At 45.5% G+C, this 72089-nt stretch overlaps 2 protein-coding genes across 3 annotated transcripts; one reads left to right on the top strand and one right to left on the bottom strand.

Annotated features, from left to right (window-relative positions):
* The first annotated feature begins 43599 nt into the window (after positions 1-43599).
* On the top strand, positions 43600-50881 carry LOC123127534 (protein ACTIVITY OF BC1 COMPLEX KINASE 8, chloroplastic). Of its 2 annotated transcripts, XM_044547266.1 has the most exons (20): positions 43600-44211; positions 44708-44843; positions 45431-45597; positions 46340-46460; positions 46569-46669; positions 46775-46873; positions 47326-47436; positions 47524-47603; positions 47699-47768; positions 48460-48533; positions 48609-48678; positions 48761-48849; positions 48967-49091; positions 49206-49286; positions 49397-49457; positions 49559-49613; positions 49712-49810; positions 49903-49992; positions 50375-50434; positions 50523-50881. In XM_044547266.1, exons 1-20 carry the CDS (start codon positions 43615-43617, stop codon positions 50637-50639), a joined length of 2403 nt encoding a protein of 800 aa, XP_044403201.1. In that variant the 5' UTR covers positions 43600-43614; the 3' UTR covers positions 50640-50881. The 2 variants fall into 2 exon arrangements, with proteins under 2 accessions (XP_044403201.1, XP_044403200.1); XM_044547265.1 differs by having other exon boundaries at positions 48460-48678.
* A 1494-nt stretch (positions 50882-52375) lies between these two features.
* Positions 52376-61783, bottom strand: LOC123127533 (LRR receptor kinase SERK2). The gene is made up of 12 exons (XM_044547264.1): positions 61616-61783; positions 61290-61534; positions 60543-60675; positions 60389-60460; positions 57499-57642; positions 56990-57061; positions 56834-56905; positions 56638-56753; positions 56414-56542; positions 55940-56281; positions 55406-55800; positions 52376-52948 (listed from the first exon to the last, which is right to left on the bottom strand). Exons 1-12 carry the CDS (start codon positions 61648-61650, stop codon positions 52637-52639), a joined length of 2067 nt encoding a protein of 688 aa, XP_044403199.1. The 5' UTR covers positions 61651-61783; the 3' UTR covers positions 52376-52636.
* Between the last annotated feature and the right edge of the window lie 10306 nt (positions 61784-72089).

Here is a 72089-nt window from a genome sequence, read left to right as displayed (position 1 = left end):
GTTGAAGCAATCTTGATCAAGTTTTGTAGAGATGTGAACAAACAAATCTTGTCTTGAATTGGGAGAAGTGACACGTTATGGTTAATGAAGGCATTGTCTTGGGTCATAAATGTGACGCCCCCGATTCAATCGTACACTAATCATACACGCAAACATGTACGATCAAGATCAGGGACTCACTGGAAGATATCACAACACAACTCTACAAATAAAATAAGTCATACAAGCATCATATTACAAGCCAGGGGCCTTGAAGGCTCGAATACAAGAGCTCGATCATAGACGAGTCAGCGGAAGCAACAATATTTGAGTACAAACATAAGTTAAACAAGTTTGCCTTAAGAAGGCTAGCACAAACTGGGATACAGATCAAAAGAGGCGCGGGCCTCCTACCTGGGATCCTCCTAAACTACTCCTGGTCGTCGTCAGCGGGTTGCACGTAGTAGTAGGCACCTCCCGAGTAGTAGTAGTCGTCATCGACGGTGGCGTCTGGCTGCTGGGCTCCAACGTCTGGTCGCGGCAATCGAGTATAGAAAGGGGAAAAAGAGGGAGCAAAACAACCGTGAGTACTCATCTAAAGTACTCGCAAGCAAGGAGCTACACTACATATGTATGCATTGGTATCAAATGGATTAATGGTATCATATGTGGACTGAACTGCAGAATGCCGGAATAAGGGGGGATAGCTAGTCCTTATCAAAGACTATGCTTCTGGTAACCTTCATCTTGCAGCAGGAGAAGAGAGTAGATGGTAAGTTCACAAAGTATCATCGCATAGCATAATCCTAACCGATGATCCTCCCCTCGTCGCCCTGTGAGAGAGTGATCACCGGTTGTATCTGGCACTTGAAAGGGTGTGTTTTATTAAGTATCTGGTTCTAGTTGTCATAAGGTCAAGGTACAACTCCGGGTCATCCTTTTACCGAGGGGCACGGCTATTCGAACAGATCAACTTCCCTGTAGGGGTGCACCACATTTCCCAACACGCTCGATCCCATTTGGCCGGACACACTTTCCTGGGTCATGCCCGGCCTCGGAAGATCAACACGTCACAGCCCTACCTAGGCACAACAGAGAGGTCAGCACGCAGGTCTAAATCCTATGGCGCAGGGGTCTGGGCCCATCGCCCATTGCACACCTGCACGTTGCGTACGCGGCCGGTGAGCAGACCTAGCAACCTCCATTACAAAGTAAGTTGCTTTACGCGGTCCAACCCGGCGCGCGTCGCTCGGTCGCTGATGTCACGAAGGCTTCGGCTGATACCACGACGTTGAGTGCCCATAACTGTCCCCGCGTAGATGGTTAGTGCGTATAGGCCAGTAGCCATACTCAGATCAAATACTAAGATCTCGTTAAGCGTGTTATGTATCCGCGAACGCCGACCAGGGCCAGGCCCACCTCTCTCCTAGGTGGTCTCAACCTGCCCTGTCGCTCCGCCTCAAAGTAACAGTCGGGGGCTTTCGGGAACCAAGGCCCACCTCTACCGGAATGGAGCCACCTACCCCTTCAGCCCCCATCTCCGAACAGTATCATAAGTAATGTAATAGTGTAAGTATATATTATATGCCTGTGATCACCTCCCGAAGTGATCACGGCCTAGTAGTATAGCATGGCAGACGGACAAGAGTGTAGGGCCACTGATGATAATCTAGCATCATATACTAAGCATTTAGGATTGCAGGTAAGGTATGAACAGTTGTAGCAACAATGACAGGCTATGCATCAGAATAGGATTAACGGAAAGCAGTAACATGCTACACTACTCTAATGCCAGCAGTATAGAGGAGAGTAGGCAATATCTGGTGATCAGGGGGGGGGCTTGCCTGGTTGCTCTGGCAAGTAGGGGTCGTCAACACCGTAGTCGATCGGGGGTACCGGCAGCGGTCTCGGGGTCTACCGGAAAGAAGTAATGGAGGGGTAACACAATAAATAACAAAGCAAACAAAGCAACACAAAGCATAACATGGCAATGCGCAGTGCTAGGGGTGACCTAACGCCGTATGAGGTGATACCGGTGAAGGGGGAAACATCCGGGAAAATATCCCCAGTGTTTTGCGTTTTCGGATAGATGAATCGGAGGGGGAAAGTTGCGTGTTCGCTATGCTAGGGACGTGTGACGGACGAACAGGCTGCGTATCCGGATTCGTCTCATCGTTCTGAGCAACTTTCATGTACAAAATTTTTCCATCCGAGCTACAATTTATTTTATTTTTAATTTTAAAAGATTTAAATCATTTTAGGATTTATTTAATTATTTAAATCAACATTATCCAGAATAGTGTTTGCTGACATCATCATGATGTCAGCATGATGTCAGCAGTCAACAGAAGTGTTGACTGGGTCAAACTGACGGTGGGTCCCACATGTCATACACTGATAACTAATTAACTAAATTAATTAGTTTAATTAACAGATTAGTTAGGTTAATTAGTTAATTAGGCTAATCTAATCAGGATTAATTAATTATTATTATTATTTAGCTATTTTTATATCTTTTTTAATGTTTTGGGCGTGGGCCCCGTTCGTCATAGGCCCAGGGGGCCTTAGTGGGTGCTGGACGAGTGGGCGCGGTTGCGGGCGAACCGCAACCCGCCAGTAGCGAGGCGCGGCCGGCAGAGCCAGCCGGCACGGGCGCGGCCGGCGCGGTGCATGCTGCGGCAAGGCAGGCAACGGCCGCAGTAGGTGGGGGCAGCAGCGCCGGCGGCCACCGCAGCGAGCAGCAGCAGCGGAGAGGAGGCCAGGTGCGGAGCGCGGGCGAGCGGGCACCGGCGAGCATGGCCGCGACCAGCGGGGACAGAAGCGGGGTGTGGCCCCTCCGGCAGGTGCGGGCGCTAGGTGGTAGGGGAGCGGCAGAGGCAGCGAGCAGGGAGCGGCGAGCGCGTCCGGATGAAGTGGCAGGCGGCCGGGGCACAGCCCAACCGCGGTGAGTACGCAAGAGGAGGCCGGGGCACTGGCACGGGGAGGGCGCAGCGACAGGGGGAAGAGGGAGGCAGGGTCAGGCTAGCAGCGGCAGCGGTGCTGCAGGTGGCGAGCTACAGGCGATGGCGGCGAAGCGGAGCAGGGCCCGGGCGGCATGGGTGCGCGACCGTGGGCATGCCCAGTGTGCGGCAGAAGTGAGGCGGAGGAGAAGGAAGGGGGCCTCATGGGGTAGATGTAGGGTACGTGGCAGCGTGGGGTTCGGGGAGGAAGATGAGGACGACGACGACGATGGAGTGGCGGAGGCGCATCGAGCTCCGGGCGATGAGGATCCGCGATGGGGGCGAGGCCATGGCTTCCGGCGAAGTCGAGGCGGAGGGGCTCTGGGCGACGACGAGGTCGTCCTCGGGCACTGGGGACGGCAGTAGGCGGCGTTTCCTTAGGCGCGGTCGCGCCGGCGAGGTGGGGCTCTGGCGCAGGGTGCTCGGCGATGATGGAGAACGAGAGAGAGTGGTGGGGGTCGTTACAGCGACGAGAAAGGTGGCGGATCGAGCGTGGGCTCTCCCCTGGCGGCGCTGGAGGGAGAGGGTGGGGATCGAGCGACGTGGGGGAAGTGGAGCGTTGGTGGGTAGGGTTATGGGTGTGAGGGGGGTTAAGTGGTGGGGCGGGCCGGTTGGCTATAGCTGGGTCGGTTGGCCCAGTGGGGGTGTTTCTCTTTTTTTGTTAGTTCATTTTTCTTTTAATTATTCCTTTTACTATTTTATTTTATTTTAGACATTATTTTTAGTTTATTAAAATATGACATTAGCTCCTAAAACAATGTTTCAAAATAACCCACTGCCATAAAAGTTTTACCCCGAAAAAAATGGTTTGGTATTTTTCAAAGTTTAATAAACATTTATTTAATTGCTTTAACTACTGTTTTAATCATTTTGGAACACTTAAACCTTTTATAAAAACTTGGTTTCTTCACCAACAAAACTTATGATTTATTTGCCACAATTTGCACATTTTAGTTTGACATTTGAAAACTTTTATTTTTGACTTTATTTTAAATTTGAATTTGAATCATTTTTGAACCATCATGAGATTAACAACAGTAACCGAGGTGACGTGGCATCATTAGCGTGGAATAATTGTAGCTTAATTATCCGGGCGTCACAATTCTCCTCCACTACAAGAAATCTCGTCCCGAGATTTAAGAGGTGGATTAAGGGGTAAAGGTCCGGTTACAAAATCCTAACGAATCTTCTCGGTCTTGGTTGCTCTTCTCGAAGAGGTAGATCCACTACGTTTGATGTCTTCATTTCTCTGCTTCAGGTCATCATGATGAAGTCAACATCCTTTCTTCGGGAACTCCATCGTACTTACGAAAGAATAAATGGTGGGTACGTTCCAGGAGAACGGACCTCTGCAAGGTTGACTATCTGGTAGCTAACATCGGGGACGGTGGCGGAAAGTAACTCTTGAACTGAAACTCAAGAAAATATCAAGAGTAAAGTAAGGAGGTACCCTGAGAAGTTTCAAGCAGGTAGGAAATCGTTCGATGCCTGAAACAATATGTGTAAAGGGGTTCAAAGCAACGAGAATAAGTATTGGGTCTAGTACCAGAATAGATCATCTCTAAGAAGGTGACCCGTTCAAACATGAGGAATAACTATGGCAACCAAGTGTGACATGAGAGTCAGGTTTCGATCCTGGGACCTGTGGGTTATGGGCCCATCATGTGGGTTAAAGGTGGAAAGGGCGCTGACATCTTGCACAATCATGTAAGTAAGGCATGTCAGAGGATAGCCTGTCAGTTATGTCGGCAATAATGTCGATACCAAGGGCGAGGGACAAAGAGAACCATCTTCCTGCTCGTCAAACGAGGCAGACCAATAGGCAAAGTACTCGTCCATCGGTGGTTACCGGAATGTCATCAACAATAGTAACAGGGTCTAGCTGACAGAATTGTACAACGAGGTGTTTACATAAGCAGGATAATATTACTGCTTAGATCATATAGATCACTAGAAAAGTTAAACCAAACAATGGAAAGGAAAATATGATTATCGGATTAAATAGAACAATGGAAAGGAAAATGTGTTAAAACACATATTCCAGGGGTATATCCTTCCCAAGGACAAGCAGATCATGATATCCAAGACCGGATAGAAGGTAGAAAACCAATTAGGTAAGGGGGGAGGAATTTCATGAAGTTACCTATACAACGGTGTTTGGATAATTTAGCAGGAAACATCTAGCATTGAGCTTCAAATGTTCATGTTGAAAATCAGAATACCATAGACATGCTTCAAGATAGCATTGACATGGCCTTCAAGCAAGGATCGAACTTGGATACACAAATGATTCATTAGGAACAACATATAGAATAAGTCTTACGATTTCCTCATGGAAGAATGGTTAACCTTACTAAATAGGAAACTAATAACAATAGGTCCTCCGGCCAGGTGTGCTAGGCATGACATCACCTTACCGGGTCATATAATGACCGATGTTATAACCCTTGAAAATATGTTCCAACCATCATATCTGACCGAGATTCAGATCCGATTGGTGTCAAGATACCTCGGACTTAGGATGCCTGAGAAGAAAAGGTGCAACACAATTTATGAGATGACATGGTAAGATTATCGGGAAATGAACTATGGAAGTGAGTTCCAAAAACAAGAGTTCATCATTAAACAAGGAGAGGGTGAGGAGGCAGCTGATGAATTTAGCGACAATTCATCGAGATTTCCAAACGATGGATTTCCACAATTATGTGAACAAGGAGATAACATTTGTCAGATCAAATGATATAATGAGGTATGCTCGAGGAAAACATACCCAATTAAACATTGGTTGAAAGGTGCACCCGAAATATGGGCTTAGGTAGCATAACCGATGTAAGAATGGTGATTCTATAACCAATGGTCTAAGAATGAAATGTCGACCATTAACTTCAATGCAATATGGTTGCTAGAAGTGCAGAATCCAAGCAGCACCATTCATCTGTTGGTATCCCAGCTAGAATCAACACGGGAACCAAGAAAGAATGGTGATGGCGAGAAGTATCACTATACCAATAATTCTAAAGAGGTGGAGCAATTCTCACGACCTTCTAGACATATAAGATAGTAATACTCCAAGGTAAAGAAGAATAATTGCTGGATAGCAAGGATCTCAAAGTATAACACAAAACACGAATAAGTTTGCGTTGGAGGGAAGTCAATAAAGTGGTCGATGATAACACAGTTCATCGAGGGCAAGGATGGTATTTCTCATAATGAACTCAATTGACATCCTAGAAGAGCTCAGAATGTCGATGATGATCACGACACAATTGTTGAGAGATTTCAAGAAGATGTAATCGGTCGACGATGACATCAAGCCAAAGGAAGGGCGAAGCGGAAGTTATCAGAACGATGGGTATGAAACAAACCCGAAATAAAGTTTGCTATTTCAAGGAGAAATGATATGACAAGGAAGATCGACGTAAGATTAGCTCACTGTCGAAATTTGTGCTCCATAAAGCAGGACTAGGTAGCACAGTGAAAACTTAGCCCAATAATGGTATAGCCGATTAGGCTAGGAATGACTTGAAGGATTATTAAACTCATAAGCAACAACAATTACTTAAGAGTTATTGAATCAGAATGCGGAATCGATTCACTTATTGGTGTCCTCGGTTGACGACAACCCAGAACCCAAGAAAATTGGAATCGGTGAGAAATAATAGTTGATGAAGAACCCATAAGAAGTTATGCAGTTCTATGATATTCTTGAGATACCAGAGTGTAATACATGACGGTAGATCAAAGTAAAGGTTGGTCGGGTGCAATGATCTGTAGAAGACAATTACTTCAACTTGTCTGAGAAATGGTATTTAAAGGAGAACATGGTCGGAACCACGGCCACAGATACAAGATGAACTTATAACAAGGGGATAATTATTTTAAGAGAAGCTTCCATGATAAGGTATACATCGAGTCCATGGGCATGAACACAGGGTTCAAGGTCGACTCCCACTTGTTCAATGTATAACCTTTCATTCACCTCTCGCTTTTCAAAAATGACATTAGTTGGTGAAAGTTTTACCTGGTGCAATACTAGATGATTATGACCCGTGGAATCTTTCGGGTTTACACAGAGTAAGGAAGGCATATGTTTAATCCATCGGGGCATCTTACGAACACATACCCCCAACTTCAGGAGTGAATAACTCAAGCTCGGGAGCAGAGCATGGTTGACAAAAGTAGGGGATACAATTTACCAAAGGCATTATGTATCCGATGAAAGGCTCACAAGTTTAATGAATATGAAGGACGGTGTTGGACAAAATTCAACAAAGGATCTGGTGGTCCATAAGGGATCTGATGTGAGTATCGGTACTCAACCAGAGGAAGAAAGAATGCAAGGAGATCAGATTATAGAAACAACTGACTAACTCAAAGCTCAAATGCAAAGGAATTATGAATTCCAGGACAAGGGATCAGAAGCAATGCTCTGATTAGGGATGGATAAGTTGAATAGGCTTAGGGTACAATCGATGGCAATTTGGTTGGTCGAGATCCAGCTCATGTTTAAAATGATGTCTGAGCCGGAAGGATAATCCTAGGATTCGACTGATGATTGTGAACATTTGAAACTTATTGAATCAATGGACTCAAAAATGATAGTGACCAAGGATGCCACTAGTATTTGTATACTTATGGGATTAACCATAATGCAAGCAAGAAAGAATTTCAAGAGCAATAGGCTGCTCAGGATTTTCGGAAGACCGAATGATATTTCGAAAACTTTTGTGAAACACATGATCAATGGGGAATGATTGTATGAATGGCAAGTGTATGTCGTAGTTATCCATAAGGATATTACGGTGGTAGGGAATTGCAAAGGCGATGAGCACATGTTCTCGGGAGAACATCGAAGAGTATCTTCGGATTCTTCTGGTGTAGTAGTCGACCATCGGTAATAAGATGCTCTCCGGGTGAAAGTGATCACGAGATCCTAATGTTTGATTTAGCAAAATTCATTTAACCCGAATAGAGGGGAGATCAGAGTCCCAGAGCATAGATCGAGGAGTAAAAGATACTAATACCACCCAATGGCGACGTGGGCCCGTAAGGCACACAGCCATGTTAGTAAAAGTTTTTGTAATGTCTAGACTCGACTTCGGCCAAGGAGTGTGCAAGGGGGATTCCTACAGGCAGTCGGCTCTTATACCAACTTGTGACGCCCCCGATTCAATCGTACACTAATCATACACGCAAACGTGTACGATCAAGATCAGGGACTCACGGGAAGATATCACAACACAACTCTACAAATAAAATAAGTCATACAAGCATCATATTACAAGCCAGGGGCCTCGAAGGCTCGAATACAAGAGCTCGATCATAGACGAGTCAGCGGAAGCAACAATATCTGAGTACAGACATAAGTTAAACAAGTTTTCCTTAAGAAGGCTAGCACAAACTGGGATACAGATCGAAACAGGCGCAGGCCTCCTGCCTGGGATCCTCCTAAACTACTCCTGGTCATCGTCAGCGGGCTTCACGTAGTAGTAGGCACCTCCCGAGTAGTAGTAGTCGTCGTCGACGGTGGCGTCTGGCTCCTGGGCTCCAACGTCTGGTCGCAGCAATCGAGTATAGAAAGGGGAAAAGGGGGGAGCAAAACAACCGTGAGTACTCATCCAAAGTACCCACAAGCAAGGAGCTACACTACATATGTATACATTGGTATCAAATTGATTAAGGGTATCATATGTGGACTGAACTGCAGAATACCAGAATAAGGGGGGATAGCTAGTCCTTATCGAAGACTACGCTTCTGGTAACCATCATCTTGCAGCAGGAGAAGACAGTAGATGGTAAGTTCACCAAGTATCATCGCATAGCAAAATCCTAACTGATGATCCTCCCCTCGTCGCCCTGTGAGAGAGTGACCGGTTGTATCTGGCACTTGGAAGGGTGTGTTTTATTAAGTATCTGGTTCTAGTTGTCATAAGGTCAAGGTACAACTCCGGGTCATCCTTTTACCGAGGGATACGGCTATTCGAATAGATCAACTTCCCTGCAGGGGTGCACCACATTTCCCAACACGCTCGATCCCATTTGGCCAGACACACTTTCCTGGGTCATGCCCGGCCTCGGAAGATCAACACGTCGCAGCCCTACCTAGGCACAACAGAGAGGTCAGCATGCCGGTCTAAATCCTATGGCGCAGGGGCCTGGGCCCATCGCCCATTGCACACCTGCACGTTGCGTACGCGGCCAGTGAGCAGACCTAGCAACCTCCATTACAAAGGAAGTTGCGTTACGCGGTCCAACCCGACGCGCGCCGCTCGGCCGCTGACGTCACGAAGGCTTCGGCTGATACCACGACGTCGAGTGCCCATAACTGTCCCTGCGTAGATGGTTACACTACTAGGAAAAGGCCTACTAATGGCGCACCTAATTTGGCCATTAATGGCGCATTAGCGGTGCGCCATTAGTACCACGCCATTAGTATATTTTACTAATGGCGCACCCCCTGGTGCGCCATTAGTATCTGATATACTAATGGCGCACCACTGATGCGCCATTAGTGTATACAGAAGTTTGCCATTAGTATGCCTCCCAGGGGCCATGTATACCCAGGTGCTCTGGCATACTAATGGCGCACGGCAGCAAGATGCGCCATTAGTAACCTCGGCATACTAATGGCGCACTCTTCAGTGATGCGCCATTAGTATGCTTTGTCATACTAATGGCGCACTGTCATGTGATGCGCCATTAGTATGAATATTAGGTTTTTTTATTTTTTATTTTCTGTTTTTTGCACAGGTTACAAAATGTATAATTTGACAAAATATAGACAGCACACATCAACAACAGATTCATCGAATACAATAGAAGATTAGTCTTTGAATACAATTCATCATATTAGTCTCCGAATACAATTCATCATATTAGTCTCCGAATTGAAAAGATCGAACAAAGATAGAACATTATATTACAAGTCTCGAGACCGCGAGTAGCGAGTTTGTCTTCACATTACAAGTCGATATCGATCATCTAAACTACCATCACATAAAAGAGAGTTGCGGTCATCACGATGAGCATCATCACGATGAAACTCGTCTTCATCCGGTTCCTCCAACGCTCCCTCCCCTCTCCCGCTAGATAGCGGGCGTATCTAGATTCGGCCTCGGCCCTAGTGGTGTACCCTTTGTAACTGTTACCGCTGAATCGGTGAACCTGTCTCCGACACTCCTCCCAGTCGTCGTAGACTCCGGGAACCTTACCCTTGTACACGACATACGTCGGCATCGCTATGCACTAGCCAAACGAAACGTTAGTACCAATTCACAGACAATACATAAGCAATATATAAGTATGCAACAGAACGATCGGAAGAGAAAAGCAAGACATTAATAGCATCGATTACATCTAAGTTGAACGACTCTCGAAACCAAAGAGACATACTACAAGTTCATTAAAGTTTAATTACAACATGAGCCAATCGATGTTTCAGAACTAGACACAGCATCACTGCTTTCGACTCGACTCAAGGGACCGAAGCGTGGATGAAGCCGCCGTCTATCGTGGGAGTCATGAAAGAACGGGCGTTGTCAGCCTGCATTTGTAGCATTGTGTCGATGTCACTGTTGGACGGTTGATTTCTGAGGTAGAACTGCCCCGAGGTACGAAGGACATCTTGATGGATGATTTCCGCAAACTCCGACTGGATGCGAAAGAATTCTTGTCTGATGTCCGCGTCCTGGATTGCCGACACGCTCGCGGCCCAATCTTTGAGTCTACTCGGTAGCAGAAGTTGATGATGGTCCCGTACGATCGCCCGCATGTGATGGATGGCGTAGTAGGCACCCTTCTGACCGCCAGGCGGCTGCTTGACGCAGCAGAACATCGTATTGTGGGAGAACACGTGCTTGCCGTACTTACGAATAGGCCTGGTGAAGGTGCCTCCAGATTTGACGTAGCCGGGGAGAACATCATCAAGAACCTTCTTGACATTTGTGTAGTCTACGTTCGACTGACGGTCCGGGTCGAAATACGTGGCCATGGAATATTTGGGGCTTAGGAGGATGAGCGTGCAATGTGTGTCACTGCAGAAAACACGGAATGTTAAAAGAAAAACGATCGAAATCTAAGAATTCATATGTTACGGGGCGGTTGAGGGGAGGACTTACTCGGGAAAGTAAGGCACGAGGAAGTTATCCTTATCTTGGTTTGCCAGAATGACGCCTTCGAGGTAAGAACTCGCGACTTGCCGGTCCCCAGCGCTGCCCAAGATCTTGGCACGCATGTAGAAGGGGTCGACTATCACGATGTCCGGGGTCTTGTCGCGAATGATCCGCATCTCCATACTCAGCGAAAATAGCCGAACAAAGGTGTAGTGCAGCGGATGAAGGTTCAACATAGCGTGGATGTCATCAAACCGCAGGACGATCGTACCCCCGATGGAGTTATCCACAAAGCCCTTGCCCTCTGGCACCTTGGCCGCGAAAACCGGGTATGCCACATCCTTCTCTCTGAGACGCCGCTTCTCCAAAGAAAGAACACTGTCATGCAGACTCCGCATAGCACCGGTTGCAGCATTGAGCATATTTGTCGGTAGCATCGCCCTACCCGCCACATGCACCCTCCTCGAGATATCCTCAGGTGAAGGTGGCCCGTCCTGAGCACGGATCGTACTCGGTGCCGGCTGGCTCGCACCCTTGTTAGTCTTTCTTTTGCGTGCCTTCTTCTTCTCCTGTAATGGGACCGAGTTCTGCTCACAGACCGCCTTCTTGAGTGTATTTGGGCTGATAATATTTCGCACCTCGCCTATCTGAGGCTCGGTGGAGTCGGCAGCTGGAGGCGTCTCCTGAGAGCTGAACGGCAGACGACGCCTGTTGCAACTTGGCTTCTCCGCGGTACCAGCTAGATCGCGCACGTCTTTTGTTGGGTTGGGTTCTTGAGAAGGAGCCCCCATGAAGTCGCCATCGTACCCATGTTCGGCAAAGTACTGATCGACGTTGCCAAATGTATCGTCGTCGTAGTCGTTCTGATCCTGTGCCATATGCATGTTTGGATCCAGTGGCATAGGGATGTCCGGCACCGTTGCGGCGGTCTTGCCATGGGGCCGACTTGGCGCCGGCACGACTGGCGGTGTTGTCTTTGGGGTGGTGTCCCCCGCCCCCAAACGAATCTGGCTCTTCGGCCAAAGCAGGGGCCAGCTCAGGCAGGCGCTGAGGGTCATCACATCATCATCGTCGGCCCCGACGGGTCGAATCGGAGGTAACAACTCGTCGCAGCCTGGCAGCACCCGAACCAGTTGAACCCTAAACAAGTTGGGTGGCATCTGGGTACCGTGGAACAAGGGGTTGCCCGGTTGAACGATTTTGCCCTTGGCGACATCGACCAACTCGTTGTTCACGAAGTGCAGGAGAGTGCACGGAACGTCGGCGGCGCCCTGCGAAAACATGTAGGGCGTCAGGGATGCCCAGTCAAAGGCAAGGAGATGAAGTCCTCGGCCGAGAGAGGCTTAATTAGTTACCGTGATGATGGCGTCGAGCTCGGCTAATGTCGAGGCACCGCCAACGGCGGGCGTGCAGTTGACGGAGGGGCCGCTTGCTGCAGAGGTGCCGGCCGGCGTACACCCGGGTGCATTAAGCTCCCGTGCCGGCGTCGGAGACACCAATGCCGCCTCCACCGGAGACACCAATGGCCCCGCCATCGCATTCTGCGAGTTGCTGGCCGTGAAGCTAGGAATCGGGGGCGGCCCCTGTTGGCCGCCCGCAATCCACGCACTCAACCCCTGGATCAAGGTAGGCACAATGGCGGTGATCGTCGCTCCGAGTCGTTGTTCCACTTGCTCTTGGACAATCTCCGGAATCCGCGCCACCTGTGCCTTGAGTTCTTGAACCTCGCGCGCCTGGCTTTCCGAGCTGGTCTTTTTCTCCTTCCGCACACCAGCGGTATAGTATGACCCCCATTTTGTGGACAAGCCTTTGCCGGCCACACGACCAGCTGACGTCGGCTTACTGAGCTTATCCTTGTTCTTCATTACATTCAACGCCCTATTTAGAGTGGTGTCCCAAGGGTTGCTCGTAGTCGACCCCGCGCTACTGCTTTCAGTCGCCTGCGGAAGGAATGTGAACCATTTAGAAATTTGGCTTCATTAATTAGAATGCAACCATATGGAGCTAATTACGCGGGGGTGTATTCCTTACCAGAACAAGCTCAAGCGCCCTGGTCTTCGGATCCGTGGTAAGCTCCTTTGTTATCGGGTCCTCCTTGTACCGGGCCCTGACATAGTTCCTAGTCTGCTTGTTACCGCTGTATTTCTCGAAGCGGGGCGGTAGGCCTTGCTCGGCACGCTCCGCGTCCTCCTTGTCCCATATAGGCTCCGCCACTCTGTAACCGCCGGGACCGAGTTTGTGTTCCCCTAAGTTCAGCTCCCGCATTTCTTTCCCCCACTGACTTGATTGGGAGTTTGCGGTGCTCGAGCAATTGATCTTGAAGTCGTTGTAGTCATCTTCGGTGATCGAAGGATTTTTCTCCTTGATCTTCTCATAACTCTCACCTTTCTCGATCATTCTCTTCACATTGCTTTTCCAAGTAGACAGGGCCTTGCTCATCTTCGTGAGGGCAGCATTGTTCACTTTATTCCCTTTGAGGCTTGTGTTTTCAAAAGCAGCGGGGAACTTGTATCGTTCGTGCAGCTTCGTGAAGAGGAGGTTGCGCAAATTCCCTCGGTCAGGATGCCTCAGGTTCTCGGTGTTGATCGAGACGGTGCTCCGGAGAATGCACCCGAGCTGAAGCGAGTACCCCTTGACTATTCGTTCGGGCGCCGTTGGATTCCCGTCGGAGTCCACTTCAGTAACTTCCTCCTTGAGGGTGCGGAGCACGGTCGGGCGCCGGTCCTTCCGTTGCCTCTTCTGTTGGCTGCCATCTGTGCGTGCGCCGCCATCATCAGTGGTGGCATCCTCGGCGGCACCATCAGTGGTGGCATCAGTGGGGTCATCCTCGGCGGTACCATCAGTGGTCTCAGGATCGGTGGGGAAGGCGGCGTCCTCATACAAGTGAGGTTGTTCCTCCATCTCTCGGGACAGCTCCCAGAATGCCTTGCCGCCCGAACCCCCGGCCTCATCGTTCTGGGCCATGTTTCTCTCTAAATAGAAACAAAGTTTGGTCAAAAAGTTGGTTATTGTCAACGAACAAGATCATGGTCTCATCATTTAGGGTTTGTCGACACCGAGGCATCCTAAAATCTAAGCTTTTATCATTGAGGGTTTTTCGACACCGAGGCACGCCTATGGTTTAATGCAGCTAGAATAAAGGGGCACTTGATCCTACTTAATTAACTACTAAGATACCCCGGCCCATGCATTAGTCACAAGTACCCCATATGTCCTATTTTTAGCAAAGTCATGCTAAAATTCACGGAAAATTTCAGCATGACCTTTGCTGAAAATAGGACATATGGAGTACCCGAATTTGCCGGAACGGAAGTTAATCGACATTCCAGCAAACTCAAGGGCCTCTCGGGTGGACAAGGCAAAAAAGGCCTCCATCACAACATGGAAAAATATATATCAGCAAACTCAAGGGCTTTTGCTTTTGCTTTTCAGTGCCAAATTGTAGCTAGTACCAGCAAATTAACATCTAGCAGCAATCTTCCTAGTCTAAGCATCATCTGACCTGGTAACTGTACCAGTTTGGTTCAATTAAAAAAAAGACCTGGTAACTGTACCAGCTACCACATTGTTCACGGACAGCTACCAAACTGTTTCTGTATCAAAACAACATGGTAGCTGTAAATGTGGCAAAGAAGCACAATAAATCTGATAAGTTGGTATACAGCTTCAGGTTCCATACAAAGTCAAATGCCAATGGGCAAAAAAAGTAAGTAGCTAGTTAATTGCCTTATTTTCAGTGTAACAAAAATTATGGGAAAATTTACACTGTTATTAGGGGAAGTTTTATACTGTAATTACATATAAGAAGCATCAGGGCTACACTGAAAATTGCTGAGCTTACACTAAAATACATCTGCACTGCAGGGCTTGTACACACAAATTCAGTTAGATGATCTAACACTGACAAAATAAAGGAAACACCTACTGAACCAATACAGAGATATGAAAGCACAAGTTACTAGCATTTGCCTAAAAACTACATAACTAGGATATGAAAGCACAAGTTACTAGCATTTTCCTAAAAACTACATAACTAGTGGACCAACTCTCTGTCTGTAACAAGAACTATAGATCATGGGTGCTCGGGGGAAAGTAGCACAAACAGACAATGCAAACAACCAATCAACTAGTGAAGCCAATCAAGAACCTAGAGATATAGCTAGCAAACTGAGAAGCACATGCAGAGCAAGAGCAGAGCAGAGCAAAAGAACAAAGCATCAACTTTGTCAAGCGTATGAAATTGCTTAGGTTCAACAGAAAACAAAAATGCCCTGTCAATTTTCAATGCCCTGTTTAATTGACCAAACAAGTGTTTTTATAGGCATAATACAGCAGCACAGTACTCCTAGTGATTCTTGGTGAACTGTGGAAGATTAAAGTACCAGATACTAACCATTTCAATAAATATTAAAATGGCCAAAAAAGGCATCATTTGATGAAGCAAACTTGAAGCAGTAGATTAACCAAAAATAAGCTTAACCCTTCAGATACTAACCATTTTATCTAGTGTATAGTTTCTTTGTTTCAGATAGAACCAAGTTTTATCTAGTAGATTAACCAAGTTTCAGATATTAACCAAGGATCTTCCCTTGCAGAAATTGCACATGCCATTCAGAAAGAAAAAGCATTCTGAAGTAGAGTTCAGAAAAAAATTTGTCATCATCAACTAACGTCTCAGCGACTTCTACTGTTTTTATTTTTTGAATTCTGGACTTCTACTGTTCTGTTATGTTGGGCTGCACGATGCCATACATTCCTCTATGCACTTCTAAACTTGTAAGATGTAACCTTTCTAGTACACTACAGAAAGAACAACATGGACGTCTCATGACAGCCGGGAGGAGACTTGGAGTCAAACTACCGCTAGCTTGCTCAACTCCCTATGTTCCGACCTCCACGTACAACAGGTGGTTGCGTGCAAATTCTACCTACTCTTGGAAACATATAGAGTCACAGGGCGTTCCTTTCTTGTTTCTGTTCAAGAACCTTGAGAGGAAAAGACAACAAGTTGATGATTATTATCAGCAAAGACTAGCCAAGACAAACAACGCTATAACTGACTGTTTTGGTTGCATTTGGTTTTTCTAGATGTACAATATCTAAAACTAATGAACCAGGAAGAAAAATGTGAAAAATTGTGAGAGGGGGAGAGGGGGAGAGGAGGAGAGGAGGAGGGGGAGCTCACGGGGGCAGGAGGAGGGTTGGTAGCACCACATTTTCTTGTACAGTTAACCAATTTTCTTGTCGGTTCGAGAGCTGGTAGCACCACATTGATGTGTTTATGCCAGCTAGAGCAGAACTAGTCGTCCTCACAACAGAACATTTGACAGGGCAACAGCAACAGAACTAGTCGTCCTCACAACTAAAATAAACAGGGCAGCAACAACCAGCCATCATGCCTAACTGCCTACCCAATTCCCATTTCAATTTGCACTTGACCAAACCATGTCCATCGTGCCTAACAAGCAGCAACCTATTCATACAAGTCGGGTGAAACATGCATGTGCTAATCAAACATGAAGGAAGGGCATACATATATGATTATTAACCAATCCGAGAGACTTTGCGGGTTTTCTGAACCAAACCAAGTGCAAGTAGCGCTAGATTTTAGCCTTTCGCATCATCACCACTACGAATTCCACAACAGCCCTGACTAATTAACCGCATGATCGTAGAAAAGGAGAAAAAATCCCCACCCAGTTCGTCGAACAGAGCAGAGCACAAAAATCCCCTCCAGTGAATTTTACCACGATCTACTACTTGGGGCCGCGAATTCGCAGGACTGTAGGAGCATGGAATGGATAATAAGGAGGCGCATACCTAGAGGAAGAGACGACCACCGACGATTCTGCGAAGTTGAAGAAGAAGAAGCCGATCTGGATGGATGATGACGATCTCCTCCGTGCGCTCCGTGGATATTTGGGCTCCTGTGTGCGCTCAACAATGGTGTCGGGGCGGCGCTGGCGACGGTGGTGTGGACGGGGCGGCGCTGGTGTCAGGGCGGCGTCGAGGGCGGCGGGGCGACGGTGGTGTCGGGGCGGCGCTGGCGACGGTGGTGTGGACGGGGCGGCGCTGGTGTCGGGGCGGCGTCGAGGGCGGCGGGGCGACGGTGGTGTCGGGGCGGCGCTGGCGACGGTGGTGTGGACGGGGCGGCGCTGGTGTCGGGGCGGCGTCGAGGGGGGCGGGGCGGGGGGCGACGGTGGTGTGGATGGGGCGGCGCTGGTGTCGGGGCGGCGTCGAGGGCGGCGGGGCGACGGTGGTGTCGGGGCGGCGCTGGCGACGATGGTGTGGACGGGGCGGCGCTGGTGTCGGGGCGGCGTCGAGGGCGGCGGGGCGGCGGCGTTGGGAGAGGAGAGGGAAGGGGATCGCGGGCGAGGGCGAGGGAGAGAGAGGGGATCGATACGAAGTAGGGGCGGCACAATACTAATGGCGCACCACCCCTCGGTGCGCCATAAGTACATACATGCTAATGGCGCACCTCACCCAGGTGCGCCATTAGTATTTTTTTTTACTTCTGCTCGAGCCAACAGGTTATCTACCACCTGACCTGATACACATCAAGTCTTCTCTACTAGCTCGACTGGTCAGCAGCTAGTTCTCACACCAGGAGGTCCTGGGTTCGATTCCCAGGCTCCATGATTTTTTTATGCATTTAAAATGCTGTTTGATACTTATTTGTGTTTAAATATGTTCAAACTTGTTTAAATCATAACAGTAATATTTTTTTATAAGACAGTAATAATTTTTTAAAAAATATCATCAAACAGTAATGCATGCCGGTGGAGCGGGGGAGGGTGCGGGGGGTGCGGGGGGTCGGCGGCGGCGGTTGAGTAGGGGAGGGGTGCGGGGGGTCGGCGGCGGCGGTTGAGTAGGGGAGGGGTGCGGGGGTCGGCGGCGGCGGTTGAGTAGGGGAATCGAGGGTGCGGGCGGTCGGCGGCGGCGGCCGGTGGACCGGATCTGGCGAGGTGGGATAGCGATCGAGATGGAGGGGGATCGAGATCGAGGTGGGATAGCGATCGAGATGGAGTGGGACCGGATCTGGCGAGGTGGGATAGTGTCCATGAAATTAAAAAATATTCATGATAGTTCAAAAAGTGCCCATGAAATACAATCGAGAAATGAAGTCTACGATTTAAATACAATCGATCTTAGCTAGCTATCTCTTCACAATCTTCTTGCCCTTCTTTTTCGCAAATGGAGTTCTTCTATGGAACGGACGTCCTTTAGGTAGGGTGGTCCTGCTTCTTCTTGTGGTGTATGCTGCTACTTCATCATCGTCGTCATGTTCGATCCTCGGGTCGCCGTACTTGTCGAAGTCTTGCTCATTGGCTACTCCATCCATTCCGATGATCTTCCTTTTGCCTCTCCTCACGACAACACGACTGGGCTTTGGCGGGTCGGTAATGAAGAAGCATTGGTCCACTTGGGAAGCCAGTACCCATGGCTCATTTTTCGCGGTGACGTTTGCGCCCGCGGTCTTGGATTTGGCTTCGGGTATAACCATGGTGGTGAAATACCGGTCTTCTTTTATGACGTTCTTGGCCCATCTGACACGGAACATCGGGACCTTCTCTCCAGCGTAGCTCAGCTCCCAGATCTCCTCGATCCTTCCGTAGTATCTGTCCTTGTCGTTACCGGTGTAGGATTCCATCGTTACCCCGGAGTTCTGATAACCATCGCTCTTCATGTCCTTGGCCTCGGTGTAGAATGTGTAGCCGTTGATATCGTACGCCTCATAGGTCATCAGGTTGTGCTCGGCGCCCTGTGACAAGGCGAATATGAGTTGTTCTTCCGCGGAAGAATCCTCATGTAAAGGGTACGACAGAAGCTTCTGCTTGAACCAACGCGTGAAACATGAGTTGTGCTCTTTGAGTATATCTCCGTCCGTCCTCTGTTGGCCTCGGTCATTGTACGTCTTCTTAATAAAGGTTTTGTGCTGTACCACCCAAGGATCGACCACGTCTATGTGTTGTAGCGCGACTAGGTTTGCTCTTTCAAAGTCGGCGAGTCGACCATCGAAGTCGACATGCATTTCGCGGCGACCCTCACGGTAACCCCATCCAGCGAGCCTGCCGAGGTGCCTGTTGACGGGCAGACCAACGGGGTTCTCGATGCCTAGATAATTCGTGCAGTAGGAGATGCACTCTTCGGTCAGAAAGCCCCTGGCTATGCTTCCTTCTGGACGTGACATGTTGCGAACGTATCCTTTGATGACACCATTCATCCTTTCGAACGGCATCATGCTGTGCAGGAACGTCGGCCCGAGTTGGATGATATCCTCCACTATATGGACCAGCAGATGCACCATAACGTCGAAGAATGCGGGCGGGAAGTACATCTCAAGCTCGCATAGTATCACCACGATCTCTTCCTGTAGCCTTCTGAGTTGCCTCACGCCAATCGACTTCCGAGAGATGACGTCGAAGAAGTTGCATAGGCCAAATAGCGTTTCACGGACGTGCGTGTCCATGATCCCACGGATTGCAACTGGAAGTATCTGTGTCATCAGCACGTGACAGTCGTGAGACTTCATCCCGCTGAACTTCTGCTTCGCTGGGTCTAGGTATCTGCTTATCTTCCCCGCGTAACCGTAAGGAAGTTTTACTCCTAGGAGGCAGGTGAAAAACTGCTCGATCTCCTCCTGACTTAGAGTGAAGCACGCGGGAGGGTAGTCATTTCCGGTCTTCTTGGCCTTTTTGCCTTTGCGACGACTTTCTGTGTCCTGCTTCGCCTCATCATCATCATCATCATCATCATCATCATCATCATTAGCGTGAAGCTCCTGCCTGATGCCCATTGATTTCAAGTCTGCCCTTGCTTTCGGCCCATCTTTGGTCCTCTCTGGCATGTTGAGCAGGGTACCAAGCAGACTCTCGCACACGTTCTTCGTGATATGCATGACATCAAGGCTGTGAGGCACACGGTGGATCTTCCAGTACGGCAAGTCCCAGAAAACAGACCTCGTTTTCCATACCTTCAGCAGCGGCTCTGGCGCCTTTCGCTTCTTTCCCGGCTCTGGCGCCTTTTGCTTCTTTCCCGGCAGTGGGCAGTCTTTCCAATTTTTCAACAGCTTATCTATTTCCTCGCCGCTCCTCGTACATGGGCGTTTTCGGGGTTCGGTTTCACCATCGAACAGATCCTTGCGTTTCCTCCACGGGTCATCGTCGCGAAGCCACCTTCGATGTCCCATGAACACGGTTTTCGAAGACCCGGGATCTCTATCTAGCTGGCGATACGTTGTGTCATCCATGCACCTTACGCATCCAGAAAATCCGTGGACTACCTGCCCCGCGAGATATCCGTAACCGAGATAGTCGTGCACCGTCGTGAGCAGTGCGGCTCTCATAGGGAAATATTCTTTCTCTGCGGCGTCCCACGTATTGGCTGGCGTTTTCCACAGCGTGTCAAGCTCCTCTTTCAGCAGCCCCAGATACAGATTGATGTCGTTCCCTGGTTGTTTCGGCCCTTCAATTAGCATACTCATGTGAATGTACTTCCTCTTCATGCACAACCAGGGGGGAAGGTTGTACATCCACACAAACACAGGCCAGGTGCTATGTGTGCTTCTCTGGCTGCCAAACGGATTGACTCCATCGGTGCTCGCGCCCAGCACGATGTTCCTTGGATCGTTCCCAAATTCCGAGTCTTCGAAGTTCAACGCTTGCCACTGGCTCGCATCCTTAGGGTGACTCAGCATCTTGTCTTTTTTATCTATCTCCGGATCATTTGCGTCATCTTCTCGCTTCTTCTCCTCCCTATCCGCGTGCCAACGCAGGAGCTTTGCTACCTTAGGGTCCGCGAAATAGCGCTGCAGACGAGGAGTGATCGGAAAGTACCACACCACTTTTCGAGGAGCTTTCTTCCTCTTCTTGTATCGAGTGACGCCGCACACCGGACATATGGTAGACTCCGCGTGCTCGTCCCGATAAATGATGCAATTGTTCATGCACACATGGTATTTCACGTGCGGTAAATCGAGAGGACACACGATTTTCTTCGCCTCCTCCAAACTGGTCGGGCACTTGTTCCCCTTGGGAAGACGTTCGTGCCAGAATGACATGTTCTCGTCGAAGCATGCGTCGGTCATTTTGTGTTTTACCTTCATCTCCAGAGCCATGAGCGTTACTTTCAGGCGGGTATCCTCGGGCCTGCATCCTTCATACAATGGAGTAACCGCGTCTAACTCAAGTTGATCCATCTTGGCTTTCTCTCGGGCGGCAGCTCTGGCGTTATCCGTCTGCTTGAGAAGCAGCTCTTGAATATGAGGGTCCTGCACCCAGCCCATCGATGGTCCAGCGTCGTCTACTCCGCCGGCATCATCATCTTCATGATCATGCCCGTCGCCTGCTCCGGCATCTTCCTCATCATCATGTCCTGCATCTTCTACATGATGACTGTGTACAGCATCACCGTCGTGATCATCTCCTGGGGATTCTTCGTCTTCTCGCCCGCCCGAGCCGCGGTGGTTGTCTTGCTGCCCTTCCTCATTTCTTGCCCGGCCCCCATGGACGACTTCGTAGTCATCTTCATCACCTTGCCACCGATAGCCATCCATGAAACCACGCAAGAGCAGGTGGTCCCGCACCTGCCCGGAATCCGGGTCCGCAATAAGGCTCTTCAGCTTGCATCTTCGACACGGACATCTTATCTCCGTCTCGTTCTTTTGAAGCATCTCGGCCTTCGCGGACCTCAAAAACCTATTCACGATGCCTTCGGTCATCGTGCGGACCATGGTCGCCTGCGGGGTAGAGCAAAACGATATTTTAGAACCAAACAAAAATTTGGCATGACTTTCCCTAAAAATAGGACCAAAAAGAATGCTTAATGCCAAAATTCTCGCCGAAACGGAAATGAATCAACATTCCGGCAAAATATTGGCAACTATCGCATTTCAAATACCGGTACACCTCCAAACACAAACACATTTGCAACACCACAAACATATGCAACACCACGAACATACATAGATCTAGCTAGGCCGTAAAAAGTGCATGTGCACATTGTTGTAGGGAGAACAACATAAATATAGCTTCCCCCCTTACTTACCTATTAAAACAAGGTAATTTAACCACTTAATTTGAATGAATCTATGGTGGAAATGAGGTGAAAAAGAGGAGGCACCCGAGACAAGGAGGAGGTGGAGAGAATGAAGTGGGGAGAAAGTGAGTGTGGGTAGGAGAGGGCTGTCCAAAATATCTTGTTGCTGCCCACTTACTAATGGCGCACCAGCACTAAATGCGCCATTAGTAATCCAGGTAACTAATGGCGCACCTTCTGGCGGTGCGCCATTAGTAGTTTTGCAAAAAAAAATACTAATGGCGCACTGATCCGCAGTGCGCCATTACTAGATTAAACTACTAATGGCGCACTTTATCCTGATGCGCCATTAGTATGTTTGGACAGGCGCACTAGTTAAAAAATTTTAATACTAATGGCGCACCCTTTGCACCGTTCGCCATTAGTAGTTACAACTACTAATGGCGCACTACGTCCGGATGCGCCATTAGTATGTTTGGACAGGCGCACTAGTTCAAAAAAAATTTGGTACTAATGGCGCACCCTTTTCCCGGTGCGCCATTAGTAGTTACAAGTACTAATGGCGCACTTTATCTGGATGCGCCATTAGTATGTTTGGACAGGCGTGCTAGTTCAAAAAAAATTGATACTAATGGCGCACTCTTTGCCTGGTGCGCCATTAGTAGTTTCAACTCTAATGGCGTATCAGAAGGTGGTGCGCCATTAGTATATACTAATGGCGCACCTACTCTCTGGTGCGCCATTAGTGTCAATCCCATCTATAGCCCTTTTTCTAGTAGTGTTAGTGCGTATAGGCCAGTAGCCAGACTCGGATCAAATACCAAGATCTCGTTAAGCGTGTTATGTATCCCCGAACGCCGACCAGGGCCAGGCCCACCTCTCTCCTAGGTGGTCTCAACCTGCCCTGTCGCTCCGCCTCAAAGTAACAGTCGGGGGCTATTGGGAACCCAGGCCCACCTCTACCAGGATGGAGCCACCTACCCCTTCAGCCCCCATCTCCGAACAGTATCATAAGTAATGTAACAGTGTAAGTATATATTATATGCCCATGATCACCTCCCGAAGTGATCACGGCCCAGTAGTATAGCATGGCAGACGGACAAGAGTGTAGGGCCACTGATGATAATCTAGCATCCTATACTAAGCATTTAGGATTGCAGGTAAGGTATCAACAGTTGTAGCAACAATGACAGGCTATGCATCAGAATAGGATTAACGGAAAGCAGTAACATGCTACACTACTCTAATGCAAGTAGTATAGAGGAGAGTAGGCGATATCTGGTGATCAAGGGGGGGCTTGCCTGGTTGCTCTGGCAAGTAGGGGTCGTCAACACCGTAGTCGATCGGGGGTACCGACAGCGGTCTCGGGGTCTACCGGAAAGAAGTAACGGAGGGGGAACACAATAAATAACAAAGCAAACAAAGCAACACAAAGCATAATATGGCAATGTGCAGTGCTAGGGGTGACCTAACGCCGTATGAGGTGATACCGGTGAAGGGGGAAAACATCTGAGAAAATATCCTAGTGTTTCGCGTTTTCGGACAAATGAATCAGAGGGGGAAAGTTGCGTGTTCGCTATGCTAGGGACGTGTGACGGACGAACGGGCTGCGTATCCGGATTCGTCTCGTCGTTCTGAGCTACTTTCATGTACAAAGTTTTTCCATCCGAGCTACGATTTATTTTATTTTTAATTTTAAAAGATTTAAATCATTTTAGGATTTATTTAATTATTTAAATCAACATTATCCAGAATAGTGTTTGCTGACGTCATCATGACGTCAGCAGTCAACAGAAGTGTTGACTGGGTCAAACTGACGGTGGGTCCCACATGTCATACACTGATAACTAATTAACTAAATTAATTAGTTTAATTAACAGATTAGTTAGCTTAATTAGTTAATTAGGCTAATCTAATCAGGATTAATTGATTATTATTTAGCTATTATTTATATCTTTTTTAACGTTTTGGGCATGGGCCCCGTTCATCATAGGCCTAGGGGGCCTTAGTGGGTGCTGGGCGCTGGGCGAGTGGGCGCGGTTGCGGGTGAACCGCAACCCGCCAGTAGCAAGGCGCGGCCGGCGGAGCCAGCCAGCACGGGCGCGGCCGGCGCGGTGCGTGCTGCGGCAAGGCGGGCAACGGCCGCGGTAGGTGGGGGCAGCAGCGCCGGCGGCCACCACAGCGAGCAGCAGCGGAGAGGAGGCCAGGGGCGGTGAGCGGGCACCGGCGAGCATGGCCGCGACCAGCGGGGACAGAAGCGGGGCGCGGGGCGTGGCCCCTCCAGCAGGCGCGGGCGCTAGGTGGTAGGGGAGCGGCAGAGGCAGCGAGCAGGGAGCGGCGAGCGCATCCGGATGAAGCAGCGTGCGGCCGGGGCGCAGCCCGACCGCGGTGAGTACGCAAGAGGAGGCCGGGGCACTGGCACGGGGAGGGCGCAGCGGCAGGGGGAAGAGGGAGGCAGGGTGAGGCTAGCAGCGGCAGCGGTGCTACGGGTGGCGAGCTACAGGCGAAGGCGGCGAAGCGGAGCAGGGCCCGGGCGGCATGGGTGCGCGGCCGTGGGCGTGCCCGGTGTGTGGCGGAAATGAGGCAGAGGAGAAGGAAGGGGGCCTCACGGGGTAGATGTAGGGTACGTGGCAGCGTGGGGTTCGAGGAGGAAGATGAGGATGACAACGACGGAGTGGTGGAGGCGCGTCGAGCTCCGGGCGATGAGGATCCGCGATGGGGGCGAGGCCACGGATTCCGGCGAAGTCAAGGTGGAGGGGCTCTGGGCGACGGCGAGGTCATCCTCGGGCACTGGGGACGGCAGTAGGCGGCGTTTCCTTAGGCGCGGTCGCGCCGGCGAGGTGGGGCTCTGGCGCAGGGTGCTCGGCGATGATGGAGAACGAGAGAGAGAGTGGTGGGGGTCGTTACAGCGGCCAGAAAGGCGGGGGATCGAGCGTGGGCTCTCCCCTGGCGGCGCTGGAGGGAGAGGGTGGGGATTGAGCGACGTGGGGGAAGTGGGGCATCAGTGGGTAGGGTTACGGGCATGAGGGGGATTAAGTGGTGGGGCGGGCCGGTTGGCTATAGCTGGGCCGGTTGGCCCAGCACGGGGGGGGGGGGTTCTCTTTTTTTTGTTAGTTCATTTTTCTTTTAATTATTCTTTTTACTGTTTTATTTTATTTTACACATTATTTTAGTTTATTAAAATATGACATTAGCTCCTAAAACAATGTTTCAAAATAACCCACTGCCATAAAAGTTTTACCCCGAAAAAAATGGTTTGGTATTTTTCAAAGTTTAATAAACATTTATTTAATTGCTTTAACTACTGTTTTAATCATTTTGGAACACTTAAACCTTTTATAAAAACTTGGTTTCTTCACCAACAAAACTTATGATTTATTTGCCACAGTTTGCACATTTTAGTTTGACATTTGAAAACTTTTATTTTTGATTTTATTTTAAATTTTAATTTGAATCATTTTTGAACCATCGTGAGATTAACAACAGTAACCGAGGTGACGTGGCATCATTAGCGTGGAATAATTGTAGCTTAATTATCCGGGCGTCACAATAAAATTTCTGAAAGAGGTATTGAAGTGGAGAAAGCTAAGGTTGATGCAATTGAGAAAATGCCATGTCCTAAAGACATCAAAGGTATTCGTAGTTTTCTAGGTCATGTTGGTTTCTATAGGAGATTTATCAAAGACTTCTCTAAAATTTCTAGGCCTCTTACGAATCTTTTGCAAAAGGATGTTCCTTTTGTTTTTTATGATGATTGTTTAGAAGCCTTCAAAACACTCAAGAAAGCCTTAATTACTGCACCTATTGTTCAACCACCTGATTGGAACTTGCATTTTGAAATTATGTGTGATGCTAGTGATTATGTTGTTAGTGCTGTTCTAGGACAAAGAGTTAATAAGAAACTGAATGTTATTCATTATGCTAGTAAAAATCTAGACAATACTCAACGAAATTATGCTACTACTGAAAAAGAATTCTTAGCAATGGTGTTTGCTTGTGATAAATTTAGATCTTACATTGTTGATTCAAAAGTAATTGTTCACACCGACCATGATGCTATTAAATATGGAAAAGAAAGATGCTAAACCTAGACTTATTTGATGGGTTCTCTTGCTACAAGAATTTGATTTACGTATCACTGATAGAAAAGGAGCTAAGAACCCCCGTAGCCGATAATTTGTCTAGGCTTGAAAATGTGCTTGATGACCCACTACCTATTGATGATAGTTTTCCTGATGAGCAGTTAGCTGCAATAAATGTTGCACATAACACTCCTTGGTATGTTGACTATGCTAATTAAATTTTTGCTAAATATTTACCACCTAGTTTCACATACCAATGAAAGAAAAAAATCTTCTATGATTTAAGACACTACTTTTGGGATGGCCCACATCTTTATAAAGAAGGAGTAGATGGTATTATTAGACGTTGTGTACCTGAGCATGAACAGGGACAAATCCTATGGAAATGTCACTCCGAAGCTTATGGAGAGCATCATGCTGGAGATAGAACTGCTCACAAGGTATTGCAATCTGGATTTTATTGGCCTACTCTCTTCAAGGATGCCCGTAAGTTCGTCTTATCTTGTGATGAATGTCAAAGAATGGGTAATATCGGTAAGCGTCAAGAAATGCCTATGAATTATTCACTTGTTGTTGAACCATTTGATGTTTGGGGATTTGATTACATGGGACCTTCTCCTTCTTCTAATGGGTATACACATATTTTGGTTGTTGTTGATTATGTTACTAAATGGGAGAAGCTATCCCAACCAGTAGTGTTGATCACAACACCACTATTAAAATGCTTAAGGAAGTTATTTTCCCAAGGTTTGGAGTCCCTAGATATTTAATGATTGATGGTGGTTCACACTTTATTCATGGTGCTATTCGTAAAATGCTTGCCAAGTATGATGTTAACCATGGAATTGCATCACCTTATCATCCTCAGTCTAGTAGTCAAGTTGAACTTAGTAATAGAGAAATAAAATTAATTTTGCAAAAGACTGTCAATGGGTCCCGGAATAATTGGTCTAAGAAATTAGATGATGCACTTTGGGCTTATAGAATAGCGTATAAAAATCCTATGGGTATGTCTCCTTATAAAATGGTTTATGGAAAAGCTTATATTTGCCTCTTGAGTTAGAACATAAAGCATATTGGGAAATCAAAGAACTCAACTATGATTTCAAACTTGCCGGTCAAAAGAGGTTATTTGATATTAGCTCATTAGATGAATGGAGAACCCAAGCTTATGAAAATGACAAGTTGTTTAAAGAAAATGTCAAAAGATGGCATGATAAGAGAATCCAAAAGCGTGAGTTTAAAGTCGGAGAATATGTTCTTTTGTACAACTCTCATTTCAGATTCCTTGCAGGAAAACTCCTCTCAAAATGGGAAGGACCCTATGTTATCGAGGAGGTTTATCGGTCTGGAGCCATCCAAATAAATAATGTCGAAGGTACTAACGCGAAGGTTGTTAACGGGCAACGAATAAAACATTATATCTCAGGTACGCCCATTAATGTTGAAAGTAATATTATCCAAACTTTGACACCGGAAGAACACATAAAAGAGTCCTTCCGGAACACTCCAGAATCATGAAAATAAGGAGGTACGTGATACGGTAAGTAAACGGACTCCGAAAAATCTACAAAAATATTTTTTGTCAGTTTTGGAATATTTAGAAAAATAGGAAAATAAGAAACTTCCAGGAAGCGTACCCTGGTGGGCACAAGACACCAGGGTACTTTCCGAACTCCGTTTTTCTACAGTTTGCTTGTTTCCCAAGATAAAAAAATCTTTATATACCCCCCGAACCTGTTGGCCACTGTATCACAGAGAAATCTTCTGTTCTCTTTCTTGATGTCTTTGGTCAGCTCTGTTAAGCCAGGCATCATGTCTTCTTCCTCCTCCAACAACGTAGAAGAGGATGCTTGGTTGATGAAGATCGAGCTGAAGAGAGAAGAGCCCGTAGAAGCCGTCAAGGGAGACGAGAGTAAGGAGGCTACCGTAGATAAACCCTCGGTGTTCGAGCAAGCACTGCCAGCTGAGGAGGAAGAAGAAGATATCCTTAAACCTTACTTTCTTACCCCTACTGAGATTGAAGCCTTTCGCATCATTGAAACGGTTCATGTGCAAAATAAGTATCTCACCCGTGAAAATATTCTGGATCAAGAGCACATCATCCACCTCCGGAGCGTCATCCGTCAATTGGAGAATCTCTTGTCCTTAAGGACAGGATCGCTTCATCGCCACCTTCTTCTTTATCACGAAAAGAAAATTGAGTATCGGGTATGGCCACTCCCCTTGGCTTCCGCCAAGCTTGGGGGAGGTGTCCCGGTATCGTATCATCCCCGCTATCTTTTGCATTTACTTATTTTAGTTCAATCTTTTGCTTTAGAGGAATAAAAGTTTAGTTCGATCCTTTCTTTTCGAGAGTTTGCTTAGTGATCTATCTTTGTAATCGTGTGAGAGATATATAATAAAGTTTAGTTTGAGTTTTTGCTTTCTTTACTTTCAGGTTGCAATAAAATAAAGGAAATAAATAAGGAGAAAGGAAAATAAATGAAAAGGATCACATGCTAATCTTATGGTAGGTGATGACATCACATAAGGAAAAGTATAAGTAGGAAATTTTATTAGAGATTGACAAACATAGCATTAGTCAATGATGCAACTCATGAAAGAATTAATAAGAGAAGAGAAGATTCACATATAAATATATTATCCTAGAAATCTTTTGTGATTGTGAGCCCCCATCAAAATATTGTATGCCAAAATTAATGACGTTGGACAAGGAAGACAACTTAATGATTTATGTTTGTTCATATTCACATAGAAGTCATATTGTCATAGATCCTTTAACATGTGGTGCTTGCGCCTGTCTTTGCTAGCCAAAAAATCCGTACTAAGTAGAGATACTACTTGTGCATCCAAAAACCCTTAAACCCAAATCTTATTTTCAAGAGTCCACCATACCTACCTAGGGATCGAGCAAGATCCCTCAAGTAAGTTGTCATCGGTGTAGTAGGGCAATAAAAATTGCTTCTAAAAATGTGAGATCATTTAGTGTAAGAGAAAATTGAGCATTGTACGAACTTGTGATGGTGAAGAATAAAAGCGGCAGACTGCATAATAAAGGTTGCCATCACAAGGGGCAATACAATGTGACGTTCTTTTGCACTAAGGGGGTTGAGCATACAAACAAATAAGCGCATGGCAACCTCTACTTCCCTCTGCGAAGGGCCTATCTTTTACTTTTATGTATTTACTTTTATGCAAAGAGTCAAAGTTTTCTCTATATTTTTTTCTCCTTTGGCAAGCATCATGTGGTGAGGAAAGATCTAGGCACATATGTCCAATTGAATATGGGTAGCATGAGTTATTATTGTTGACATCACCCTTGAGGTGGATACGTTGGGAGGAAAAACTATAAGCCCCTATCTTTCTATGTGTCCGGTTGAAACGTTTTGCTCATGTGTATGCGGTGAGTGTTAGCAATCATAGAAGACTATATGATGGTTGAGTATGTGGATTTGCCTAAAGGCTCCGATACGCGACCCTTCCTAAAAAGATGATGAATCGTAGTTGCAAAGTTGACTGAGAACATAGTTTGTTGGTTTCTAATAGGGTTTTTGCTTTATACTTTAATAGTGTGATGAATTGTCACTTATTCATGAGAAGTCTATGATAAAAGTTCTATGATAAGAGTCTTATGTTTAAGTTTGTTGCTGTTATAATAATGAACATGATGCTTCTATGTCCATATTTTGTTTTTATCGACACCTCTCTCTCTAAGCATGTGGACATGTTTTTCGGTTTCGGTTTTTGCTTGAGGACAAGCGAGGTCTAAGCTTGGGGGAGTTGATACGTCCATTTTGCATCATGTTTTCCTACTGTTATTTATGATGTTTTTGTACATAATAATGCTTTTAAGAGTAATTCTAATGCCTTTTCTCTCATAATTTGCAAGGTACACACAAAGAGGGAGAATTTCGGCAGCTATAAATCTGGACCTGGAAAAGCTACGTCAGGCTACCTATTCTGCACAACTCCAAATAGGCTGAAACTTCACGAAGAATTTTTATGGAATATATGATGAATATTGGAGAAAATAAGTACCACAGGAGGTCCACCGGGTGGGCACAACCCACTTGAGCGCGCTAGGGAGCCCAGGCGCGCCCTGGTGGGTTGTACTCACCCAGGCCCACCACCGGTGCCCATCTTCTCGTATATAAGTCATTTTGACCTAGAAAAATTAAGGGGGGGACTTTCGGGACGGAGCGCCGCCGTCTCGAGGCGGAACTTTGGGCAGGAGCACTTTTGCCCTCCGGCGGAGCGATTCCACCAGGGGAAATTCCCTCCCGGAGTGGGAAATCATCATCATCATCACCAACTACTATCCCATCTTGGGGAGGGTAATCTCCATCAACATCTTCAACAGCACCATCTCATCTCAAACCCTAGCTCATCTCTTGTGTTCAATCTTGTTACCAGAACTATAGATTGGTGCTTGTGGGTGACTAGTAGTGTTGATTACATCTTGTAGTTGATTACTATATGGTTTATTTGGTGGAAGATTATATGTTCAGATCCAATATGATATTTAATACCACTCTAATCTTGAGCATGATTATCATTTGTGAGTAGTTACTTTTGTTCTTGAGGTCACGGGAGAAATCATGTTGCAAGTAATCATGTGAACTTGATATGTGTTCGATATTTTGATAGTATGTATGTTGTGATTCCCTTAGTGGTGTGATGTGAACGTCGACTACATGACATTTCACCATATTTGGGCCTAAGGGAATGCATTGTGGAGTAGAAATTAGATGATGAGTTGCGAGAGTGATAGAAGCTTAAACCCCAGTTTATGCGCTATTCCGTAAGGGACCGATTGGATCCAAAAGTTTAATATTGTGGTTAGAATTTATTCCTAATACTTTTCTCGTAGTTGCGGATGCTTGTGGGAGGGTTAACTATAAGTAGGAGGTTTGTTCAAGTAAGAACAGCACCTAAGCACCGGTCCACCCACATATCAAATTATCAAAGTAGCGAAGACAAATCGAACCAACATGGTGAAAGTGACTGAAATTCCCGTGTACCCCCAAGAATGCTTTGCTTATCATAAGAGATCGTTTTGGCCTATCCTTTGCCTCAAAAGGATTGGGCTACCTTGCTGCACTTTTGCTACTATCGTCGTTACTTGCTTGTTACAAATGATCTTGCTATCAAACTACTCTGTTTCTTACAATTTCGGCACTTGCAGACATTACCTTGTTGAAAACCACTTGTCATTTCCTTTTGCTCCTCGTTGGGTTCGACATTCTTACTTATCGAAAAGAGCTACAATTGATCCCATATACTTGTGGGTCATCAACTAGTGTCGTGCTCAAGTTGTCGTTAATGGCGAGATTTTCGCTCATCCCGATGTCCATGACGCCATTGGTGAACGCCGAGATTATGGCTTCGTCCGAGGCCTTCGGGATCTTGTGGTGCACCTGGGTGAAGTGCTGAATGTACTTGAGGAGGGTCTCACCAGGGCGTTGCTTCAGAGCGGGAGGTCGTTGATGGTGAGGGCGCGGTCACGAGTGCCCTGAAAGTTGGCGATGAACTGCTCGCGGAGCTCATCCCACGAAGAGATTGACTCCTCAGGCAGGTTCATGAGCCAAGAGCATGCGCCATCTTGAGGGCCATGGGAAACAAGTTCGCCATGACCTTGTCATCGCAGTTCACTGCCTCGATGCTCAGGGCGTAGAGCTGGAGGAACTTCGTGGGGTCGGGGATGCTGTCGTAGCATGGGGGCAGATCCAGCTTGAATTTGACCGGCCAAACCATCCGATGCAGCTCGCGAGTGAAGGCTGGCAGTCGGTGGTGCTCGCGGGCGCGCCTCGTGTGGGGAAGCGCAATCTTGGCACCCTAGTGCTATGACTTCTTGGACGGCCCGGTCCTGACGCTGGCACTGCGGCTCAGGGGTGCATGCGCACCGAGCGGCGCACGGTGCACAATCTTGCTGCTGGCCTCATCTCGGGTCGGCGCATGGACTCCACACTGCGGGTCACATGGCTGCACGTCATGCCGGCACTAGGTGTTGTCACCGCGAGGGGAGAAGACGGGGTCGTGTTGTGTGCCACATCACCAGCGCGAGACAGTGGAGGACGGAGCGAGTGAGAGGGCGTTGGGGCCTCGCCCGTGGCATTAACGAGCTCGGTGATACGATCAAGCCAGGCATCGTAGCCCTCATAGGTAGGGCGGTAGCGCAGCAGCTCGCACGCTGTGAGCAGCGTAGCATGCGTGTTCACCGGCCCGCAACGAGCATGGGAGGACGAGGCCGTAGCTGGGGTGAGCAAAGGCGTAGCGGTGCGGCCATCGTGCTGCACGGAGGGGGCAGGGAGGAGTCCTGCTGCTTGTGAGCGGCAGGGTCCATGGCAGTGTTAGCCGCCGCCGAGGCGGAGTGGCGGCGGTCGCCACGTCCCGCAGACTCCATCTGGGCGACGCGAGCTGCTCGGCGCTCGGCACGAACGCGGCGAGCGTCGGCCAAGGAGATGGTGGAGCAAGAACTGGAACGGAGCGGAAGAACTTCGGCACACCCCTACCTGGCGCGCCAAATGTTGGAATCGGGGCTCCGTGGACCCAAGAAAGGTTCGAACTCTCGGGTGTGCTCATAGAACTTCACTAAGCTACAACTCGCTGCCCACTACCTCACGACGATGCTCCGGCGTGCTCGAGCGAAAGGAAAGAAGAACATAGACATGGCAGTTTACCCAGGTTCTGGCCACCTTGCGGTGTAAGACCCTACTCCTTCTTTGTGTGGATTGCCTTGCGAGGGAGGATGAGTATGTGAGTACAAGGAAGACGAACTACCTCGGGAGGCTCGGATGGCTCGAGGGATCCTTCAACTTGATCCCTCTCTATGGTGGTGTCTAGCCTATACTTATACCCACCTCGGTCCTCTTCCCCCGAAAACACTAGGCGGGAAGGGTTGCCACAATGACCAATTTCGAAGGGGAACAAGAGTACAACTTATCCTGACTAAAGGTGGTCTCCGTGTGCTAAAGCTTCCTGCCATGACACGCTGGTGGGCTCGGCGATGGCCTCAGTCCTGGCGAGCCCGCTATCCTGGTCTTCTTGCACTAAAGTGGCAACCTTTGGGGATCGCTTTAGGAACCGACGTGCCGTCCATGCCCCCTTAGCACGAAATAGGAAAACCTCCTTATCTGTGCCTACTGGCGCCCTTCTGGCTCCGCTCGTCGCCACGCGTGTCACCCACGTGGAGATGCAGGGTCGCGTGACTCCTCCATCTGACCCTTGGGCTGCACGCCTCAGCGAGGGGCCTCGGGAAGCAACCTCGGGAAGCCGCCTCGCGAGAGAGCCTCGCGAGGCCCTTGGAGACACCCGATGACGCGCCCCTCGTGAGGCAGAGTCCTCGCGACGGCCCGGCTCATGAAGTCTGAAGGTGGGCCAACTTGGGCCTCTTAGTAGAGCCGCGCACTGGGCCATGAGCAGTCGGGCCTGGGTACCCCTAGTCTCACGAGCCCGACACATATGATTAAAATAGACTCGAGGGCCATAGTTTTCACTAGAGGCTTCTCTCTTGAACATAGCATACGGTGGGTAAAGAAATTACTGTTGGGAAATTGATAAAAAAGCGAGTAATTATGACGATATCCAAGGCAATGATCATGTATATAGGCATCACGTCCGAGACAAGTAGACCGACTCCTGCCTGCATCTACTACTATTACTCCACTCATGAACCGCTATCCAACATGCATCTAGAGTATTAAGTTCGTAAAGAATGGAGCCTTAAGCAAGATGACATGATGTAGACAAAGTAAACCCAATTAATATGAATAAACCCCATCTTTTTTATTCTTAATGGCAATGATACAAATGTGTGTCATGTCCCTTCCTGTCACTGGGATTGAATAACGCAAGATCGAACCCATCACAAAGCACCTCGCCCATTGCAAGATAAATCAATCTAGTTGGCCAAACCAAATGGATATATTAGAGGGAAATACAAAGCTATAACAATCATACATATAAGAGTTCAGAGAAAACTGAAATAATATTCATACATAATCTGATCATAAACCCACAATTCATCAAATCCCAACAAACACACCGCAAAAAAGGATTACATCGAATAGATCTCCAAGAACATCAAGGAGAACATTGTATTGAAGATCAGAGAGAGAGAAGAAGCCATCTAGCTACTAGCTATGGACCCGTAGGTCTGCAGTAAACTACTCACACATCATCGAAAGGGCAGAAAGGTTGATGTAGAGGCCCTCTGTGATTGATTCCCCCTCCGGCAGAGTACCGGAAAAGGTCTCCAGATGGGATCTCTAAAGAATAGAAACTTGCAGCGGCCGAAAAAGTATTTGGGGTGGCTCTCAGATGTACGGGTAATATTTGGGAATTTATAGAGCTGGAATTAGGTTAGGAGGTGCCACAAGGGGCCAATAAGCCTGGGGGCGCCCCCCGGGGCATGCCTGGCATGCTTGTCGCTGCCTTGTGGCACTTCAGGTCTTCTTCCGAAGCTTCTAGGGTCCCTTATGGTCTAGAAAAAACCATCAAAAAGTTTCATTGCATTTGGACTCAGGTTGTTACTGATTTTCTGACAAGCCAAAAACAAGTAAAGAACACCTGGCATTGGGCACTAGGTTAATAGGTTAGTCCCAAAAAAATATAAAATTGCATAATAAACATCCAGGAATGATACTATATTAGCATGGAACAATAAAAAAAATATGTTGGAGATGTATCAGAGTACGTGCTGGATCAGCCCTTGGGTGATGCTCCCTCAAAGGATGAACCACCAGAAGAAGTTGCTGCTTATGTTGCTCATAGTGATGACTATGAGTCAATCTAGTGTCTCATGTTAACTTGCATGGATCATGAACTACAGAAGCGTTTTGAACGATCTACCACTCAATTTGTAATTAGGTCACTAGAAGTTCTGTACAAGAAATAGGCAAGGACCGAATGATTTGAATTAACCAAGGCCCTGATTGAGTGCAAGATGAAAGAGGGTTCCTTAATAAGTGAGAAAATAGTGAAGCTTGTTGAATATGTTGGTAGACTTGCTTCATTGGAATTTAGAATTCCACCAACACTCAGTACAGATATTGTGCTTGCTTCACTGCCCCCCATCTTACGATGGTTTACCATGAATTACAACATGAACGGGATGGAGAAAAGTGCAAATGAGTTGTTTGCTATGCTCAAAACTACGGAAGATGGGATGCAGAAGAACAAAGAAGTGTTGATGGTCAACAAGACTACCAGTTTCAAGAAGAAGGGCAAGTCCAAGAAGAAATCTACTAGTGTCGGTAAGACTGTCTCTCGGAAGAAGAACAAGGGTGGAGCCACTAAGGAGACTGAATGTTTCTACTGCAAACAGAAGGGTCACCAGAAGCGTAACTGCAAGAAGTACTTGGCAAATAAGAAGAACGGTTCTTCCAGTAAAGGTATAAAAGTTATACAAACTTAATGTCGTTTCACTTGTTTCTGTATGTCACAAGTATTTGATACTGATCGATTGCTCTCGTTTGCAATCTGATGCAGGGACTACTGAAAGCTCACAAGTTGAGAAGAAATAAAGACATAATGCTAGTCAAGGATGGTGATGGGATCGCTACTCAAGACTAATGGAGTCTATCTTCAAGATTTATCTTAGGATCGAATAATAGTTATTACATTTTGGAGTTGTGTAAGACATTATGTTTTGGATTATGCGAAGGGTATTCTTATAAAGTTTAGAACAATAGTTGTTGAAGTGGTTAAAAGAATGTGTTTAGATTTACCTCAACTTTTGATGGTTTATTCATAAATCTTGATTTGAAAATTTCTATAACACTAAAGCTAAACGCCTTGAGAAGACTGATGAGCTCCACTTAAATGTGGCACTGCTTGGTTATATCGGGAAATAATCTTCATATAGATGAAGTATTGAATTATCTTGAACGAGAAATCAAATAAAAGAATACATAGTGATGTATAAAATCCAATCAATAACACAGGAGCGATGGATAATTATGCTTCATTAAAGATTAGGAAAATATTATTTACTTACATAAAATCTAAAATATTTGAATAGTTCAAAGGAATTTCAGAATATATTATTTGAAGAGTTCAAATATTTTATAATGAAGATAAGGATCATTATGACAACAGATAAAGTGATTCTTCAATATTGAATAAAATTATCCGAGTCATAAGTTTAGCAAAACACTCAAATGATTGTGGTATTATTACCGATCTACTTATATAAATTTTAGGGGGTATAGTTGAAATAGCAAGATGTACACTAAATAGAGCACCGCATATTAATCTCGCTAATAGAAACCATATGAGTTATGGAATTTACAAAGTAGATAAATGTTGAATTGTAAGGTATCTCAAAAAAATTATTTGGATTCCTTCCATTGAAATGTTCAAAAGGCAAAGTGTTTGTCACAGATGAACACTTTTTCAAGAAAGGGTTTTCTTGTCAAAGAAATAAGTGGGAGGACATTACAGCCTGGAAAGGATTATTGGATCTCTAACAATAATAAGCAGGATTACCAAACCAGAAGTTGTTCCAATTTGTCTGAAAAATAAACCGTAAGTTACTACATTGGATGTAGAAACTCTAACATGATTATGCAAATCAGGAATATCGTTGAATTTTCTGAAATTTCACGATGAGATATTCATCTTAGAAGAAGATGAACTAGCACACTACAGGGAAGCGATGGCGGTGCCCAGCTCAAAGGAATGGCTCATAGCCATGCACACCAGAATGAAAACATATACAATTAAGTTTGGAACTTAGCTGTTACTTTTCATACATAATAAACAAGTTTAGAACTTGGTTGATACTTCAAAGAGTATGAAGTAAATAGAATGGATATCAAAAAAGTTTCTTAAATAGGAAAAGAATGTATGAATGATACAACCAAAAAAGTTTTAAAATCCTTGGGACACCGGATAAATGTGCTCCTTGGGACACTTCAAAAGATTTTTGGAGATTATAACAAGTGAGCTGGCATTGAGATCTTGATCTTGTCAAAATGATAAAAGTACTTAGTGTATATAAAACTCATTGGGAGCTATATAGTATTTCTGATCTCATATGTATATGACATATTGTGGAATGGAAATAAAACTTCAAAGCACAAACAAAATGGTTTTGAAACATGGTTTCCATCAAATTGTAAGGCAGAATATTGGGCATAAAAGAATATGTAAAGATATATCCAAAATGCATGATTGAGCTAAAATAAGTTTATATTTTTTGACAAAGGTTTAAACAGAGAAAATGTTTTCTCTCAATGTCATATAACTCAATGCTTATCATAATCAATTGATAAGCATGGATATATGAATGAATTCATCTTGATAGTTATGATATATAAAAGGGCCAAATAGTTTTACTAAATGTTAGTAACAGATATCAAGGATCTCAAAGAATAAATGTATTATTTTGAGAGTATGAAGTTAAAGTTCATTATTGATATAATTGGGCTATGATAATTACTTAGAATTATTTTATGAACAATATTGTTGATTCTATAACGATAGAAATATATGTTTTGAAAACATTAGATGTTTCAATATTGTCTGGATCAAGAAATGTCTTGATATAATTGGATGTTACAGAAGTTGTAAGAAACCCATAAACATTATATTATGAATATGGCTAATCAAGAAGAGGCTTGATATAAATGGGTGGATCCAGAGTATGATGTGAATATAATCAAGAAAAGTCTTGATATAATCGGTGTGATTCAAAGTGCAATGAATTCAATAATATTTTATTTTGAATAAAATGTTAAAGCTCAAAGCAAGATGGATTGAGATCCTTAAAATCATACAATACTAACACAAATATTACAGTGTTTTGAATATGTTAAACCTAATGACAAAGGCTCTACCACAAGCAAAGCATGAGCAACACCAGATAAGACATAGGTGTTTCAAGACTATGCAGCTAGATTATTGACTCTAGTGCAAGTGGGAGACTGTTTGATATATGCCCTAGAGGCAATAATATTGTGTCATTATATTTCATTATTCATAATTAAGAGTTTATATTTCATGCTATAACTGCTATGATCATGGAATATGCCATTCAGTGGAAAACTCATATGCACGTGTGAAATGATAAATGGTTAAACAATAGGTTCCCGGTCTCACCTCTAAGGCTGGCTCAAGTGTTGTTGGTGGTCACATTTTCTAGATATTAGGAACAACATTGAGGGTATGATGTTGGAAGAACGATCATATTGAATCGACCCAATACTTGTCTGTTATACTTTGTGATTATATCATCTGAAATCATCTATTTAACACAAAGTGTTAGCATGTTTTTAGTTACTCAAACCATGAGAGTGTCTCGGTCACTTCCTACCAGACGGTGGGCTTTGGGGTTGCTCAAACATCATCTGTGACAAGGTGATCATAACGACAACTTTTAGGTTCACCAAAAAGTTTGACAAGTGACCGGATAGCTCGAGAGTGGGATTTGCTCCTTCGGCGATGGGGATATATTCTTAGGGACCTCTCGGTGTGAAGGCATCCATCATTGTCTGCCCAGACATAGGTGACTACGTCACAGGGATGCTGAAACACGTTAACAAGAAAGAAGAATAAAACCGGTAACATGAGCAATGGTATAGTGAGCATGGTGATGATTCAGGAGGATACCGACGCACACCGAGTTTTGTAAAGTATCGTGAAGCAAAGGGAACATCACATGATAACCAAAGGTTCACTCGAATACCATTCGTGTAATCGCAGGGATCGATATGGGTGTCCATGGTTCCGCTATCGGTCATTAAACGAAGAGGTTTTGTTCATGTCTATGATTTACCGAACCTACTAGGTCACAAGCTTAAGGTAATCATGATCTGATGAGTGTTAGTGGTATGGGAGTAATGAGAATATATTTGTGTAATTGTTTCACTAATACCCAGAATAGTTCCGAGAGGTTCCGGAAGCGTTTGGGGTCACCAATAGGGTTTCGGTGAATATTGAGTATTACCTGGTATTACCGCTTAATTATATGTAGGTGGAAAATGTTTCCGGGGATGTTAAATTATATATAATGATTTGAAAATGTTTAGAATGAATATATATTTAATTTAATATCAATTGGCCTAATAAGGCCAGGAGGTGGAGAAGGAATTGGGCCACAAGGGCCCAATAGGGAGGCGCCCCCCTTTCCCACTATGGGAGGCCTAATCCTACTAGGGGTGGGAGTCCAACTCCCCCCCTAGGCCGGCGCACCGAGGGGGACTCCTTCCCCCTTGGTGGCCGCCCCCTCCTCTCCCCTAAACCTATATATACTAGAGGATTTCCACCCTATGTTACACAAGTTTCGGAGCCTCCTCTAGGGTTGATCTAGTTCTAATTCTAGTTGGTCTCAGTTGACTAATTAGAGCTAGTCATATCCACCTCTAATCCTCATAATTAGAATCCCCATGTGGTTCTAATTTCCTCCCTCTAATTCTCCGACGATGATTAGCTTTGGACGGCGAAGTGCTGCCAGATCATGAAGACCGTACGCTTGCAACCAAGTAGAGAGACTGTGCTTTTAGTCTTCCGTTCGAGGGATCATTAGAGGGCGGTTCACGAGATTGCCATCAACGTTCGAGGGACTCCAAGTACGATCTACACCGACTCATCTACTTCTGCTACACTCTGGAGTCGGTAATGATCATTGATCTAAACCCGATATGCATCTTCATATTGTTCCTGGGTGTTCGTAGGGCGTTTTTTTTGTTTTCTACTACACTCCCCAACACTTTTCCTTTGCGGTTAACCACACTGGGACCCTTCCCTCTTCGTGTGTTATCCTTCCCCCGAATCTAGGGCTAACAGGAGATACGACACTTGCCTGCCATAACCATGAGTCGGAGTGACAAGAGCACTTTAGCCCCCTACATGGCGTGCAAGATGCCGGAGTGTGTACTCAGGACACAAGGGACCGGGATACCATGTATTTGTGAGTTCGGCCAAGGGCTAAACGCCTTGTTAATCCATGGGCAGAGGCAAACCAGGACACATGGGGATTTTATACAAGTTCAGGCCACCATCTTAGCGTAAAACCCTACGCCATGTTGGTATTGATATAAACTGGGGGATACAAGTGCTTTTGTGTTACAAATGTGGTGGTCGGGCTGAGACCAGTGGTGGTCGGGGTACTAGTTAGAGTGCTTGAACACTCCTAAATATGCTCTTCCTCCTCTCTGCCTATCTTATCGTTGCCTTGTAGTTGCTGGTGGTGTGGTGGTAGCCAAGTGTTGTCCCCTTGTTTGACCATGGCCCTCCCCTTATATAGGTCTGGGGGATACCACATTTGGTCTACAAAATACATGTGAAAGTATACGAATAATGGTCGGCGAGGCGTACCACTTACCTCTGTCACATTGCAGTAGGTGAGCTGACACTGTTGCATGTGAGGTGCTCGAGTTTTTCCATCGACGTGACGCGCCACACCGCCCTTCTCCCGCTTTACACCGCACCAACGTCCGGTCTTGTCATTTGTCCCTCCTGGTTGTTGTGATGATGACCCTACCCGTAGCCCTGCACCGGGCTAGGGGGGTAGGCCGACTGGGTATTTAATGCGTGGTTGATGGAGTACTCTACAAGGTCGTCCTCTCCGGTCGACATGTGCCCCGTCTGCTCGGCGCCTCAGCCCTCGAGTGTGTCATGGCTGGCATCATGAGTCTCTCCGGGGACCTTTTGTGACATATTTCACAGCGTGCGACCCGTTGCTCTGTAGTTCCTACACAAGTATTTTTACCAAGATACATTTTTGACCATAGTTATACTTTCCCAATGCTAGATATTTCCAAGGAGGCGCCGATGTATGGTTTTTGTGTATACCCTGATATCTAGTGTTCCGTCAACCTGCTGCAGCACGCGCCAGGGCAGACATCGTTCCGCCGCATGACTACACGGTGACCAACATGCATCCCTTGTTGAGAATCGTGACAGTTCGCCGGCTGTCGCTGCAGAAACCTCGTCAGGGATCGCCGAAGATTCAGCTGGGAGGGGTTGGATACGTGGGGGAATGCAAGGTGTTCTGTGGAGGGTGAGGAGAAAAGGGACAAGCCATTGGCTCTGATATGCACCACAATGAACAATCCAATTGCGGTGACATGGCTGGTAGCATGCGCCAAGATCCCTGCAACAGAATCAAACAGCTACAACAGCGTTCACTAGGTAAGAGCAACTCTAGCAGACCCCGCATCCCGCCGGCCACAAAACGCGTTTGCAGTTCGCGCAAAACCGCTTTTGCGGGCCGGCTTGGACGGCCACAGATGCAGACCCCTCAAACGGACCCGTAAAAAAGCATATGCGCGGAATATGCTTTTTTACTGGTCGGCTTTGCGGGGTCTGCTCTTTGCGCCGCTGCATCCCGCATCTTATCGGCCTGCAAATATCAAATCCAACATAAAGACAACAATCCAAAGCAAAACTTAATTATTCAAATCAAACATAATACAATAATCATCCACATTACAAATAATTATTCAAATCAGCATAGCAAACTTAAATAATGCAATACAAAACTTGTCATGAATACAAATACAAATGAATACAAAAAAAGTCATTGTCCAACCCTTTGCCAATGGTGATCAATGAGATTCTCCTGAATTTAAAAGTGGGTGTTTGCATTTTCAATCTCCTTGTATGTTTGAAGGAAAGCTCTAATGCGGTTAGGGTTTCTAGCTGGTTTGACATGACTACCCACATTGTCATAGAAGAATTCCAAGTTCATTCCTCTCTCATCTTCAAGAATCATATTGTGCAGGATAACACAACATGCCATAATATTTTTCAAGGTTTTCTTTTCCCAAAAACGAGCAGGACCATGGACAATGGCAAACCTAGATTGCAAAACACCGAATGCTCTTTCAATGTCTTTTCGGGCTGCCTCTTGCACCCTTGCAAATTCACATTGCTTTTTAGTTTTGGGTTCTTTGGTTCTTTTGACAAATGTGCACCAAGGAGGGTATATACCATCAGCAAGATAGTACCCCTTTGTGTATTCATGCCCATTGATAGTGTAGTTGCAAGCAGGAGCATCACCACTAGCAAGCCTAGCAAACAAATGAGACCGTTGCAACACATTGGTATCATTGAGAGTGCCTGACATACCAAAAAAGCAATGCCAAATCCATAAATCATCGGATGCTACGACCTCAAGCACAATTATTGCATCACGAGACTTGCCACAATACATTCCTTGCCATGCCTTGGGGCAATTTTTCCAAGTCCAATGCATACAATCAATGCTACCTAGCATGCCAGGCCAACCTCTCCTCTCATTAGTTGCCATCAATTTCTTTGTGTCATTTTCGTTGGGTGCCCGAAGATACTCAGGACCAAAGACACGGATGATCACCTTTGCAAATCTACGCACAGACTCAATTGTAGTATCTTCACCAATGCGAAGGTACTCATCGGCATAGTCAGCCGGAATACCATATGCAATCACTCGCATTGCCGCGGAGATTTTTTGATATGCACTAAATCCCTTTAAGCCCGCAACATTTCTTCTTTGAGTAAAATACCGGCAATTTGCCTCGCAAGCTTGAACAATTTTGACACTCGACGCATTCGGTACCTTCTCCGGAAGAGGTGCGGTGGATACGTTGGATTCTTCGTGAAGTAGTCTTGCATCAACATCTCGTTCCTAAGATGACGATTCCGGGGAATGCAAAGGCGCCCGACGGTCGATCCTCGCCTCCTCTTCCGGTTCTCGTCTTCGTGCTCCTTCACGGTAAGTGCCATGACCAAACTAAACCTAGATTGCAAAAATCACAACAAAACGCACTAACCGGTGGCAGACGCGGCGGGTGATCCCGGGCGGCGATTAGGAGGCGGGCACGACGGTGGTCGATCCCCGGCAGCGGCAGCGACGAGGGCGTCTCTTCTCGCCGGATCCGGGGGGCGGTGCAGCGTCTCGGGGCGGGAGGGTGTGGGCGGCCTCGTGGACCGATTCCGCCCGCAGATTTGGCCGAAAATCGCCGGCGGCGGGCGGGCAGAAGCAAGGGCGGTCGGCGGCGGAAGGAGGAGGGAAAGCGCGCGGGTTGAAATGTCCGTCCCGCCAACTGCTTCTATGTGACGCAGGGCACCGCAGCCGCGAGGGGGAAACCCGCATATTCCCGGGTTGGGGTTGGGATTTTGCCGCGTCCCTCAAAAAATTTTGCGGACCGGGACGGGATGCGGGTTCTGATCCGGCAGGTTTTTCTGCCCCTACCCGCATTTTGGCGGTTATTTTGTGGGTCGGGGACGGATGCGGGGTCTGCTAGAGTTGCTCTAAGTCTTAAAATTGGACGGACGCGAGATAAGATTTTTCAAAAAAAAGAAGAAAGAAAGAAAGAAACTTTCCACGTGATCCTACCCCACCAACTGGGCCCCATCACTCACCGTCGCCCCAATCACCTCTCCACACGTGAGATCGCCTCATCCTCCGTGCCAACCATGTGGCTCCCCTCCCACCACCGCTCTCCTCTGGCCCTTCCCGCGCCTTGCTCCCTCCTCCACACCACTCCCTCCTCCGCCGCCTCCCCTCGCTTCCACCCCCTCGACCCCCACAGCCAAACCCTAGCTCTCCGCCCCGCCATGTCCGTCGCGGCCGCGGCCGCCTCCCTCGTCGCCTCCTCTTCGCTCTCCGTTCCCGACCACCTCCGCCTCCGCCGCCCCCCGCCACCGCTCCGCTTCCGCCGCCGATCAAAGGACCGCCTCGTTCTTGCTGTTCTCGAGGAGAAATCCTCCTCTGCGTTTACTGAGGAGGAAGCCAGGAAGTTCGGGCTCAACGGGAGCGCGAGCAGGCTCGGGTACGACGATGCCGCGGTGGAGGCGTACCTCGGGTCCAACGGCAACGGAAACAGCAACAGCAACAGGAGTGCGAGTGGGAGTGGGAACGGCGCGAGCGTGAAGCCCGTGCCATCCGGGTCTGGCACTTCTGTGGTATCCGGCCGTGGGCCGGGTGAGGATGAGAGGAGGAAGGAGAGAGTGGAGGAGATAGGCAGGGAGGACGCATGGTTTAAGCGAAGCGACGGAGAGGCCATGCCCAAGGTGAATATTTGTTTGCTCGGCGTTTTCTATTCCTAAGTATGCGTCTGTCAGTGTGTGCGATCAGTGCGTTGTGCCATTTTTGTTTTCTGAGACGGATGTGCGATATCTCCTGTAGTAAGCAGGACTGCCATGTTGCTTTGACTAAAGACTTCAGTGACACGTCAGTGTAAATGTGTAATGCAAGGAGTAGGTCGTTCATATTTTGTTCTAGCTGGAATGAAGTTATATTCAGGGAAGGCCGGGTAATAGCATCGTCAGAAAGGAGTAATAGAATATGCACCGTGGTGGAGAGAAGTAAACAAGCTTGTCAGTTGTTTGTTCTGTCAGCCCTGTAGTGCTTTCAGCTTGTGCGGATGGAAGCATGACTTACCGTCATGCACATTTTGACTCCATGATTTGTGTTAATATTGTTGTTCATCTGGGATCAGCTGAAATGTTTATCTCATGCCATTATTAATGCTTCCTCATTCTGGGTTGAAAAATCTAAATCTTGCAGGTGTCTGTTGTTCCTGGTGGTCGTTGGAATCGGTTTAAAACCTATTCAACGATTCAAAGAACCTTGGAGATATGGGGCTCTGTCTTCGCATTTATATTCAAGGTTTGGCTCAACAACCAGAAGTTCACTTATCGAGGTTAGAACTTAATCACGCAAACAGAAACGACACGGTACTATATTAAAGGTTTTATACCACAAAGCTTAGGTACCTGGACTTCTATCTTTTCGTACTCCACTACATGTCAGTCAGTTTCTTGCAAGTCTTTGGGTCATATTCCATAAAATAACAAATGATTGTTTTATGTGTCATATTTTTTTTTTGCACATTTAGGCTTTACTTGTCAACCACGTGCAGCCTCAGATGTTTATTTGTGTTAGTATATTCGTTACCAAGATACTTGAGAGGCAGATTTGGACTTATTTTTCTACTTGTGAAAATAATAGGCAATTCCATGGCTTTTGAGATGAAGTGTAATCCAACTACTTTAGCTTACATGTCATAAAAGGTGCCTTACTGTTTGAACATATAACAAGAAGTACTATATGATAACATGGAGAAAGGACGCCGGCTTAAAATCCTTCATCTTATAAACAGGGTGTATTGCATTTTAAACAATTCACTGACTTGCTGGATGCTGTTCGTTTGTGCCCTAAAGTTCCCTACATATTCTTAGTAAAATTGTCTGCATAAGGCATCCCTTCATGCCGATGAATTACCTGCAGGGGGGATGACGGAAGAGAAAAGGGTAATGAGGAGGAAAGTTCTTGCCAAGTGGCTCAAGGAGAGTATTTTGAGATTAGGCCCCACATTTATTAAAATAGGACAGCAATTCTCCACCAGGGTGGATATTCTTCCAAAAGAATATGTGGATCAATTATCTGAATTGCAGGTTTGCATGCACACTTCTATACTTCCGCATCTGGACACATCCAAAGCATCTGCGGTGAATATTGGATTATTGTTTATTAGCAAATCTGCATCTGTAATAGATTGCTATAGGGAACGTGTACTTAACCTATTAGAAAAACATAAGGGCTTGTTTCATTACTCGTAGCGAAAAGTCTGTGAATCTTAAAATAAGTATTCAGTACTCCCGCAAAAAAAAAGTATTCAGTAATGACCATGGGTAAAATCTGTACTAAGTGTCTTGACATAGATTAACTTCAAAAGATTATCTCTTGGATTTTAAATTGGGGGTCTATCAGAATCTCATAATACCTGCTATGAACCACCCTATCTGCATATGAAACATCGTTTGTTTTTTGGTGGTTTGATAAAACACAAGTATTTAAGGCCTATTAGAACACTTCCACCATCAGCTAACTGCTCTCAGTCGTTGAAATCTTACCGTCTCTTGTTTCTGTTAGCGCCGGCTAATCACGATCTCCTCCAGTAGCTTACGAGCTTCAGCTATATGCGCTTGATTGTTGCTGACCCAAATTCCCCAAAGTCCTCCAGTTGCAAATTTATGCATAAATATGTATCCAATTTAGTTAAATTGGTCAACAGATCAGCGTAGTAAAATAGTCGTTCTTGTCAGTTAAAAACTTCTCGCATTTCCTAGATTTTTGGTAACTAGCAGTGCTATATCTTTACTTTATACTAATGTTATCATGGACCCTCTTTTGCAGGATCAGGTCCCTCCATTCCCTTCAGAGACAGCTGTGTCAACTATTGAAGAAGAGCTGGGAGCATCTGTAAATGAGATATTTGAACGATTTGACGTTGAACCATTAGCTGCTGCTAGCCTCGGTAATAAGCTCGTAGACTAGATATGTAATCTTGAAATTTGACTAGAACAAAAGCATTTTATTTTCTTGTGTCAACTTGACACTGTAACAATACATCCCTTTTTGGCAGGCCAGGTTCATCGGGCAAGCCTAAATGGCCAAGAAGTTGTACTCAAGGTGCAAAGGCCTGGTCTGAAAGAGCTGTTTGATATTGATCTGAAGAATTTAAGGGCAAGTCTCTTAAAAGTGTACTTTTTCCCTAACAGATTGTGCCTCTCTATTATTTTTCTTTCTTTTCAAACCATCAGCTGATAGCCTCAACTGATGATGTTCTAGGTAATAGCAGAATACCTTCAGAAAGTGGATCCCAAGTCAGATGGTGCCAAGAGAGACTGGGTTGCTATTTATGATGAATGTGCAAATGTATTATATCAGGTGCGGCTGTCTTATGCTCACAACCTACGGTCTGTTACTATCTCACGCTTGTCAGATTTCAGGTTTTTGAAATAACACCTATTATATAACAGACTATCGGAAGCAAACGTATCCATTTTTTATGCATCTTTCCTCAGTGAGAGTAAATTGAGATAATTTGATGCGTAGGTAGAGTTCTCTAGGCATCATAAAACAGCGTTTTGGTGTCAATACTTCCATAATAGTGCGAGGATTGGGCTTGAGAGGCTTACATCTTGATGTTGACTTTGTTCTGTATTATTAGTCCATTTCATGATGCTCTTTCTTGCTTTGAGTTCTTTGTATCAAACTATCAATATATTTTCCTTAGATTGTATTAGATAAATTCTTTCAAATCAGCCATTTGATTTTTGGTGTTTCTTGTATATTTACATGAAAGCAAATTACATAATCATCTTATGGTTGTTTTTTAGGAAATAGACTATACCAAAGAAGCATTTAATGCTGAAAAGTTTGCTGAAAACTTCAAAAATATGGATTATGTGAAGGTTCCAGAAATTTACTGGGAGTATACTACACCTCAGGTTCCTTCCATGCAGAAATTTGTGAATAGACTCTCAAGCAACATAGAACAGAAGATAAGACTTAAGTTTATTTTGTATGCTTTGTAGGTTCTAACAATGGAGTATGTCCCAGGAATCAAAATAAATAGGATACAGCAGATAGATAAGTTAGGGCTTGATCGGAAAAGGTATCCTCTGAAGTCTGAATACTACTCGGCCATGACTTTTTTTGCAGTACCTACTAACATTGGTATCTTTTGTTGCCAACCGTAATCTTTTTCAGGTTAGGCCGGTATGCTGTTGAGTCCTACCTTGAGCAGATTTTATCGCATGGATTTTTCCACGCCGACCCGGTTAGTTGCACTATACATAAGCGAAATATGCTGTAGTTGTTTCAATTGGACTTCGGTGTCCAGGCAGGGAAGCTGCTTCCCTTTTGCAGTTTGAGAATTAAAGAATGTTCTACAAATTCTGATAAATTCATGGATACAGTACATATAAAGTAAAGCAGTGTCTGGGCTAATGGATGTCTTGTTCATTACTTCTCATTATATTCTCTTGTCCTCTTGATTACATGGATGAATTCGGGTATAACCTTTGCAGGTTCATTTTACTCTATATCTACTATATTAGTGTTTTATTTCCAGTGTTTTGGCAATGTCTTCTGCGCTCAAATAAAAAAAATGCAGTCAACCTTCTATTATTGCACTATAATGTTTTTTTGTGGGGGCGCTATAATGCATTCAAATGAATCACAAAAATTATTATGCACTAAGAGAAACTAGGTGTAGTTATGTGGTCATGCTCTGCCAGAGTCCCATCAGCAAAGCATATGTGCATTCCAAATCATCAAACGATCTCCAACCTTGGCAATTTTATTGGGTGCAGCTCTATTTATGTTAGCTATAGCCATAATGTCAAATATTATCATCTCTTAGATTATAAATTCCATGATATCAAATCATATGTACTCTATTTTGCTCCTTTTAAGTATCTCGATTAAATGCAGTAGCCGTGCACTGGTTAAATTGATTCCGTTTACAGCATCCAGGGAACATTGCTGTTGATGATGCCAATGGTGGGAGGCTTATCTTCTATGACTTTGGGATGATGGGAAGGTTGCTTATGATCATTTTGTTTCCTCCAAAGTCCATTTATGTAATTAATCTAATCTTCATTCTTTTTACTTGCAGTATTAGCCCAAATATCCGCGAAGGACTGCTTGAAGTATTTTATGGAGTTTATGAAAAAGATCCTGATAAAGTAAGTTTTTCTTGGTAGTTTACCTGCAGACAATAATGTAGACCCTATGAAGTTTGACAGAACATCATGTGTATCCATGCAGGTGCTTCAAGCAATGGTTCAAATGGGTGTCCTTGTTCCTACTGGAGATATGACAGCCGTCAGAAGAACAGCTCAATTTTTCCTGGATAGGTAATCTACTAGTCCTTTATCCCGGAAGGATGCTCCTTTGTACTTAGTTACAAAGTTTCCTAAATGAGATCAACAACGCCGCTTAGCCTCACCGCGTTCTGTTTATCTATTGTATAGCTTTGAAGAGCGTCTAGCTGCACAAAGGAAAGAGAGAGAGATGGCAACCGTGGAACCTGGATTTAAAAAACAATTATCTAAGGAGGAAAAGTTTGAAAAGAAGAAGCAGAGACTTGCAGCTATCGGTAATGGTTCATGATTCCTGCAATCTATCAGGGAACATGATAGAAGGAAACATGCCATGCATGTCATTCTACTGGTTTTGCTTTTCTGTTTTAACTTGCATCAAAATTTTACAGGAGAGGATCTTTTGGCAATTGCTGCTGATCAACCATTTCGGTTTCCTGCCACCTTTACATTTGTGGTCAGAGCATTCTCAGGTCTGACAGCTTTGCATGTAGAGAACCATGGCTGTAACATGATGCCATAGCTTCATGGCTCCTTATGCTTTGTCCATTCATGGCTCCTTATGCTTTCTCCATTCTTTCAGTACTGGATGGTATTGGGAAAGGTTTAGATCCTAGATTTGATATTACAGAGATTGCTAAGCCGTGAGTATTCTCTACATTAGTAGCATTCCATGTTCTTAATTGACAAAATCTTGACATGGCCTTCTCTGAATCTGATTTGATGCATCTATTTAAATTACTAGTTATGCCATGGAGTTGCTCAGATTTAATGAAGCTGGTGTTGAAGTACTTGTTAAGGCAAGTTAACCTTTGGTCCATAATTCTAACCTACATGGTAACGCCTGAGTATGTTTACCATGGAGTGATTGTTTCATGTGCATTTCGTTATACCTCAGGATGCAAGGAAGCGATGGGACAGGCAATCTCGTGCATTCTACAATGTGTTCCGTCAACCTGACAGAGTTGAAAAACTTGCACAGATTATTGAGCGTTTGGTATCTACAATGTTCTTTGGCCTATTTTCCGTGGTTTGCTGGTGCCATTCAACAATGAACTCAATGGTCTATTTTTTGTTGTTTTATAACAGGAGCAAGGTGATCTCAAGCTTCGTGTCAGAGCATTAGAATCAGAAAGATCGTTTCAAAGAGTTGCCGCTGTACAGAAAACAATTGGATATGTGAGTTTTATAAATTAATTAAGCTTTATATTGTGTTATGTTATCATTGCTATGGGAATTTAGGGCTGTCCAAGATAAAACTGATAGTGGGTGGGTGCCAGTTTTTCAACTCTTAGGATGCTATGCACTGTGTGTGATTAGGGTGTTAAAAAATGGTCTCACGGTGGGAACCGCTCGATTCATTTATTTGAACTGGAACTTGTGTCCTTGATCATGGCTAATGAAAAAGCTGTACTTTCATCTGACTGTCGGTTTTGGTTGGGTTTGTTTGAACCCGGCCATGAACACCCCTATATGTGATCATGATGTCGTGCTCTGTTTTTATTTTCTTTTGAGTGCTAATACCATCCTCTGTTGTGAAACGCTGCTGTGTGTCACCCAGGGAGTGGCTGCCGGGAGTTTGGTAAACCTCGCTACCATTCTGCACCTCAATTCGATCCGGGTAAGTTTCCCAAAGAAACTGCATTCATCTTTCAGAAAATTACCAGCACAAAACTAAATTCAAACACACTTCCATTTATCCATTGTAGATGCCAGCAACCATCGGATACTGTCTTTGTGCGTTCTTTGGGCTACAAATCCTGCTTGGCGTTCTCAAGGTGAAGAAGCTGGACCAACAAGAGAGATTGATAACCGGCACTGCCTGAGTTCACCAATCGACCAGTGAGAGCTGATCCAAAAGATTTCAGTGTAATACGTTGCGGTTATCATCCGCTTTTTCTTTTCCTTTTGCCTGTGTGCAGTTTTACCTCAGAGGTGGTGTAGCATAGCCATCGGCGTACGAGTATGAAATCTTTGTACATGCGGTGTAATAGATGAAGAGATGTACATACTGTACAATTGCAGAGTAAATATAAGCAGTATAGCACAGCTTGTGCAACCTGTTTCACTTTCTGTCGCATACATCAATTCATAGACGGTTGGTGTGTGCCTGTGTCGACCCGATTTGCGTTCACACGGACGCGCGTATCTGCTCGGTGTCAGCCTCAGGCCCGTGTGTTGGTTGCCCAACCACCTCTGCTGGTCCTGATAAATGTTATGCACGTGTTCGGGCCCGCATGCCAGCTGAGTGAAGGGCTGTGGAGTCCACGTGTCTTTTCTAATGGCAAAAGCGCGTGTGGGGTGGGGCCGGGGGGGGGGGGGGGTAGCTCATCCACTTCTTTTCCCCACTCCCGTCCACGTCTAGTCACGCGTGGCCCTTCGCCGGCCAACACTGACCCTAGTCGCCATGGGTGGCTTCTTCGACAAGGGAAAGCCTGGGCCGGCTTGTCGCACGGTCGTGCCAAGAAAGGAGGGCTCACCGGCCACAGGACCGGTTATACATTTCCGTGCACCGGGCGCAGTACCACTGCCGTGGCCGAATGTCAACCTCCCGCACAATTGGCATCTCGACCCCCACCACATCCCGGAGTGGGTGCGTGCAGAGGAGATCCGCAAACGGCATGTCATCCTCACGCTGGAGCAGCGCACCGACTCGGCGTACGCGACAGTTAGTCCTAACTGAGACGTTTGATTCACTACGGAGCACAATGTGCGCCGTCGCGGCGCCGTTCAGGTCAAGGCCCGCCCTGCACCGCCGCCGCCAGTAGTGAAAAGGACGGGAAGGCGAAGGCGGAGTACCAGGTTGCACTAGAGGAGACACTCCAGCGCGAGGAGGGCACACGATGGCCTAAAGGAGGCGCTCCAGCTCTGCATGACCGGCAATTGCGTCTACCTGCCAGCGCCAGCGCCAGCGCCACCACCCGCACACGTCAGAGTTGGGCTAGTTTTTTTAAGTTCTTATTTATGTTTTACGTATAATTATGTTTGAAGTGGACTTTGGCAGGTTTTAATGTTTAATTATATTTTAATAATTAACATGTTTTTAAATTTGGATAGTTTATATTTCTATTTAGCTTTTTTTCTAAAACCACATGGACTAATGCAGTTGGGCCCACCTGCGACCCAAATCAAAAACCAGATACGCGCATCTGCTCAGCCACTCAAACAGACAAAAACTACATTCATTTGCGTCGGCCGGTTGGAGTTGCCCTAAAACCTCTTTGATCTCACACACACTGGATGGGGTTTGATACGGCCGGTTGTGATTTACTCCCTCAATATCAACATATAAGACGTTTCTTGCCACTGTCATAGTGTCAAAACATGGTCCTATATTTTGATACAGAGATTACACTGACTGACAATAGCTTTGAAGACACCACAAAAGAAGAGAAATGAATTGTGATTTACTCCCTCAATATCAACATATAAGACGTTTCTTGCCACTGTCATAGTGTCAAAACATGGTCCTATATTTTGATACAGAGATTACACTGACTGACAATAGCTTTGAAGACACCACAAAAGAAGAGAAATGAATGTCTATGCACCGACAAAGGGATCACAGAATAACACGTTGCACTTTTATCAGATTGATACAACAGTGCATTGCAAATTCAACACAAAATGTATGCCTTCCACCTTAACAAATGACTGCAGCCTAGCATAACTTCTCAGTGTGGAGGAGAATGGGGGGAAAATGCATCCTTTAAAATTGTCATTAAACAAAAGAGTACAAGCTACCTTTCATATTCACAAACAACAATTAGGCTGAATGACTGATCAAATGGTGATTTTTGCCTATGCCAGAGAACGACGTTGGTCATCTTGGGCCAGACAGTTCAACGGCGCGGAGGTTATATGTGGAGTCAACAATCCAGTCGTTGCGAAGAGGAGCCAACTCTGCCTCCTGCCTGACCACCTCCACCTTCTGCCATTCCTCCCATCTCTCTGCCAAGCCGTCACCTTCCAGCATCCTCACGACCTCTGACATCTTGGGGCGCTCCACTGGCGAGCCCTGCGTGCACAGCAGCGCTACCTGGATCAGCGATTCCACCTCGGTCTCTTCATAGTTGCTCTGCAAGTCTGGGTCCACCAGCATCTCAACTTTTTTCTCCTTCAACAATCCTTTCACCTGTAGAATTGGCAGTTGAATTAATCATTTGCCCACTTGTTACTGATAACAGAGTATAATGCATCCCACATATGATACAACTGGTTGTCTCTAGTGACAGCATATTAGCACATTCTGTCCTGGAAGGATGAACTGCCAGCTTGTCACTCACCAATGTATACCCTCTATATAACAAGTTAATGGGGCTAAGGACAGCCCATTATTACATGGGCTTGGTGACAATCATTTATAAGAAATCTTAAATTCCAAAACAGCATGATCATGAGAAAAACATTAGATGTGGTGATGATAATTATTTACGCTCACTCTTGAGCATGGTTTTCACTTTGTACTTTCATCAGAATTTCATTAATTTTGATCATAATGAAATAATTGTCTTCCCGTCAAACTATTTCAGCAAGTACAGTACAACAACAACAAAGCCTTTTTGTCCCAAACAAATTGGGGTAGGCTAGAGTTGAAACCCATAAGATCTCAAAACCAACTCATGGTTCTCGCACGTGCATAGCTAACTTCCACGCACCCCTGTCCATGGCTAGTTCTTTGGTGACATTCCATTCCTTCAGATCTCTCTTAGCAGACTCCTCTCATGTTAAGTTTGGTCAGCCGACCTCTCTTGACATCATCAGCATGCTTTAAACGTCTGCCATGCACTGACGCTTCCTATAGAACCTGAATAAACGTGGCATGCGTTGTATATGCCCAAACCATCTCAGACGATGTCTACTACACCGAACTGTTGGACATGTTGCCTTTTAGTTGGCCAACATTCATCGCCATACAACATCACAGGTCAAATCGCCGTCCTTAGAACCTGCCTTTTAGCTTTTGTGGCACTCTCTTGTCACAGAGAACGCCAGAAGCTTGGTGCCACTTCATCCATCCAGCTTTGATTCGATGGCTCACATCTTCATCGCTATCACCATCCTTCTGCAGCATTGACCCCAAATATCGAAAGGTGTCCTTCTAGTATACCACCTGCCCACCAAGGCCAACCTCCTCCTCGTGCCCACTAGTACTAAAACCACACCTCATGTACTCAGTTTTAGTTCTACCAAGCCAAAAACCTTTTGATTCCAAAGTCTGACTATCGCCGCTAGCACCACATCATCCACGAAAAGCATACACCATGGGATATCTCCTTGTGACCTCATCCATCACAAAAGCAAAAGATAAGGGCTCAAAGCTAACCCTTGGTGCAGTCCTATTTTAACCAAAAAGTTTTCAGTGTCTCCATCACTTGTCACAACATTATCGTACATGTCCTTGATGAGGGCAATGTACTTTGTTTAGACTTTATGTTTCTCCAAGGCCCACCACGTGACATTCCGCGGTATCTTATCGTATGCAAGCCTTTCTTTTGCTCCATGTATCTCTTCATAAGTTGCCATACCAAGAAAATGGCTTCCATGGTCAACCTCCCAGGCATGAAACCAAACTGATTTTTGGTCACGCTCGTCATTCTTCTCAAGTGGTGCTCAATGACTCTCACATAGCTTCATTCTATGGCTCATCAGCTTAATTCCACGATAATTAGTACAACTTCGAACATCCTGCTTGTTCTTGAAGATTGGTACTACTCCCTCCGTTCCTAAATACTTGTCTTTCTAGGCATTTCAACAAGTGACTACATACGAAGCAAAATGAGTGAATCTACACTCTAAAATATGTCTACATACATCCGTATGTAGTAGTCATTTGAAATGTCTAGAAAGACAAATATTTAGGAACGGAGGGAGTAATATACTCTGTCTCCATTCCTCCGGCATCTTGTTTGCCCGAAACATGATGTTGAAAAGCTTAGTTAGCCATACCATCGCTGTCTATGAGGCTCTCCACACCTCAATGGGGATACAATTAGGGCCCATTGCCTTGCCGCATTTCATCTTTTTAAAGCTCCCTGACCACAGACTCCTGGATTCGTTGCACACAACCTATGTTGTATCATCAAAGGAGTCGTCCAGCTCAATGGTAGAGCTCTCATTTTCTCTATTGAACAACTTGTCAAAGTACTCTCACCATCAATGCTTGATCTCCTCATCCTGTCCTTCACCAGAAGGCGATCTGCTCCGTCCTTGATGCATTTGACTTGGTTGACATCCCTCGTCTTCCTCTCTCAGATCTTGGCCATCTTATAGATGTCCCTTTCGCCTTCCTTCATGTTTAAACGCTGGTAGAGGTTCTCATACGCCCAACCCCTTGCTTCACTCATAGCAACTACAGTAGTATGCACAAATTCGAATAATTCTCAAATTACATTTGAACTTTTTGAAATATTTAGTTAGATTGCAATCTAATTCAAGTGGAAACTTTGGCCCTTTGGCCGAAATGAAAACCAAAATCGCTGAATTCCAAAACCGAACCACTAAATTTCAGTGAAATTCAGTAATTTTGGCTATGGCTGAAATATTTCTGAAACTGAAATTCAAAACTATGCTCTTGAGAAGAAGTATTTACCCAGTCAAGAAGCATAACATCATCATCATTTGCAAGGCGAGCAAGATCAAATGCCCTCTGCCCAGTAATAAGCTCCAGAAGTGTGATTCCGTAGCCGAAAACATCAGTCTTCTCAGAGGACTTTCCAGTGGATAGGTACTCAGGAGCAATGTGTCCAATTGTTCCACGAACAGCAGTAGTTACATGAGTATCCTTGTAATCCATAAGTTTGGCAAGCCCAAAATCACCCACAACTGCCTCGAAATCCTCGTCCAAAAGAATATTTGCAGCTTTGACATCACGGTGGATGATCTTGGGATCACAGTGATCGTGCAAGTAAGAGAGTCCCCTTGCAGATCCAAGTGCAATTCGTCTTCTGGTATCCCAATCAAGGGGTGGTTCAGATGGCTGACGCTCTATGAAATCAAGCACCATAAATAAGAACAGAAATATTTCAGCATATCATCACAGCAGAAAAGGTCATATTTAATGTGATTATTGGCTGAGGAAGCCGCATTCAGAACGCGTTAGGTACTACAGGAAAGAACAAAGTACCTCGCAAACGTGATGCAACACTGCCATTGGCCATGTATGGATAGACTAGTAATCGTTCAGTAGGTGTCATGCAAAAACCACGAAGTCGGAGAAGGTTCCTATGCACTGCCATGCTAATCATCTCAACTTCTGTTTGGAACTGAAGCTCGCCACCAGGGGTACGTTCCTCTTTTAGTCTTTTCACCGCTACCAATGTACCATCTGCAAGCCTCCCCTTGTACACTTTTCCAAAACCACCTCTTCCTAAAATGTTCTTATTATTAAAGTTGTCAGATGCAACTTGAAGCTCTCGCAATGAGAACTTCTTAAGCTGACCAAGATGAACTTCTGGATCTTCCTCGGCTGAAGAAAAATGAGATGACATAAGAACATGATGTGTGGTGTTCGAGAAAATAAGAACAAAATGTGTGGCATGGATGACATGAGGACACAATTTTTGGCAAATGAAGAAAGGTATCAGTATATGAAACTGACCAGGCACATCGAAGAAATGTTCTTCAGGTTTACGACGGCGCCACATTGCAAATGCAATAGCAGGAACAGCAAACACCAGTGCAGCACCAGCAGCAACGCCACCTGCGATAGCTCCAGTGCTAGAGGCACCTAATGGAATAAAATCCATCAAGCACATGTACCAAAGTGCCATCTTTTCTACTGCCTTGAATATTGACAAGCAAATTCAAGTACTCATAACTTACCTGCTGATTGAGTTGGTGGTGTTGGAGGATTGTATGGAGGAGGTGGGGAAAAAGGAGGATCCCCAGGGCAGGGCTTTGTGGTACCAGGACCACAAAGAAGTGGATTATTCGCAAAACTGAGCCAAGAAATAAAACCTTGTTAAAACTGGCAATGGAGTTGGACTAAACATCATTCAATCTTTTGCAGATAGAAGACCTTATAGGGGTGAAGAGCGAAAAGGAGCCAGTAGATGGAACTGCTCCTGAGAGGTTGTTGTTTGAGAGATCGCTGCATTAATGTAACTGTTATATATATTCATCCCAACACATAACGAAACTACATGAGAACGACAGAGCACAACGTTCAACTTACAGTACTTGAAGAGTAGTGATATCAGTCAAGGATTTAGGAATTTGACCCGACATGCTGTTGTTGTTAAGACGGCTATCCTTCCAAGTAGGCATAATAGCAAAAAACAGTTAAGACTTATAAATACAAGGAAACAAATGATACAACTAATAATAGGAAACAGAATGGTACTGTTGGCACTTAATCTGCATGACAAGTTAGTAAAAAAATGGAAACAAAAAGTTATAGAGGAGTGACAAACACCAAAATCCTTACAAAGAGAAGTACACAAAAAATGACACATTAGTCAATGCATGCATCATGGCATTTGGATTATGCTTTTCAATGAGAATTATCTGTTTCCATTCTTAACACTAGTTCGTAAGCCTCATTCTCCCAAATGAGAAAAGATCGCAGGACAAGAACAACTGTTACAACTAAGAACAGACCAACTGAAAAGAATCTAAATAACATCAAAGTAACATCAGATATGCAACAACAGATGTGCTTGTAGCCAAAAGACCTATTCTTACAGGAATCGAAGCTTCAAAAGATTCCCCAGGCTGTCAGGAATAACTCCTGTGAACTTGTTCAGATACAAATCCAAACTGACCAGGCTAGTTAGGTTGCCCAGTTCAGCAGGTATTGGCCCACTTATGTTGTTGCTGTAAAGCTCCCTATAACCAAAGGAACACATATCAGTTTTCAAGTGTAGAGAAACATTTAGAAGTGAGGAAATATATACTAAACAACTAACAGAAGAAAACACAGAATATAAGCAAAATAACATCTTCAAAATGGCATGCACAAGTGTATAAATCTACAAAAATTGAGCATTCAGTTTTGTCTCCTGTTCCCAACCCTAGCCACCGCTCCAAAAGGTCTCCTCCATGCCGTCACCTCGGCCCCCCTCCTCTCCCACATCTGGCGGCCTCATCATCCGTTTTGTTTTTCTTTCCCTAACGTTTTGTTTCCCTAGCGGCATCGACGAGGTGGGCGTGTTGGAATAAGGTCTATCCACCCCCCCCCCCTCCCCCTACCTCGACGACGACAAAGGGCCTGCCAGATCTGTTGGCTCTCTTTAGTTTGTGTGTCTATCAAGGAGAGCAGTTGGTTGGCCATTGGTGTGGCTACTTCGACATCTTCTTCAATGTTGTTATGCGGCATGGTCCGGTTTTCTCTCCAACTCTCTAGACCAGTGGTAATGGATCGTAAGCCTGTTCTGCGTAGTGTGATGCTCCAGCCGATGTTTCTTCAGCGATTTCTAGATCTCGTCCCAAGCGGCGAGTGGCTATTCCGGTCTTTAAAGTACGGTATGGCGAGGGCATTTGCAGGTGTCCCTGTCCTTTACTGTTGGTTCAGTGCAATTTTCAATCTCCGGCAGGCGGTGTACAATCAAAGGAAGAAGGCTAGTATGATTTTCAATGTAATTTTATTTTTTACTGGTCAATTCTGTGTCCAGTTATCTTTCCACTGTGCTGGCTTTTTTCCTTGATAATTATCAGATCTAAGACGCCCTTTGGGTGCCTTTTCTTCAAGATTTTTTTTGGACATTTCTGACAGTCCTAGCAAATGCGGTAGCAAATCTACAAGGATTATGTGCCACATAGGTTACAGAGTTTCTGGATATAAAAAAAGGGGCAGACTGGTGCACGTAGCTCCCACTTGCGCAGGGTCCAGAGGGAAGGGTCCGACCACTTTGGGTCTTCTGTACGCAGCCTTTCCCTACATTTCTGCAAGAGGCTGTTTCCAGGACTCGAACCCGTGACCATGGTCACAAGGCAACAGCTTTGCCGCTGCACCAAGGCTCCCAAACTAGGATTGTGCATTTAGGTTACAGAGTTTCTGGATATCTACCCAAAATATTTGAAGCTTCATCGCAAGGTTCAGTTCACTATCGTTGTGCACAAGGATCTTGTCTGTACGGCTAGTGCTAAGATACGGTAAACAGATTAGTTAGGCCATCTCCGCCAAAGACGGTACACTACTGCAGGGCAGTGATGCAGGTTGGGAGGGGCTTTTGGCATTGGAGTAAAATTTAGGAGGCAGGTGTGCCATTCGTGACCAATCATAACTCGTGTGAAGGGTATAAATAGACCCAACTTAGTAAATCAAATAGCAAGTTAACTCATATGTAATCCCACAGTGAGTGCATTACAGGCTTGAGAGATGCCAAACCCTAGTTTGGGACCAGCTGTCTTCCACATGCTTAGAGGCCCTGAGGCCGAGGAGTGAGGAGAGAAAATCAGGAATGGGAGGATAGAGACATAGAGTAATTACTGCTTTCCCTTACTGATACTTCAATCCCCTTCTATAGAGGGGTTTCAACCAGACATAACTCTAAATTCAATATAGCTTCCCTGATTCAACACCTGCTCTTACTTCAAACTCCTAGCCATTAAGTGTTGGTCAATGAATAACAATCCTAGATTCAGCCCAACCACAGATAAATCTTGTGTCTGACCATTAATAGCCCTAAATCTCCGGCAGTAGGAGGGTTCCCACGTGAGTGTCATCACCCCTCTTCATGGCAAACAACTCACCCTGAAGCTGGGAAAAGGTTAGTGCTGCTTGGTTTGTGCAATATTCTCCTATACAGCCTCACTCTGGAAGACAAGTCCATCTTACCAAGATTTGCCTAGTTCCATGAGCATGGCAGGTACATAGGACGAAAGACATAGTTCAAAGTACACACCCTTGCAACATGACGGGAATCATGGTACCAATCTTCCATTGATCACAAACAAGAATGTGCCAGATAATGAAACTTGGGATGCCATGCACCTAATCAAATAAGACCTGAGCCATAGAGCTAAGTGAATAAGGATGATGTAGAGGGACGAAGTGGGCATATTTGGAGAAGTTGCCGATGATCGTCAGGATAGCCAATTTGACACAGAAGGAAACCTTCGGCGAAGTTCATAGCAATATCAGGCACACACTGATGAAGGGCTACTCGATTAGTTGATTAGTTGCACTGTCGGCACATGATCTGACCTTTCACCACTGCCCATGTCATGTGGAACTACCGAGACCTGGTTAGCGGCAGCTAGGCAGAAGAGTTGGGCACACCTAAGGTTGCAGAACCCAAGTTGCTTAGTGTTGATATTTCTTGCCAAGTAAGTTAGGACTCCAGGAGTTGGAGATAAGTTAGGGAAGTGCTTGAATTAGGAAAGGATTTCTTTAAGTGGAGTGTATCTGCGGTTGTAACCCCTCTATGTAAGGCATGTGTTCCTCTAGAGTACAATAGATGCAAGTCACACAATCGACACCAAACGATTAAGAGTAAATAAACAATAAGATGTTATATGAATATATGAAGTGGCAAGATTTTAGTACTACATTTTACTGAATTTGCATGTAAGATGTCTTAAGTGCCAGTCTACAGTTTGAAAAAACTAGTGCATTGCATCCAGAACTTACAAATATTGGAGATTTTTCAGCTGCCCAAGCTGGGACACTAGTACACCGGATAATTGTGCATTTCCAAGGTCACTGAAAAGAGCAAAAGGGTATTATGAAGATGATCACTCTTGAACCCTTTGGTATGCATGCTGAGAGTTTTTCGTCAACTTACACTCTAATTACACTGTTATCATTGTTACATGTAACATGAAACCATGTACAAGGATTAACAAGAGTGGGATCCCAACTCTGCAATACATTGTTGCTATCCTTCAGACTCTGACGCAGGTTATACAGAGCATCACCTATTATCGACAAAAGGTAAATTAGCATGGGCCGACAGATAGAAGCTTATGAAGAATATATAAAGAAGCTCCTTGAGTGACTATATATGGAACAGTATTGCAAAGAAACAGGTATGCTGGGCAAAAGCTATGTAATCATCATCAAAGTAAATATACTATCAAGCAGCTCATCAATTTGTATACTGTTTGATGATGCAATTGTGCAAAAAAGGATTTCTTATCACTAGCCTTTATAAGAATGCACCCGCCTTGACTCAAACACAGATCAAATGAAATATCTCACCTGAGAGTCAAAATAGCAATTCCTCATTAGCGTGTTTTCTTCCACTTTGGAAGGAATAAGAAGAAAGGAACCAGATTTCTATCCTTACACACACAAAGCAGACCAATCAGGCCCAACTAGTAGAGACTATGAAAATCAACTATACGGAACCATAAATTCCCTTCCAACCAATTCGACTACACGAATAGGAAAGTACAGGATGAGACCGCCCGCCCAACCCTTCATCTCAAGCTTGTGCTAATAAAAGCAACCGAAAATCAGTAACCATACACCAAACCAACCGACCAGCATCCCCACATCAACGGCCATGTAGCAGATCAAAGCAGCTTACCCTCCGTGTTGGCGAAGACATGGCCCACCCCCGCAACAACCATCAACACAGCGACGACCACCGGTCGCCACCTCCCTCTCCCCAACACCGCCGCCGCCATTCCTGCTCTACCGCCTACTGGGCCCCACCTCACCGACGCATAGGCGGCCCCCGCCGGTTCTCCCTTCCCCCAGATCCCCCGAGCAGTACGGATCTGCTGGACCGCCGCGTCGCCGTTGATAGCTTTCTTCCTCCCTCTCTCTTCCCTGATGAAAGCGAGGAACGGGTGGGATAAATTTCTCTAGTAGCTTTAATTAAGTTCGTAGTGCGTGTGTGTATGCTCCAACCTGTAGTAAATTGTTCTACTGGGCGACGGGACCATCGCCTATGCTGGGGGAGGAGAAGGCTACAGCTTACAGGAATCTTACAACTTGGCCGACTTGTGGGTCACGGAGTTGAGGGCCCACATGAAAGCGAGAGGGAGTAGTGGTGGAGGAGTACATGGGGTGTTGCGGTGGGGCTAGTGAGAAGAATACGGAGCGAAACTACTTCACAGACGATACTGCTGGACGATTCAGCGACGATATGTTTAATCCACTGGCTGTGTTGCACCTAGTCCTTTATATAGATGGTCTGATTTGCATTATCGTCCAAGAATCGTCCAAGAGTATCGTGTGCATAGCAGCACTCAATACGGAGGGAGCAGCTGACGGTGCGCCAAGGATCTCGTGGACGCGGTCCTTTTCGCCCCCTCGTCGCCCCTAGAGGCTAGAGCAAAATCATTGTTTTGACCTTGTGAACCAAGGAATAAGTATCTTTTTACTACTAAAAATGAAGTAGTTGGTAGCTTGATAGTTCGGTTTATTTTCGTCTGATTTTATTTTCTTCCACCTCCCACCATCCCTGTACCATTGGTTTTTATCTTTTTACAGATCATTGCAAAAGGGGTAAAAATCACGTACTTCTAAGATTGCACTTACCTTATGTTGTTGCTTCCGTGCACTTGCAACATCCCCTTTGCCTAGAAAAAAAAAATCACGCACAAAATCTCTGCTATCTCTGACTATATGGTATGTCCTGTGAGACACCTACCAAAACATATGTCTGTTCCGTAACAAAAGATCACATACCAAAAAACTAGAAAACACGCATGCGCAGGCCATCCAAATCAGTTCAGATCAATCATTCCTTAAACACACATGGGCAGGCCATCCAAATCAATCACCCCCGCATCCGTAAGCATCTCTACTATTAAAGCTCAGAGAAAAAATCAGCACTGCGTCTTTTGTTTCCCGATGTACGTTTACGGTCTCTTCTGTCTCCCTCTTGGCCAGTTAGGGTTTCCCACACCCGATTTACTCTCTTCGCCATCGCCGACACTCCCTTCCCTCGCTCCCGACTCCCGAGATGCACCAATGTTTCCCTCCATGTCCACCCATCGATGACGGCCTCAAGGAGGATCTGGATTGGCGTCGCCGCCGGTGAGGCGCGACTCCTCAACCTACTCTGAGTGGCGGGGGTTCGAACTCCTTCGAGCATGTAGTAGGCGGAAATCCTTTCGTCTTGCTTCTCGGCTTGGTTGTTGATCTACTCACAACACGGCAACATGTGCTATTACCTGAGAGGAAGAGACTACGAAGACGGTAAGGGACGACTCCTGTGGCATGGAAAAAACCGGTAGGCAATATATTGTCACGTGAAAAATCACGGGCAATAGTGCTTGTTGATCTGATGTCATTTATATGACTGATCAAAGACAAGCTTATATATTGTTTCCCTCTCCTACCTTTAATTGGCATCCATCTTAGCACCTTTTTAAAAAAAATTAACAAAGCATTCTTCTAATTGTGTAGGTGATGATGGAGTAAATACCGGGTTGTAACCTTATGTATGCATCTTGTTGGGTGTGTTATTGAATTTCCATTGAAGAACAACTTGAATTTGAGATCATTTTCTTACAATAGTTAATTTTGTATTGTCATCATAATTTATGCTTAAACATTAACATGTATAGATAAAATTCTACGAATAATGGTTTTCGTTTTCCAATACAATATGGATAGATAAACTTCTAGGGCTACAAAGATTTCTGATTCTATATTGCAAGTTTATTATCATATTTTTCTATTTTCGCAGTTATCTCTATCTCACATGACTGCTTTGCTTTCATAAGGTAATATACTTCTCTCACAAGGAAATTACAGAAGTAACATCATTTATAATTCTCTATTACACATGTGTTCCTTACTCATCAAATTGCATATTTCTTGCCTTACTCGTTATTCTTTATATCGTTCACTCTATCTTTTTTTGAGTGACCATTGTACGGTGCCTACAGGAAAGTAAAGATATTCTGCAACATGTATGCATCTCATATCCCACAGATTTGGGCAGACATTTTGTTGCTCATGGAGATGTATCTGGTTAGTTTGTTTCACCCGTTTAATAAATATAATTCTTTCCAATATAATTTTATTCCAAGCTATATGTCTGCTCAATGAATTTTATATGCGTGTACGATTTCACAAATGAAGCAGAATAAACTCCAACGTTTTACCTTTTGTTCTCTTTATAATGTGAAAGATTACAACACTTCCAATTTGTAACACCCACGATGCGGCTATATCTCCCACGTGTCGGAGCACGACTTAGAGGCATAACTGCATAGTAGGCATGTCGCAAGAGGGGTAATCTTTACACATCCCATGTACTGAATAAGAAAGTGATAAAGAGTTGACTTACAATCGCCACTTCACACAATACATAAGTATATCATACATCATCCAGAATACAATCAAGGTCCGACTACGGAACCAAAATAAAGAAAGACAACCCCAATTGCTAGATCCCCGATCGCCCCAACTGGGCTCCACTACTGATCAAACGGAAAAGACACAAAACAACGACTAAGATCTTCATCGAGCTCCCACTCGAGCTTGGTTGCGTCACCTGCTCTGGCATCATCGGGACCTGCAACTGTTTGGAAGTATCTGTGAGCCACGAGGACTCAGCAATCTCACACCCGCGAGATCAAGACTATTTAAGCTTATGGGTAGGAAAGGGGCAGTGAGGTGGAGCTGTAGCAAGCACTAAGCATATATGGTGGCTAACATACGCAAATAAGAGCGAGAAGAGAAGCAACGCAACGGTCGTGAACTAAAAGTGATCTAGAAGTGATCCTGAAACTACATACGTTCAAGCATAACACAAGAACCGTGCTCACTTCTCGGACTCCGCCGGAAAGAGACCATCACGGCTACACACGCGGTTGATGCATTTTAATTAAGTTAAGAGTCAAGTTTTCTACAATCGGACATTAACAAATTTCCATCTGCCCATAACCACGGGCACGGCTTTTGAAAGTTCAAAACCCTGCAGGGGTGTCCCAACTTAGCCCATCACAAGCTCTCACGGTCAACGAAGGATATTCCTTCTCCCAGGAAGACCCGGTCAGTATCGGAATCCCGGTTACAAGACATTTCGACAATGGTAAAACAAGACCAGCAAGACCGCCTGAATGTGCCGACAAATCCCGATAGGAGCTGCACATATCTCGTTCTCAGGGCACACCTGATAGGCAAGACGTCGGGTTGGCATAGACCCTGGTTGCCTAGGGGGCGCTGGACATCGCCAAGTTTGGGCCAACACTTAGAGAAGCACTAGCCCGGGGGGGGGGGTAAAATAAAGATGACCCTCGGGAGAGCGACTCCCAAGAGAAAAGTAGGTGGTGGTGAGGCAAATGGTAAACCCAAGGTTGGGCCTTGCTGGAGGAATTTTATTCAAAGCGAACTGTCAAGGGGTCCCCATAACACCCAACCATGTAAGGAACGCAAAATCAAGGAACATAACACCGGTATGACGGAAACTAGGGCGACAAGAGTGGAACAAAACACCAGGCATAAGGCCGAGCCTTCCACCCTTTACCAAGTATATAGATGCATTAATTAAATAAGACATATTGTGATATCCCAACATATCCATGTTCCAACATGGAACAAACTTCAACTTCACCTGCAACTAGCAACGCTATAAAAGGGGCTGAGCAAAGCGGTAACATGGCCAAAGAACGGTTTGCTAGGAAATGTGGGTTAGAGACTGACATTGCAATATGGGAGGCATGATAAAGCGAGTGGTAGGTATCGCGGCATAGCAATAGAGCAAACAACTAGCAAGCAAAGATAGAAGTGATTTCGAGGGTATGGTCATCTTGCCTGAGATCCCGCAAGGAAGAAGAACGAGTCCATGAAGAAGACAAACGGACGTAGTCGAACGAATCCTCACAACACGACGTTATCGGAACTAGCCCGAAGAAGCAACACCGGAAAGAAGCAAACAACATAGTAAACAACCAACACATAAACATGGCATGATGCACAACCAAGTATGATGCATGTCCAGTTTAATGAGGCATGACATGGCAAAGTGCACAAACAAACCTACAAATTAAGTTGAGCTCAATATGCAACGAGTTGCATATTGACGGAACACCACATGTCTTATTTAGTTCTCTCCCGTTTAAATATTATTAGAGCAAATTTAATCAAACAACAATTTAAATATTTTAAAAATGCATGAAAGTTGGATATTAAGAATCTAGATGCAATTCTAAGCATTTTTCATATATAAAGTTTTTACATATGATGCATTATTTATGAGTTATTAAATGCATGAAGTAAAGGGGGTTTTCTGCAAAACTGGTAACTCTGGAAAATTGGACAAAATCACAGACAGTGAAAAAAACACTAGGTCGAAACTGAAAGGTACTCTGGGGCGGATGGGCTTCTCACCATGGGCCTAGGCCCAAATGGTGGATAGGTAGGCCGACCTTGGTGGTGCTGGGCTTGGAGGCGGTTGAAGCCTGGTCCACGCGAGCACAGTCAACGGAGCTGGCTGGCAACCCGATCGGAGCGGATGAGCGAGAAGAGCGCTCCGGCTTGATGCAGAAGATGAAAACGACAGGTTTAGGGGCGAGCGGCACAGCTGGTCTCCGGTGGCGCAGTGCGGACCCCTGGAGGCGGGGACAAGGCCGGAGACACGGGCAGAGGACGATGGGACGGATGGTCCTGGCCGGAGACGAGACTGAGCGCGAGCATGGGAACTTGGCACGACTCCGGCGACGACGAGGCAGAGCAGCGGCACCCTGGAACTTGCGGGAGACGGCAAAGGCAAGGGGGGGTCTTGCTGGATCCAAGGCGGAGCGAGGGATTGGTGCTCGAGACGGATAGGAGGGCACCGTCCTCGTCAGGAACAGTTGAAGATGACGGCGACAGGGTCTGCGACAGGCGACGATGCAGCTTGGGCGGCGGAGCTCGTCGCGGAGGGGCGGCGCGGCGGTGTTGGTCCTGCTGGTCCGGCGAGAAGATCCTCGGGTGCGGCCGGGTGACGATAATGCGGTCCCTGTGAGAGAAAGAGAGATGTGAGAGGAGGGAGTAGAGGCAGGGAAGGAGAAGGAATGGAGCAGGGGAGGAGCGGCCACAGGGTTGGCCTGCAGGTGGTGGCGCTCTCGGGCTCCAAGGCGACGAGGAGCTTCTCTCCTGCTGAGGGACTCGGACAGCTTCACGACCCATTTGGGATCGAGGGGAGAAGAGGCCGCGGGATTGGTCGGGCACGAAAACGGAGGCGATGGTGGTTGGCTACGGTGGGAATGGGTAGGAGAGGAAAATGAGGAGGGAGGTGGATCTGGGAGGATCCCGATGGGGATTTGGCGGCGGCGTGGGGATGGATGGGACATCTCCCCTAGAAATTAGGGCTTGGTCCTATAATATATAGCGGTGGGATTAAGTTTAGGGGCTATACGGTCCATCCGATCGTTATCGGGCAGTCGAGAAAATATAGGTTAGGAAGTCCAATTAACAAAACGGAGATATTTTGTAGATGTTTGGGGATGATCTGAGTCCAACAGTGACAACTGCCCCGGTCGGGTTCGGGGAAGTTTTCGGACGCGCGCGCGAAGAGGGCCGCGGGCTGACGAGAGAGGTTAGGTTGGGCCTGGCGGTAGGTAGGTGGGCTAGATGGACTGTGCAAGTGGACCATTGGGCTGAGAGAAGAGAAGAGAGAGAGACCCGGCAAGAGTTTCCGGAGACCGAAAACGTCTGACGATTTGACCGACTATATTGCCGCTATAGTTATCCGTTGGGGCATCAAACGAACTCCGAATGCAATGAAACTTGGCAGGCGGTCTACTGACAACATAACAACAGCGCATGCCAACTTTCAACCCATTCCGAGCACATTTTCCGGCCACTTATAAAATAATATTTCGGACATGTCGCGGGCGCGTGCAAGTGTGTCTGGGCTCAGAACGGACAACGGAAAGAACGAGGAGACCGGGACGGATGCAAGTTTTGAAAACATGATGATGCAATGCACATGATGACATGGCAAGATGAAACACGCAAGCGAACGACATGGCAACGACAGTGAATAACTGGAAGACACCTGGCGCAACGGTCTCGGGGCGTCACAACACTCCACCACTACGAGAGGATCTCGTCCCGAGATCTAGAATGGCACCGGAGAGAAACAGAAGAGGAAGAGAAGAAGTAAAACTAAGTTGCTTCTTTGACAAACGAGTGAAACCAAAGAACCTTGAGAGGTTAAAACAATTGAACGAAAGAATACAACGAAGATGAACAAAGTTGAAGCACTCTGTTAGAAAAGAGGAACAAGGAACATTACGAGATCCTTGTAGGTTGAAAAACATAAGAAAAGGGTTGCAATGGACAAGAAGTACATGCAAGCACTCCGGTTTAAACAAGATGTATACGGGACGATAAAGATCAATTACGACAACACTCCCATTGAGAAGGGAGGCAAAACTTGATAAGATGGAATAACTTGAATGAAGGACACGACACTCCGGTTAAATGGATAGGCAAAAGGAAAGAACATGATCTTTGACAAAAATGGGATGATGGGTGAAGAGAGCGACATCACAATGCCTCTGGAACGAAAGAATAGAAGTTGGATCGTTGGAAAAGAAAGAATTGAGAAGAAAATGACAACTTCTGCCACAACTGAGTTTGGAAAGCACCCTTCCAAGAAGGTTATAACGGAGTTGTTGGAAAACCAACAACGAAAAGAACAAGCTTGTAGTGGGCTTATGGAGAACATCTCAAAACTATGAGGTGAAATTCTGCCACTAACGAAAACAATAGATTGGATTGATATCAACAAGAAGACGAGAAGTTGATTTCACCAGGAGGAGAAATGAAGAACTTGGGTCATTTATGAGCACCATAAATAGCAATAATCCTTAGGGAAGGATTTAGGTGAAATATAACCCAAGATAATTCCAATGAAGAGATCGATGGGTTGAAAAGATGTCTTGAGCGAAGAGAAAATGACGGATTCAGATATGCCACTCTTGGAAAACTTGTGAATCATGAAACACGAAGGGAAATTATCGAGAATGACATAACACCACCTCAAAAGATAAGGTAGAAGGAATTGCACTTCGGAATGCAAGATGAAGAATACTTGAGCTCCTCTGAAAAGAATCTTGATGAGCACTTCAAGAAAGAATTAAATCCTTGCTAAACCATCATGTAGAACCTCTATGAAGAACTCCGGTAACAAAAGGATGACCAAACGAAAGGAAAGAGAAGTTGAAAACACAAGGTGAAGCCTTGCAATGATTTGAAAGGATCTTCGCGACGAGATAAAGCGGAAAACTTGAAACTCCGGAAAAGAAATATGAATAACTAGAAAACGAGAATTTTGATGAACCTCCGGAATAAGGAATTGAATATACTCGATGAAACAAGAATAAGAATTACATTATGTGTATCCTTCACCAATTTAAATTGATGACAAGCAACGGATTTGGCATACTACTTATTCTCGTAGAAAGGATTAAGAGAGATATAGCGCAAACTTGAGAAGGTCTTTGACGAACCACCGGAAGGATTTGGAAAGAAACAAATGAATTGATACAATAACAACGAAAGAGAATTCTTGAACGAACCACCGTAAGAATTGAAAATGAAATAGCAAAGGCACAATTCACCGGGGAGAATTGGAGAATGAACGAAGTTAGGGGATTTTGATACAAATGAACGAAGAGATCACTAGCTGATTAGAGAAAACGTGAATGATGTGCCGTTAAGGTTTAGAGAACAAGAGCTGAAAGCTGGAATGCATAATTCTGAGATGATGGACTCCGGAGGATCAAACTGAAAATACTCCTGAATTGCTTCTGATGAGTGAAAAGAATTCTCACAAACGAAAAACAATTATGAAAGGATGGCATCAAGCTTGAACTTCACATCTTTGGAAGAACGGGTAAGAATTTAAGAGGAACTCTTCTTCGTTCTTCAAATGCAGAGAATGACGATGAGAAACACCACCATGAATTGTTGAGGCACTCCAGAATGAAAAATTAGAAAGGTAGAACCAACGATGAAAAGAATTTGAAAGCGATATTGGAGAAGGCAATTGACTCATGATAATTCATTCTTACGTCAAACTTTGAAATGAATTTGGGAGTTACACCGGCAAAATGGAAGAGTCAGGTAAGATCCTGGGAAAAAAACTTGTGGGTTAGGGCCCACTCAAAAGATACACCGTTGAACGATTGCTTAAAAAGAGAGATTGCACTGGTTGAACTAAATGGCTTGAATGAGATAACATCCTCGAAAGAGCTTGAACGAATGCAGAGTGGAAACACGAATCTTCGAGATATCTTGAGCACTCTGGAACAATTGAATAGTGAGAGGTGAATGATTAAGAGGTGCACCGGCATGAGAAAACATTTGAAACGAGAAAAAGGATAAGATCGACAAAGCTTGACTTGAATCCACTGAAGAAGAAAAAGAATGACGAATGATGAACTTGTAGCTTCCTTAGCATCTTCCTGAGAATCATCGGATAAGAACCTTGACAGAAAAGAATGGAGAGACTTCACATCCATAAGATGGATACTTGATTAAGAAATCTTAGTCCTTGAAGAAAAAGGGTGGGAGGGTGGGAAAAACAAAGACAACTTGGGACGGATGAAACAAACACTGTTGAGAAGAACTGATAATTTGAGCGAATGTTGAAATGACCGGATCCACTTGAAGAGAAACACGCCGGTTGGAAAAGAATTAACATGACAACGTCGATGATCAAGAAGGATTGGTATTCACATAGAAGTATGAGAACACCGCTTAGGAAAAGGTATGGAATCAACACTTGACATTGAAGCAACTCGAATACCACAAACCAAAACAAAACAAAGGATTGGCTTGCAGAATAAGCCGGAACAAACATATGATAGAGATTTCGTATGAAGTTTTCATGGTGGGGCCCATATGGGCTCGATCGTACAGCACCGTCATGTACAAGGCAGTGCACATGACATACGAAGCATCCCTGAGTCAGCATAGCCAAGGACTCTTTAAGACACAACGAGACCAGTGTAAAACCAACTGTGGATAGGCGGACGACTAGACGTCGAACCCCAATCTCATATCATGCATCTGTCGGAAAGATATCCTAGGGACTACTTGAATTCCCACTTATAAACTCCCGAAACTTTCTGGTTATGCAATCAGGTGTTGGGGATACAGGGGAAGCATAATATCTCACCCAAAACTAGCAAATCCTACATCGAGCTGTATCCATCCTTCAACACATAACCAAGAAACCTTTGGAAATCATGTATCTCAACCTTCGAAAAGCATCCGTTATACGAGTTATGGCAATACTCCCGAACTCCCGCCCCATTACTAGGCGGCGTCGAGGTTATCTCACCAACAACCGCATAAAAGCGATTTTCGATGTCGGCGAACTCAGGTATTCCAAAACTACAAAGACAAAATTGTGACGACAACACCTCGGAGCCCAACTCCTCGGGACACTGCCACAACCCCTAAATGTCAAGAGGCACCAAGAACAATGTTCTCGTCACAAAACCATCGGAACGATTCCAAGATACCCGCGTGATCCTAAAAAAAATTTGTGAAATTTGAGGAGAGAAGAGTCAAAACTCTACGTCAGGAGGCCTCACCAGAGCGACGAAGGGATTGAGGAGTAAAAAGAATCCTACTCTCCGATATATATAATCCTACAAGACTCAAAACATTTTCTTCTAGACTCAACAACGTCAGCGATTCGATCAAGCAGGGGGCTCCTAAGTCGGGGAAGGCTCTGATTACCAACTTGTAACACCCACGATGCGGCTATATCTCTCACGTGTCGGAGCACAACTTAGAGGCATAACCACATAGTAGGCATGTCGCAAGAGGGGTAATCTTTACACATCCCATGTAGTGAATAAGAAAGGGATAAAGAGTTGACTTATAATCGCCACTTCACACAATACATAAGTATATCATACATCATCCAGAATATAATCAAGGTCCAACTACAGAACCAAAATAAAGAAAGACAACCCCAATTGCTAGATCCCCAATTGCCCCAACTGGGCTCCACTACTGATCAAACGGAAAAGACACAAAACAACGACTAAGATCCTCATCGAGCTCCCACTTGAGCTTGGTTGCGTCACCTGCTCTGGCATCATCGGGACCTACAACTATTTAGAAGTATCTGTGAGCCACGAGGACTCAGCAATCTCACACCCGCGAGATCAAGACTATTTAAGCTTATGGGTAGGAAAGGGGTAGTGAGGTGGAGCTGCATCAAGCACTAAGCATATATGGTGGCTAACATACGCAAATAAGAGCGAGAAGAGAAGCAATGCAACGGTCGTGAACTAGAAGTGATCAAGAAGTGATCCTGAAACTACTTACATTTAAGCATAACACAAGAACCGTGTTCACTTCCCGGACTCCACCGAAAAGAGACCATCATGGCTACACACGCGGTTGATGCATT

This window comes from Triticum aestivum, chromosome 6A (assembly GCF_018294505.1).
Source record: "Triticum aestivum cultivar Chinese Spring chromosome 6A, IWGSC CS RefSeq v2.1, whole genome shotgun sequence".
Lineage (NCBI taxonomy): Eukaryota > Viridiplantae > Streptophyta > Magnoliopsida > Poales > Poaceae > Triticum > Triticum aestivum.
The sequence above is the reverse complement of the archived record's forward strand: the minus strand, read 5'-3'. Positions and strand labels throughout refer to the sequence as shown.

What these genes read in the sequence shown, in the direction of transcription:
- LOC123127534 (XM_044547265.1), top strand. Translation starts at nt 43,615, where the DNA reads ATGTGGCTCCCCTCCCACCACCGCTCTCCTCTGGCCCTTCCCGCGCCT. An exon ending in GTGCAAATGTATTATATCAG is followed by an intron (nt 46,874 to 47,325) that starts GTGCGGCTGTCT and finishes GTTGTTTTTTAG; the next exon opens with GAAATAGACTATACCAAAGA. An exon ending in ATTACAGAGATTGCTAAGCC is followed by an intron (nt 49,458 to 49,558) that starts GTGAGTATTCTC and finishes TTAAATTACTAG; the next exon opens with TTATGCCATGGAGTTGCTCA.
- LOC123127533 (XM_044547264.1), bottom strand. Translation starts at nt 61,650, where the DNA reads ATGGTCCCGTCGCCCAGTAGAACAATTTACTACAG. An exon ending in AGTAGAACAATTTACTACAG is followed by an intron (nt 61,535 to 61,615) that starts GTTGGAGCATAC and finishes CGCTTTCATCAG; the next exon opens with GGAAGAGAGAGGGAGGAAGA. An exon ending in CTTTTGAAGCTTCGATTCCT is followed by an intron (nt 57,062 to 57,498) that starts GTAAGAATAGGT and finishes TTGGAAGGATAG; the next exon opens with CCGTCTTAACAACAACAGCA.